This window comes from Panicum hallii, chromosome 4 (assembly GCF_002211085.1).
Source record: "Panicum hallii strain FIL2 chromosome 4, PHallii_v3.1, whole genome shotgun sequence".
Taxonomy (NCBI): Eukaryota; Viridiplantae; Streptophyta; class Magnoliopsida; order Poales; family Poaceae; genus Panicum; species Panicum hallii.
This window is the reverse complement of record NC_038045.1, coordinates 46940874-47012160: the sequence shown is the minus strand read 5'-3', so window position 1 is coordinate 47012160 and position 71287 is coordinate 46940874. Positions and strand designations below refer to the sequence as shown.

At 52.8% G+C, this 71287-nt stretch overlaps 1 protein-coding gene and 2 long non-coding RNA genes across 3 annotated transcripts; 2 read left to right on the top strand and 1 right to left on the bottom strand.

Annotated features, from left to right (window-relative positions):
• The first annotated feature begins 15839 nt into the window (after window positions 1-15839).
• Window positions 15840-30332, top strand: LOC112890956. The gene is made up of 3 exons (XR_003228366.1): window positions 15840-16173; window positions 16265-17043; window positions 30268-30332. It is a non-coding gene; the product is annotated as an uncharacterized LOC112890956 (long non-coding RNA).
• Window positions 30333-30415: 83 nt separating this feature from the next.
• On the top strand, window positions 30416-32230 carry LOC112891079. The gene is made up of 7 exons (XR_003228408.1): window positions 30416-30555; window positions 30647-30716; window positions 30804-31023; window positions 31098-31295; window positions 31385-31558; window positions 31633-32022; window positions 32107-32230. It is a non-coding gene; the product is annotated as an uncharacterized LOC112891079 (long non-coding RNA).
• A 4074-nt stretch (window positions 32231-36304) lies between these two features.
• On the bottom strand, window positions 36305-37960 carry LOC112889553 (U-box domain-containing protein 21-like). Its single transcript, XM_025956259.1, has one exon. It carries the CDS (start codon window positions 37850-37852, stop codon window positions 36503-36505), a length of 1350 nt encoding a protein of 449 aa, XP_025812044.1. The 5' UTR covers window positions 37853-37960; the 3' UTR covers window positions 36305-36502.
• Between the last annotated feature and the right edge of the window lie 33327 nt (window positions 37961-71287).

Sequence of the window (71287 nt, the reverse complement as noted above, 5' to 3'; positions counted from 1 at the left end):
AATTTTCTGTCCATGCAGCAAATGTGCAAATAGGAAAAGACAAACGAAGAAGGTCATGGGGGAACATCTTTGTTTGAATGGATTTACGGCAGGCTATACCCAGTGGGTCTTCCACGGTGAAGCCAATCGTATGAGAGAGGAGGTGGTGAGGCAACGTGTCGAGGATTATGATGCCGATGCCGGGGGTAGCGGAAATGTTACATGACTATCACGAGGCACAATTTGTTGAAGGACATACGGAGGAGGAGCCAGAGGCAACTGCAAAGGTCTTCTACGACATGTTTGCCGCGGCACAGAAACCCCTTCACGGACAGACAAAGGTTTCTCAATTGGATGTCATTGGACGCATAATGGCGTTATTGTCGCAGTATAGCCTGAGCCGAGACGCCTTCGATGGTATGTTGACAGTTATTGGCAGCCTACTTCCGGAGGGTCACATTCTTCCAAAGAGCATGTACGAGGCACAGAAACTTCTTCGTGCACTAAAGATGCCGTATGACCAGATACATGCTTGTCCGAAGGGGTGTGTCCTGTTTAGGAAAGAATACGCAGAATCAAAGTATTGCCCAAGGTGTAAATCCTCTAGATTCATGGAGGTAGACTCTGGTGATGGGCAGAAGAGGTAGCTTGACATCCCCGTGACAATCCTACGTCACCTTCCGTTCATACCGAGGATCCAGCGGTTATACATGACAGAGGAATACGCAAAACAGATGACATGGCACAAAAATGGAAAACGATACAATCCTGATAAGATGGTACATGCGTCCGATGGTGAAGCATGGACCCACTTTGATAGCATTCATCATGAGAAAGCCAGAGAGTCTCGTAATGTACGTGTTGTGCTGGCAACAGATGGGTTCAATCCTTATGGAATGATGGCTGCAACATATACATGTTGGCCAGTATTCGTTATCCCCTCAATCTCCCTCCAGGCGTATGCTTTCAATGACAGAACATATTGTTGTTGTTGATTATTCCTAGACACCCGGGGAATAACATGGGTGTGTTCATGGAGCCTCTAATTGATGAATTGGTCCGTGCTTGGGAGGAAGGAGTATGGACATACGACCGGGCTACAAAGACAAACTTCAAAATGCATGTCTGGTACCAATACTCCCTTCATGACCTATTGGCGTATGGGATATTCAGCGCCTGGTGTGTTCACGGGAAGTATCCATGCCCAGTATGCAAGGAAGGTCTTAGGTTCATTTAGTTGCAGAAGGGTGGCAAGTATTCGGCGTTCGGTAAACATCGGCAATTCCTCCCTCTTGATCATGCATTCAGACGAGACATCAAAAACTTTATGAAAGGTGTCGTAGTGACAGACCTTGCACCTCCTATGAAGACTAGTGCCGCAGTTCATCAGCAGATAGATGGCCTCGTGGTGAATCCAGAAGGTGGCTTTGTGGGATATAGCCAGCAACACATGTGGACTCATAAGTCAGGCTTGACTCGGCTCCCCTATTATGATGATCTTCTCCTTCCACACAATATTGATGTGATGCACACTGAAAAGAATGTCACAGAGGCACTTTGGGCAACAATCATGGACATTCCCGGTAAGACAAAGGACAATGTTAAGGCTAGAGTGGATTTAGCAACGTTATGCGATAGACAAAACCTAGAGATGAAGCCTCCTGATCGCGGAAAGACATGGAGAAGGCCTAAGGCCGATTTCGTATTGAGCAAGCCCCAAAGGAGGGAAGTACTAGAATGGATCAAGAGGTTGATGTTCCCTGATGGGTATGCAGCTAATCTGAGTAGGGGGGTTAACTTATCTACTATGCGAGTCTTAAGGATGAAGAGTCATGACTAGCATATATGGATTGAGCGGCTTCTTCCAGCGATGGTTCGAGGCTATGTCCCTGAGCATGTATGGCTAGTGCTTGCAGAGTTGAGCTATTTCTTCTGCCAGCTTTGTGCCAAGGAGTTATCTCGGACCGTGGTGGCAGACTTGGAGAAAATTGCACCGGTGTTGCTCTGTAAGTTGGAGAAGATCTTTCCACCCGGCTTCTTCAATCCGATGGAGCATATGATATTGCACCTCCCGTATGAGGCACGAATGGGGGGGGGGCATTCAGGGTCGTTGGTGCTATCCAATCGAGAGGTCTCTAAAGGTTTTTCGGAAGAAATGTGGAAATAAATGTAAAATCGAGGCCTCCATTGCAGAGGCATACATTCTAGAGGAGGTGTCGAACTTCACAACAACATACTATGGTGACAACCTCCCTAGTGTGCACAATCCACCCCCTCGTTACAATGCTAGTGAAAATGACTCGAACCTCAGCCTTTTCCTAGGGCAACTCGGAAGTGCAAGTGGTTCGTGTGACAGTTCATATATTTGTAATGCTAGACATATATTTGTTAGTGTGAAGTATGTGTTTGTTTGTATCAAGCTCATGTTGTTTATGTGAAGCTCTTGAAAATTTAAAGTGCAAGTAAAAAGGGTATTTTTGTAATTACAGAAAAACCTAGGGTTATTTTTTTTGCAAAATATGTTTGGATGGGAAGTAATTTCGAAATAAGTGAAAGGTGGTTTTGTAAACATGTTTTTCTTATTTTATGTCTTGTAAAAATAAATATTATTTATCCAAAAGTTTCATTTAAAATGTGTATGTTGAAGTGGGTAAAAATTTTGGGTAAAGTGGTAAAAATAAGGGTATTTATGTGATTTTATAAAAGTACAAGTCCTTTTATGCAAATGTTGATTTACAAAAGTAACTTTCACGTTTACTCAGGGCTAAAGTGTAAAAGTGCAAGTCATCATGACATGTCTATCCAACCATTATGACGAGTCTATCCCGTCATTATGACGTGTCATAAATTCTTGCATTTAGGTCCTGAATATTTTAAAATTACACTCTTAGGACAACAGTAATTCAAATCCAACTTTTGTTCAAAGATTCACGTGTAAAAATGTAAATTTTAAGTTTTTGAACTTGAGCCCTAAAGCAATGTTGTAGAGTTTGAAAAACTCTCCAACTTTCGTTTTGGGCATTTCTTCATTAGGGTTTTATATCAACCGGAAATTTTGTTTTACATACAGGCCCTTGCAGTTTTCTGTATTTACGTATAGGTCCTTGGAGAAAACTGTTCATCCTTCTCCTCTGTTCCCTTATCTCTGGCGCCCTTATCTTCTTTTCCACCGGTGGCAGCAGCACCAAAACCCATCTTTTCTTCCTCTGTTCTTCTTCCCGTTGACCCCTTGCCTCCAATCACAGGCGCTCGGGCGGCGCCACAGGAGCAGGCCGGGGCGCGCGGCTCAGGCGCAGGCGGCGGTCCCGAGCGGGGCCCGAGCGGCGTGGCTCCCAGGTGCGGGCGTGCGGCGTGCGGAAGCCGGAGCGGCAGCGCGCGGGAGCAGCGGGCCCGAGCGGCGGCAGGTGGACACGCAGCGGGCCCAGGCGCTCGGAGCAGCGCGGCTGGCAGGCCCGGGCGGGGGCGAGACAGCAGAGCGCGGTGGCCCAGACGGAGGAGGGACGGCGCGGCTGGCGGCTGCGGTAGCCGGCGCGCGGGAGCAGGCGGCCGAGCGGAGGCGGGCGGCGCAAGCTGCGGGCCCAGGCAGGGCGTTGGGCGAGCGGAGCCGGACCAGCAGCGCCAGGCGGTGCGGGCAAGCGCGTGAGGCAGCAGCGAGGCCGGACTGGCGGGGCGGCGCCCAGGCGTGGCGGCTCGGCCCAGGAACGAGGCGAGCGTGCGCAGGATGGCGGCTCTGGCTGTAGCTCGGCGCAGGAACGCGCTGGGGCAGGAGTATGTGGGCGTTGGCGCTGGAGCACAGGAACGTGGGCGCACAAGCGACGCAGGCTGTAGGGGGGCGCGAGCAGCGTGGGAACGCGTGTGCGGACGCTGGAACGGCACAGCAAGACCGGGGCCCATGAGTCCGGCAATGGCGCGGAGGAGGAGAAGCTGTGCAGCGCGATGGCGTGAGCGGCACATAAGCGGTGGTGCAGGAGCGGAGCCAGGCCGGCTCGGCGCTGACGGGTTGAATGCGCGCGGTGTGCAGCGGCAGGCTCGGTTGGAGTGCGGACACAGGGAGCCGGCGAGGGTGCGGCAGGTGCGCTCGCGCGGAGGCGAGTAGCCGGAGCAAGCGGTAGCGCGCGGAGTGGCGTAAGCGCGTGGGTGGAGCAACGCGTGCGCGGCAGAGCCGAGCACGGCACAAGTGCTAGAACGAGCCGGCAACACGGGAGCTGCGGCGTGCAGGTTTGGTGAGCCGAGGCACAACTGTCGGCGGTGTGTGAAGCTCAGGGCCAGCGATGACCAGAGCCACCTTTCCCCGAGCAAGCGGCAATAGAGCAGAGCAGCGCGCAGCTAAGGCACGGCAAGGCCGAAGCGAACGCGTGACCAACAACGGAAGAAGAAGGAAGAGCTATGCAGGGCAACGACGAGCAAAGCGGTGGCGTGCAGAGCATGACGGTGTTCCCGCAGGGCGAGCTCAGGCCGCGACCGAGTACTGTGCAGGAGGGTCGCGCATGATGGACATTAGAGGCCGTCGAGGAAAACGCAGCGAAAAGCACGGCCCTAATACAGATAGACCACAGTCCTCGCGGAGGCAAAGATGTGAGTATGGCGTGGCGAGTCGGAAGAAGAAGCGGCGAAACGAAGGCGGCGGTTATAGCGCGGCGAATTCGAAAGGAACCATTGCGCGGGTGTGCCGACCGTGTCTCAGCGGCACACGCGCATGGGCAGTGAAGGCTTAACCTGTGAGTAGGAGAACCCTGAAGTTCACGGAGGAGTTGGCCTAGCGAATCAATTCGGCTCCATCGTCTTGTTCCGGGGGTCCATGACGTCCAGCAGCCCCTACCTTCGTTGATCGCGCAACCAACTGCCATCACCGCAAATCACCGCGGGGATTACCTCTTCGGCCATTCTCTACCCACTGCAATCCCCGGCAAGCTTCTTCGTCATCCATGGAGTCTCGTCGTCGTCGAGTTTTACTCTTCGCCGATCCTATCGCCACGGGACTTCACTTTCCGTCCGTTCTTTTCCATAACCAAGGTTTGCCCCGACCTACAGAATCTTCTTAATGCCGGCGATTCCTTTACCGGAATATCGCCGTTAACTTCCTGTTATCTGTTTTCCCGGACCAGGGACTTGATTGCTTCGTTTTAGAAAGTTCTAGGGTGTTCTTTGTAAAATTTCCAAAGCTTTCCGTATTTCAAATCGATGAACTTCTACATTTCATAGATTTTCGTAGGAAGTTCATAAAAATGTAAAATCAGTTTTGTTTGAAACCCTAAGTCAAACACTACAAGCTTTATGTCATGATCTTGAGTTGAGATCTTTGATGCGTGGTTTAGGTCAAATATTAGGGAATGAATGTTTTATTGTGCTTTATATTGTATGCATGTGATATAGCTGGGAAATAATTATAGGATATATGTTTTAAATGGAGATGTGTGACAGTTAGTTAATCCTGTCACCCGAGTGCTCATATCTCTGCCTTCAAGACTTTGTCCTTGTCTTGATTGTCGTTTCCTTAGGGTTCTCTTCGTATAAAGATCCCTACTAATCCGTGTGTATCTGCTACTTAGCCAATACCTCTCTGCAACTATGCTTCAGTATTGGCTATCAGATCAGCCACTAAGCATCTGTTCCCTTTGAGTTTAGAATATTTCTGCGTAACAGCTGTCAGCCGATACATTTCTTGTGATATGCTTCTACTATCGGCTGGTTAGCTGATACGATTGTTACCTTTCTAGTATCGACTACTGCCGATACAAGTCTGTTGTTCTGTCCTACATCGACTACACAGAGTCGATGTATCGAAGAAACACACACAATCTTAGGGTTTTTGCCATCGGCTGACCCGAGCCGATTTTGGTTACTTTTTCATATCGGTCAAACACGGCCGATCGATCCTTAGTTTCCACTTCGTTATCCACATACCTCTATCAGCCGATTTATCGACTGAGAGATCGGCTATATATCTATCAGCCATATACCCTTAACCACACTCCAATCGGCTATACGTCACTCAATTGTTGTGTTGACGTAATCGAGTCGATATAACCACACTTAGTTACTTAGAATAACACTTAAGCACATCTCAGTTAAGACAACTCCTTTAGGAATCATCCTTCTGCCAAAGTAATCGATGCTTCCATCGATCGTCTAGCAACCCGATACACTCGTCAATCAGCTAAACCCTCGTTGTTTCCAACCAGCTCTGTTATAACCCTCAACATGTAGCTAATTCTGATTAATTATCTCCCTAAAGCTTCACCTAAGTTTAGTTTCAGATCTCTTTTGATTGTTATGTGAGTAGCTTGTTAAATGAATGTTGAATTGCAACTTTGTTGTGAAGTAAAATAGTTTTGTGTGCACATTTGAATGTAATGTTGCATTACATGTAGATACGACTACTTTCAGCAACGGTACCTGCGAGATCTCCCAGAAGTCTACGGAGGATGTTCCTGAAGACCAAATGAACGTCACCAAGGGATTAACCGAAGCCCCGAACCAAAGTTCGGAAGATATTGACATTTCTGACTTCAATCCCACCAGTAAAGGCAAGCCCCGGACATAACCTACTATTTTATTACACTGCAATCTATATCTATTTACGTATTCTATGCATTAAGTTCTTAGGAATTGCTTGAAACCCTAGATGCATGAATCCTAGGAACCAATGTATTGCACCTGAGGTCATATCGACTAGATGCTAAGCTAATAGGACCGGTAGAAGTCGGGTGATTTCCTGTCACTCGCGCGATATAGGAGTTGTAATGTTTACATTCTTATTATCACTATAAGGATGCCGGACGGGAGTTTTGTGAGGTATCATGGTTGAGGTGATACCCCGTCTGTGTTGTTGAATTGGATAAGGCCGCAGGGTGTGTTAGCGGTGGTTAAGCATTTGAAAGTACTAACCACATGCCGCGAAATATGGTAAGCGGTAAGCCTAGTAGCCAATCGGCCCGAGGAGTGGACATACCTCCCACCACTCGATTTGCTTCTTTTGGTTACTTATGTTCGACTGAGGAAATACGTGTTGCAAGGGCAACCAGGAATACGGGTTTTGTAGTCGCGCTACAGACGTATGTCCTGCACGAGTGATGTGCGTATGTTCCTGCAGTCGCTTGTGGTGGATCTGATCCACGAGTTGGAATGAAAGGCAAACGGTTGCTTCGGAACTATCGTTGGATGTTCCAAGCGTGTGAGTTAGGTTTACCTTGCAAGGTTAAATTCGATTCAGAATCGTCCGCCTCTCACGAAGATTGAGACTGCTTAATCCCTTTATCACATAGAGTAACAAGAGCAATATTATGGTTATCAAAGATGATGTTTGACCAAAGATTATACCATGCTTGCTTAGTCATAGGTGCTTACCTAGAATGGATAATTAACTAGAATCTGAAAGCTAAAACTTGAAGTTAAGGATCTACTCTTTGTTGCTTTTCAGCTGAAACTAAACCCAGAACCATTATAAGCTTTCATAAGTCTAGTTATGGGCTAAGTATACCCAATCCCGGGTAAGCCTTGCTGAGTATTAGTATACTCAGCCTTGCTAGCTTTATGTTTTTCAGGTAAAGCCTTTGAAGACCCTATTCTTCCCTTGTCATGGCCCTGTGCTTTTCCAGAAGATTGGTCCGAGGAATGGGATCCGTCCCCGACCAATACTGATGATCTCGAGTGATGTCGTGTCTGGGCTTAGCATGACATCCACCTTGACGACGTGTTGTAATTCTTCGCGTATGTTTTCCGCTGCTTTTAACCCTAGTTTTACAGTTTGTAATCTTTTCTCTAAATGTGAAACTTCATACTTCTTTTTGGAAACTCTTGTAATGTAATTCTCTATGATGTAAAATATGATGGTGATTGTATCTCTGGACTCACCTTCGTGTGAGGTAACCTTATTTGATCCTGTGTATCGGTGGTTTATCGGGACGTTACCCGACAGGCCAAGGGATTATACCGTTTGAAGCACGTTGGAGCCCTCTGGAGTGGACTCGCGTACTTGAGCCGGTATAATTCAGGTTGGTTCTGCCACAGCTGGTATCAGAGCTATAAGGTTACTCTGGAGATACATTTTACCTTAAAAATGCTTTCAGTATAAAAGTTTGACCACCAAAATGTTTGGTAAAGCCGCGTTGGATCCGTTAAGGATTGTACTTAGTACGTAAAGCCCTAGGGTAATGTTTATAAGGGAACTAGAGGTGGCTATAATATATATATAACCCTAACTACCAGCATTACTTTTCTGTTAAAACTTAAATTCATGCACAACCCAACTTTATATTCAGTAACGACACCTTCGACGATGAGGTAAGAAGGTAAGGATCCTCAGTCAACTGAGGGAGCTTGGCCTTCCTGTCGGTGATGCGAACCGAACGCTGTTTCTCAAGCAGTGGCCTACTTGAGATGCTGCCAATGTACCAATTTCGATTGACTACATTGGGAGTAGATGGTTCGGCGCAGGGTATGGCGATCGCAGATCATACCCCCGCATTTTGCGGTACCCCCGTGAATACGTTATCTCAATAACGTATGTTAACGTTGTCTGTACGGCGGTAATTGTACAGATGCTGTTTCTATAGTGAACAGTAATGTTTGGGGACGCTTTCATGACATGCTGGCATGAAAGGTTCAATATATACATCTTGTGGTTTTCTGCAGGTATGCTAACCACGATTTGATAAGTTTTGAACGGTTAGGATTAACGACTAGATATTACAGGGAGAGACGTATTTATATGATGCCACCGTACTTAACCACGTAAGACCAAGATTACTTGGCAGTTATTTTTGGTTGTGAGGACGTGTAGAACGTGCATGCATCATGACATCTTGGATTGACCTGATTGCCTTGGTTATTACGATGATGTACTGAAATATGTGCTTGTATCTGAATGCTTGCCTAGACTTTGTGTTAAATGAGCCAATGTAATCTGCTAGGCTATCTTAGAGTTGGGAAAGTCTTTTATGAATCAAGTGGATTGGATCATGTTTGGACCTTATCACCGATCTTAGCTTGACAGCCAAATCAAATCCTTGATTTTGTTTTAAATTTGTTTCGGCAGAACCATTAAACTTCTCCTTTGATGGTTAAACTTTGATGATTACCATCAAACCCTTCAATCCATCATCTAGTGATCTATCTATCCTCTCTTGGTGTTGTACCTTATATCGTTGGCTATTCTGGTTACAACATCTGAGAGCTGCATCTTCAATTTTTGCTCAGATGATTTTGAGTAAAATAAAAAGGTTTATGGCAAAAGTCATGCATCATAGCATATATCATCTTTAGTCAGTGCATAGTATTGCATTGTCATCGACAATCCGTAGACTAACTAACGGGGACATAAAGATCGAGTGGTGGAAATATACCCACTCCAGAACAACTTCGGGTTGTCTTGGGTTTCCTAAGATCTATCTGGGTGCTATTGGCACTACAGGGTTGCTATTCCTCTTTTGTGGTGGTGTTTAGTCACATAACCATGATGCCGTGTCGGAACCTAAGGCCTCATGTGTGCTGCCGCCATATGATTGAGCCATTAGGGGCGCACTGGTGACTAGGTATATGTGACATAACCCCACTGCAATCTCTCCTTTTGCAACCTTACTAGTGTCCTAACTTCTAATCTTTGTCTAAGGATATAGGACTACCCAGGTGTTAGTTACGAGAGAACGGTTGTAGGGCGCGAGTCACGTGCATCATCAGCTCATGAGGGTATGCATCATACTTCGTGCATTTCATGTGTGCATGCATTGCAAGTATCATCATCCTTGCATCATGGTGTATGCATCATTTGGTCAACATCATGGTAATTGCATTGTGTTATATGCATCATCTCGGTCGTGCATGAAATCGTCCATCTTCATATTGCATCATCATTGCAATCATACATTACAACGGTGCATCATGTTCATGGTCATATACCGAGCATTGCACTCTAAATTGGAGCATTTTGTCATTATCCCTTGATTGCATCGGTATAAATAGGCATATTTTGCAATCAGTATCATCTAAATCATTCAGATAATAAACTCTGAGCAAAAATGTTTCAAACATCACTTATCGGTCTCTTGTGCTACCTTTACTTGCTATCCCCAAAGATTTGTGATGAATGTCGCCGACATTTATCGTCCTTATGTGTAATCTCTGATCATATCAAACTCATCTATATACAATCTATCCATGCTCCCGTCATACTCATCTTGTCATACTCCAACGGCTTTTACCATCAACATCAACCTTCTTTGGTGTGATTGTTTCCTGTCACTTTTGTTGTGTGATTTGCTTCTCTTCCCTTTAGAGCCTTTCGTCCGAATCTCGGGACGAGATTCTTTTTAGGGGGGAAGGCTGTGACAGTTCATATATTTGTAATGCTAGACATATATTTGTTAGTGTGAAGTATGTGTTTGTTTGTATCAAGCTCATGTTGTTTATGTGAAGCTCTTGAAAATTTAAAGTGCAAGTAAAAAGGGTATTTTTGTAATTACAGAAAAACCTAGGGTTATTTTTTTTGCAAAATATGTTTGGATGGGAAGTAATTTCGAAATAAGTGAAAGGTGGTTTTGTAAACATGTTTTTCTTATTTTATGTCTTGTAAAAATAAATATTATTTATCCAAAAGTTTCATTTAAAATGTGTATGTTGAAGTGGGTAAAAATTTTGGGTAAAGTGGTAAAAATAAGGGTATTTATGTGATTTTATAAAAGTACAAGTCCTTTTATGCAAATGTTGATTTACAAAAGTAACTTTCACGTTTACTCAGGGCTAAAGTGTAAAAGTGCAAGTCATCATGACATGTCTATCCAACCATTATGACGAGTCTATCCCGTCATTATGACGTGTCATAAATTCTTGCATTTAGGTCCTGAATATTTTAAAATTACACTCTTAGGACAACAGTAATTCAAATCCAACTTTTGTTCAAAGATTCACGTGTAAAAATGTAAATTTTAAGTTTTTGAACTTGAGCCCTAAAGCAATGTTGTAGAGTTTGAAAAACTCTCCAACTTTCGTTTTGGGCATTTCTTCATTAGGGTTTTATATCAACCGGAAATTTTGTTTTACATACAGGCCCTTGCAGTTTTCTGTATTTACGTATAGGTCCTTAGAGAAAACTGTTCATCCTTCTCCTCTGTTCCCTTATCTCTGGCGCCCTTATCTTCTTTTCCACCGGTGGCAGCAGCACCAAAACCCATCTTTTCTTCCTCTGTTCTTCTTCCCGTTGACCCCTTGCCTCCAATCACAGGCGCTCGGGCGGCGCCACAGGAGCAGGCCGGGGCGCGCGGCTCAGGCGCAGGCGGCGGTCCCGAGCGGGGCCCGAGCGGCGTGGCTCCCAGGTGCGGGCGTGCGGCGTGCGGAAGCCGGAGCGGCAGCGCGCGGGAGCAGCGGGCCCGAGCGGCGGCAGGTGGACACGCAGCGGGCCCAGGCGCTCGGAGCAGCGCGGCTGGCAGGCCCGGGCGGGGGCGAGACAGCAGAGCGCGGTGGCCCAGACGGAGGAGGGACGGCGCGGCTGGCGGCTGCGGTAGCCGGCGCGCGGGAGCAGGCGGCCGAGCGGAGGCGGGCGGCGCAAGCTGCGGGCCCAGGCAGGGCGTTGGGCGAGCGGAGCCGGACCAGCAGCGCCAGGCGGTGCGGGCAAGCGCGTGAGGCAGCAGCGAGGCCGGACTGGCGGGGCGGCGCCCAGGCGTGGCGGCTCGGCCCAGGAACGAGGCGAGCGTGCGCAGGATGGCGGCTCTGGCTGTAGCTCGGCGCAGGAACGCGCTGGGGCAGGAGTATGTGGGCGTTGGCGCTGGAGCACAGGAACGTGGGCGCACAAGCGACGCAGGCTGTAGGGGGGCGCGAGCAGCGTGGGAACGCGTGTGCGGACGCTGGAACGGCACAGCAAGACCGGGGCCCATGAGTCCGGCAATGGCGCGGAGGAGGAGAAGCTGTGCAGCGCGATGGCGTGAGCGGCACATAAGCGGTGGTGCAGGAGCGGAGCCAGGCCGGCTCGGCGCTGACGGGTTGAATGCGCGCGGTGTGCAGCGGCAGGCTCGGTTGGAGTGCGGACACAGGGAGCCGGCGAGGGTGCGGCAGGTGCGCTCGCGCGGAGGCGAGTAGCCGGAGCAAGCGGTAGCGCGCGGAGTGGCGTAAGCGCGTGGGTGGAGCAACGCGTGCGCGGCAGAGCCGAGCACGGCACAAGTGCTAGAACGAGCCGGCAACACGGGAGCTGCGGCGTGCAGGTTTGGTGAGCCGAGGCACAACTGTCGGCGGTGTGTGAAGCTCAGGGCCAGCGATGACCAGAGCCACCTTTCCCCGAGCAAGCGGCAATAGAGCAGAGCAGCGCGCAGCTAAGGCACGGCAAGGCCGAAGCGAACGCGTGACCAACAACGGAAGAAGAAGGAAGAGCTATGCAGGGCAACGACGAGCAAAGCGGTGGCGTGCAGAGCATGACGGTGTTCCCGCAGGGCGAGCTCAGGCCGCGACCGAGTACTGTGCAGGAGGGTCGCGCATGATGGACATTAGAGGCCGTCGAGGAAAACGCAGCGAAAAGCACGGCCCTAATACAGATAGACCACAGTCCTCGCGGAGGCAAAGATGTGAGTATGGCGTGGCGAGTCGGAAGAAGAAGCGGCGAAACGAAGGCGGCGGTTATAGCGCGGCGAATTCGAAAGGAACCATTGCGCGGGTGTGCCGACCGTGTCTCAGCGGCACACGCGCATGGGCAGTGAAGGCTTAACCTGTGAGTAGGAGAACCCTGAAGTTCACGGAGGAGTTGGCCTAGCGAATCAATTCGGCTCCATCGTCTTGTTCCGGGGGTCCATGACGTCCAGCAGCCCCTACCTTCGTTGATCGCGCAACCAACTGCCATCACCGCAAATCACCGCGGGGATTACCTCTTCGGCCATTCTCTACCCACTGCAATCCCCGGCAAGCTTCTTCGTCATCCATGGAGTCTCGTCGTCGTCGAGTTTTACTCTTCGCCGATCCTATCGCCACGGGACTTCACTTTCCGTCCGTTCTTTTCCATAACCAAGGTTTGCCCCGACCTACAGAATCTTCTTAATGCCGGCGATTCCTTTACCGGAATATCGCCGTTAACTTCCTGTTATCTGTTTTCCCGGACCAGGGACTTGATTGCTTCGTTTTAGAAAGTTCTAGGGTGTTCTTTGTAAAATTTCCAAAGCTTTCCGTATTTCAAATCGATGAACTTCTACATTTCATAGATTTTCGTAGGAAGTTCATAAAAATGTAAAATCAGTTTTGTTTGAAACCCTAAGTCAAACACTACAAGCTTTATGTCATGATCTTGAGTTGAGATCTTTGATGCGTGGTTTAGGTCAAATATTAGGGAATGAATGTTTTATTGTGCTTTATATTGTATGCATGTGATATAGCTGGGAAATAATTATAGGATATATGTTTTAAATGGAGATGTGTGACAGTTAGTTAATCCTGTCACCCGAGTGCTCATATCTCTGCCTTCAAGACTTTGTCCTTGTCTTGATTGTCGTTTCCTTAGGGTTCTCTTCGTATAAAGATCCCTACTAATCCGTGTGTATCTGCTACTTAGCCAATACCTCTCTGCAACTATGCTTCAGTATTGGCTATCAGATCAGCCACTAAGCATCTGTTCCCTTTGAGTTTAGAATATTTCTGCGTAACAGCTGTCAGCCGATACATTTCTTGTGATATGCTTCTACTATCGGCTGGTTAGCTGATACGATTGTTACCTTTCTAGTATCGACTACTGCCGATACAAGTCTGTTGTTCTGTCCTACATCGACTACACAGAGTCGATGTATCGAAGAAACACACACAATCTTAGGGTTTTTGCCATCGGCTGACCCGAGCCGATTTTGGTTACTTTTTCATATCGGTCAAACACGGCCGATCGATCCTTAGTTTCCACTTCGTTATCCACATACCTCTATCAGCCGATTTATCGACTGAGAGATCGGCTATATATCTATCAGCCATATACCCTTAACCACACTCCAATCGGCTATACGTCACTCAATTGTTGTGTTGACGTAATCGAGTCGATATAACCACACTTAGTTACTTAGAATAACACTTAAGCACATCTCAGTTAAGACAACTCCTTTAGGAATCATCCTTCTGCCAAAGTAATCGATGCTTCCATCGATCGTCTAGCAACCCGATACACTCGTCAATCAGCTAAACCCTCGTTGTTTCCAACCAGCTCTGTTATAACCCTCAACATGTAGCTAATTCTGATTAATTATCTCCCTAAAGCTTCACCTAAGTTTAGTTTCAGATCTCTTTTGATTGTTATGTGAGTAGCTTGTTAAATGAATGTTGAATTGCAACTTTGTTGTGAAGTAAAATAGTTTTGTGTGCACATTTGAATGTAATGTTGCATTACATGTAGATACGACTACTTTCAGCAACGGTACCTGCGAGATCTCCCAGAAGTCTACGGAGGATGTTCCTGAAGACCAAATGAACGTCACCAAGGGATTAACCGAAGCCCCGAACCAAAGTTCGGAAGATATTGACATTTCTGACTTCAATCCCACCAGTAAAGGCAAGCCCCGGACATAACCTACTATTTTATTACACTGCAATCTATATCTATTTACGTATTCTATGCATTAAGTTCTTAGGAATTGCTTGAAACCCTAGATGCATGAATCCTAGGAACCAATGTATTGCACCTGAGGTCATATCGACTAGATGCTAAGCTAATAGGACCGGTAGAAGTCGGGTGATTTCCTGTCACTCGCGCGATATAGGAGTTGTAATGTTTACATTCTTATTATCACTATAAGGATGCCGGACGGGAGTTTTGTGAGGTATCATGGTTGAGGTGATACCCCGTCTGTGTTGTTGAATTGGATAAGGCCGCAGGGTGTGTTAGCGGTGGTTAAGCATTTGAAAGTACTAACCACATGCCGCGAAATATGGTAAGCGGTAAGCCTAGTAGCCAATCGGCCCGAGGAGTGGACATACCTCCCACCACTCGATTTGCTTCTTTTGGTTACTTATGTTCGACTGAGGAAATACGTGTTGCAAGGGCAACCAGGAATACGGGTTTTGTAGTCGCGCTACAGACGTATGTCCTGCACGAGTGATGTGCGTATGTTCCTGCAGTCGCTTGTGGTGGATCTGATCCACGAGTTGGAATGAAAGGCAAACGGTTGCTTCGGAACTATCGTTGGATGTTCCAAGCGTGTGAGTTAGGTTTACCTTGCAAGGTTAAATTCGATTCAGAATCGTCCGCCTCTCACGAAGATTGAGACTGCTTAATCCCTTTATCACATAGAGTAACAAGAGCAATATTATGGTTATCAAAGATGATGTTTGACCAAAGATTATACCATGCTTGCTTAGTCATAGGTGCTTACCTAGAATGGATAATTAACTAGAATCTGAAAGCTAAAACTTGAAGTTAAGGATCTACTCTTTGTTGCTTTTCAGCTGAAACTAAACCCAGAACCATTATAAGCTTTCATAAGTCTAGTTATGGGCTAAGTATACCCAATCCCGGGTAAGCCTTGCTGAGTATTAGTATACTCAGCCTTGCTAGCTTTATGTTTTTCAGGTAAAGCCTTTGAAGACCCTATTCTTCCCTTGTCATGGCCCTGTGCTTTTCCAGAAGATTGGTCCGAGGAATGGGATCCGTCCCCGACCAATACTGATGATCTCGAGTGATGTCGTGTCTGGGCTTAGCATGACATCCACCTTGACGACGTGTTGTAATTCTTCGCGTATGTTTTCCGCTGCTTTTAACCCTAGTTTTACAGTTTGTAATCTTTTCTCTAAATGTGAAACTTCATACTTCTTTTTGGAAACTCTTGTAATGTAATTCTCTATGATGTAAAATATGATGGTGATTGTATCTCTGGACTCACCTTCGTGTGAGGTAACCTTATTTGATCCTGTGTATCGGTGGTTTATCGGGACGTTACCCGACAGGCCAAGGGATTATACCGTTTGAAGCACGTTGGAGCCCTCTGGAGTGGACTCGCGTACTTGAGCCGGTATAATTCAGGTTGGTTCTGCCACAGTTCGACCACCAAGACATTGACACATCAAGAGTGGCGCCAAATAATACTATATGTGTTGACCAACCTTGACGAGGTGGTGCCGTACATGAAGCAATTTATTCATGAATTCTAGCATCGATCAAGGGAACCTACCCAACAGGAATGTGATACCCTTTTTAGCCAGGGTGCTAGAAATGGAGCGCCCGATTTCATTCATTAGTTCAAACAGCAGGTAACCGTCCAATCTAGCTTGTACTTACTTTGTCATTCGAAGTTGCTCCATATACGAGGCATAAAATGATCTATCGTTCTTGAATATGCAGGGCCATACGATGAATGCTAAGTTGAGACAGGTTGCCGATGGCTTTGCCCTTAGGGTCAGGTCATATTCTGTTTATGATGTGAATGGATATCGTTTTTGTACAGCAAGCTACGAGGCAAGTCGACCCAATCGAATGACCACAAATACTGGAGTTTTTACTCCTGGCCTTGATGGGTTCGAGTATTATGGAAGAGTTGAAGAAATATACGAAGTCAGTTTTTATGGTTGCAAACCTCTTAATCCTGTCATATTCAAATGTCATTGGTTTGATCCTGAAGTAACGAGACGGACATATTCTAATCTTGGGCTAGTGGAAATTCGACAGGATTCCGTCTTCCCTGGAGACGATGTCTATATTGTGGCCCAACAGGCCATACAAATTTATTATCTCCCATATGCGTGCCAAACCAAAGAGCATCTTAAGGGTTGGTATGTTGTGCCCAAGGTATCACCGCACGGTAAAGTACCTGTTCCAAACGATGAAGACTACAACTTAGACCCAAACACATATGACGGAGAGTTCTTTCAAGAAGAGGGGCTAGAAGGGCGATTTGAGATAGACTTAACCGAAGTGGACAGAATGGATGTTGAAACGGTTGTTGATGAGGAGGAGGATGAGGTCCAAAATGTGAAAGACTTACAAATGCTAGAACGATTATATTTAGTCAATGCCAATGACGACGTTGATCCTTCGGATACTGTTGATTATGATTTGATTGATAGTGATGATGAGACTTATGATCCAGCTAATCCCGATTATGAAGATTATTTTTAATCAATGTAATACTATATTATTATGCATTTATGTTTAATTTATTTTGCATCTCTTTCTGTAACGCCCTAAGAATTTCAAGCCTAAGCTACGCGTTAAAGGTTCCGATTAAAAACGGATTCACCGTAACACCCTGACCCCCTTTGCACACGTGCGCGTTACGTCCCCCGCCCTGTGCCACACAACGCACGGCTTCCCCCACGCGCACCGCCTCGACCCTCGCCATCGTGTCACGACGATCACGCGCGACCGCTTCCCACAATTTGCGCTGGCACAAGACCTTTCTCGCGCGGCGCGCGAATCCCGCACGCGTGGCCGACCGGCCGCGACCGCTGCCGCAATTAGCGCCGGCGCTCCTTGTACAGCACGCGAAATCCGCGTGCGCATGGCCGACCGGCCGCGGTCGCCGCCGCGACCGGCGCCGACGCCCCCTCCTCTCTCTCTCTCTCTCTTTTTTTTTCCCTCTCTCCTTTCCTTTCCTCTCTCACATTTTTTCTTTCTCTTCTCCTTTTTCCTTTCTTCCTTTTTCCTTCTTTCTTTTCCCCTCCTCTCTTCTCTTTTTTCCTGTTTTCTCCTGCCGTGCGCCCGCGCTACCCCGGCCGTGCCGCGTGCACGCGCCCGCCCGCGTGCCCGCGTTGACGAACGCCGTGCCGCGCCGTCCGCGCGACGCGCCGCGCCCCTGACCCGCGCCACACCGCCCCGCACGTGCACGCAGCCGCGCCGCCCGACGTTCACCGCGCCGCCCGTCGCTGCGCTGCCCCGGCCCCGTACCCGCGCGTGCACCACGTGCCGCGCCGCCCGCCGTGCCGCCCGTCGCTGGCGCACGCGCGCGGCCGCACGGCCGCCGTGGCGCACACGCCGCCGCCCCGCCCCGCCGCTGTGCCGCCTCGCCCACCGTACCTCCCCTGTGCCCGCACACCGCCGCCCGGCCCCCCCACGTGCACGGCTGTGCACGGCCGTGCCCCGCCGCAAGCCACGGGCGCCATTAATGGCCGCCCGTGGAGCCGCTCCGCCGGCCACCCTCCCCCTACCGCCGGCCGCCTATAAATAGGCCCGGCCGCAGCCCCCGCTCCCCACAAGCTGTGCCGCCCCTGCCTACCTCCTCTCTCGCGCCCAGACCGCTGCCACCCGAGCCGCACGGCCGCCGCCGCCTGCCCCACGCCGGCCCGCCGCTACGCGCCGCCCCCGCCCAAGGAGAGGGTAGGAACGGGACCCCCTCGCTCCCCTCTCCCTTTTCCCCCATGTGCCCGAGCCGCCCGAGCCCCTAGGCCGCCGGATTTGGGGCCGGCCCGAGCTCCCCCTCCCTCCTCTGTTCCACGGGTGAGGGGAGGAAGAAGAAGGGGCAATTTTGCCCTTAGCCCCGCCTTTCTTTCCATTTAGTTAAGAGCCCCTCCACCCTTGTATGCATTGCAGAAAAGCCCCTGTTATTTTATTTCTTTCAAACTAAGTTCCCCCACTATGTAATTTTATTTCCGAATAGGCCCCTCACACTTTTCACTGCCCCCTAACATTTCTAGGATTTACAAATAAGCCCTTCCCTTTTTAGGGAAACTTACGAATAAGCCCCGGTAACCCTGTTTAACCCATAGACCTTCCTTTACCTCGTCATTTTATGTGCGAAACGACCTCCGATCGACCCAAAATTTTACCACGCCCTTTCTAGCATAGTTCTAAGCACGCCATACAAAAATCACCCAAAAATATTATCCCTAACTCCGTAACTAAATTATTTCTGAGTCAAGCGCAACGATTAAAGCTTTTAGTTCCTTCGCTTGATCGTGTGCCTGTTTGTTTGCGTCGTAGGACACGGAGTGAACGACGAGGTTCCCGACTGCGACCGAGCAACTGAGGATCAGTTCTGCGACCCCGAACCCGAAGGGCAGTGCTTCGATCAGGACTTCCCGCAAGGGTTTGACGATGGCAAGTTCAATTCCGCCCTTTGATGCATGTTTCTGTCCTAGTTTTTATAAACACAACCCAGTGGCCTGTTTTATAAAATTGCATGGTTTTGCGTGCTGAAAACATGGTAGGATAGCCACCCTTGTTTGAGATAACCCTACCTTGACCACCTGATTTTATAAAAAAATGTGTGTGTGTGGGAAGGGATACAATGTGGTTTTGAAAGACGAGTTAGACGGGATGGATGGCATTTCTGTGTGAATTGCCGTTGGTGTGCTCGTACCTGTGTGGTTGAGCGAGGAAGGGAGATATCCATCCTGTCACCCCTAAGGACCGAGTTGATGTGACATCTCACCTAGCTTCTTGTCGTGCGAACCACTTGACCGTTGTATGGGCAACGGCTTAGCATAAATCCCACTAGTTAGCCTGATAGCCATCAGGAGAGCTGAGAGCAACGGGTGATCAAGGAGACGGGATAAGCTCTGTGTGACTTATGCCCCGGTTAAACCTCGGTGATAGGTCGAATGACCCCTTGATGGATCCCGTGGTGGCTAGTCAGGTCTAGCTAAGGTGGGTAATGGCTTTGTTGGGATCTGCACCGGCACTAAGGTGTTCGTGCTGTGGTACCCCACCTGTGGGTAAAGTTGCACACCTCTGCAGAGTTAAAATCTATTCGAATAGCCGTGCCCACGGTATTGGGCAAGTTACGGTGTGGTCACATAACTAGTGTTTCTCTCTGGGAATGGATGGGCTGGTGTGAGTTGTTTGGAAAGTGTCCGACAGTTGTGCCGTGTGCTACGGCGGACGGGGAGTCCGGTAGCAGTTTAAAACTTGGATCCTGTGTGGATCAACATCGTGTGCTCCTTGGTATTGGAAAACTTGTTTTGAAAATGTTTTTAAAATGAACCCTTGCATATAACTGAGTTTTCCGCAAATAAACCCTAACCGTACCCTTGGATTGTCCTTTGCATTAATCTCTGTTATACCCCCTCCGTGGGTGTGATTGGACTTGCTGAGTACGTTCGTACTCACCCCATTCCTATTTTTACAGTGGAAGACCCAGACTACGTCCCCGAAGACAACGAGTAGGGTTTCGTCCTGCACCCAGTCTTGCCTGTGGTTGAGGCCACCGTTGGATTCCGCATGGCGCAAGACTCTGATGATTCTCTTTTCGTAGCTAGTGTAGTAGTGTGGGTTCTGGTTGTAATCCTCGCGATAGTGGCGCTTCACTGCCCATTACCGCGTAGAGTTGTACGGTGATGTACCATCTGATGTAATAAAAGTGTTATCAGCCTCCTGGGACTGATAAATCGACACTTTTAAGTCTTCCCTGATGGGGGACGCTTCAGGTGGTATCAGAGCCGTAGGCTGGCCGTAGGACGTGACCCTAGGAGCGAGACCCCTTTTCAGGCCCTAGAATTTGTCCCGATTTGGAAACTTTCTGCACAAACACTCACCACTGGTCTTTTGCCTTGTTCCAGATGGCTGGCAATGGATGGGTTAGCGGAATCTGCCACGCAGAGCCCGGCCTCCCCAAGTTGCTATTGCTCAGCCTGGAACGCGTCGGGGTTATGGAACCACCGGAGTATGCCTACCGTGAGTACATCGCAGGAGGCACCCTTCGGTGCGACATAATGGTTTTTGTGGAGAGAAGCACCCGCTACCCTGATGTGGACCCTTGGTTCATCTCCACCACTGGTTTCCGCTTCCCCGACACCTATCGAAAGGCCTCCCGTAAAGCCCTGCGCCGGCTGCGTGTGCTCTTTAGGCACCACCTCCAGCGGACTCCTATGGGATTTTTCCCACCCGCTGAGGGAAGAGGACGCACTTGGATTGCTCGAATGAGGGGACTTGGACGAGAAGAAGAAGACCTGGAAGACACGGTTTCTCACCTGTCCATCTACCTCACTGGCTTGGATGCACTCTACCGCGAACAAGCGGCACAACTGAAGCAGCTAATCCATGGGATTGAAAAGTTAACCCAGGAGCTGGAGGAACAACGGACAAGAGCCGCGAGCGCCGAGTATTCCTTAGCCACCCTCCAAGCCCAGATGCAAGAATACGAGAACCGCAACGGAATAGGTGGATGGATCGAAGAAGAAGAAGAAGAAGAACCCATGTAGACCCATTGGGATAAGGGTACTCAGACCGAAAATGAGATGGATCGGTTCCTTCCAATAAAGAAGCGCTCTATCAGGACCGAGGAAGAATCCCCATGATAGGATTAGCACCCCTAGCTAAAACCTTACCCTAACGACCACGAAAACTGTACCCCCCTTGTTGTAATAATAAACATCATCTACTCCCTTTTTGCACCTGTACCAGGTTGTTTACCCTGTCTCTGTTTCAGATGGCTGAGGAAGGATGGACCCAGGGCGATTGCCAAGCTGCACCTGGATTCCCCAGCCTCTTGATCGACACCCTGGAAGGCCTTGGCGTTACGGAATGCCCAAGGTACTACAGCCGAGAGTACGAGCACCATGGTACCCTCCGCTGCAGGGTGATCCTGGTCATCGCCAGGAGCAACCGCTACCCCAACATTCAGCCCTGGCGGGCGACCGCCACAGGGTTCAGACACCAAGACACCTATCCCTTGGCCATCAGGAAAGCACTCCGTTATTTGTGCCGGATTTTTGAAGAACACCTCGCCCCCACGCCAGCGAAGTTCTTCCCGCCGGCCATCAGAACCCCAGTCTGGGAAGCGCGCATGAGAAACCTGGAGCGACGTCGCCACGAAGAAGGCCCCCTATACCAAGTGGCTACTTACCTAGCCGCCCTGGACCAACTCTTTGACGAGCAAGCCAACCTTCTGAGGGAGCAGACTCACCGAGCCGAGCAAGCAGAGCTCGCGGTGAGGATACAGCAGATCCGAGCCGCCCATGCCGAAGCGAGAGCCGCAGCCGCGGTCAGTAGCGAAGCAGTCGCCCAAGAGAGCCTCAGGCAGGCCCGGGACCGGCGTATGCAAGATTGGACCCAAAGTGGAACACCAGTCCCGGCGATAGGGGAAGACCACGTTTTACTCGGGACACCCATCATAGGGTGGGGATCACTCTTTGGGAGCACACGAGCCCCACCCGAGAATCCTGAAAGTTCTGCTGCCGCCGACGAAGGGGATGCTGCAATGCAGCCCCTGACCGATGGGAACCCAAAAGACGGCGAGCAAGAACCCCTCACCCTGTCCGCCCCGGAAGAGGACACACCACGCAAGTAGAGTGACCGACGCCATCCCAGTGATGCCCCTCCCCAGCCTTTCTGATTACGCCGTAACCTTAAGACAAAACCCTGGCCGAGTAGCACGAGACCTAGTCGTACCCCCAAGCTGTACCCTCCTTGCAGTAATAAAATGGTTTGTGCTTGTTGTTTGTGTTGTTGTGTGCTGGTTTGTTGTGTGCTGATTATTTATATGAGTACCGGCAGGAGGTAGATTCTGCCTTATATATATATACGAATTAAACAACTTAAACATCACATAAACGTAACCCCGATTTACCCGATCAACAGGTGACTCCCCGGAACGTCGCGAGGGCCTCCCGTGGCCGGAACCCCGTAGCTGCTAGTGTCGGAGCACACCCCGTTGAACAAGATCTTCCCCAAGGAGAACAAGAAGTAAGCCAGAACCGAGGGGGAAGTCAAGAAGGAGAACAACTACCACCACCCCCACCCCTCGGAGACCTGGCGCAGATCATCCATAACCAGACCCTCATACTGGAGACTCTGGCGAATGCCCTCGTTAACCGGCAGCCGCGAGGGCAGAATATGAACGACAAGCTGACGGCCTTCCTAAGGACCAAGCCACCTACCTTCGCCGGATCCTGCAACCCGTTGGATGCTGACGACTGGTTGCGAGTAATTCAGAGGAAGCTCGAACCATTCGAATGCCAGGACCGGGATAAAGTCCTTCTGGCAGCCCACCAGCTCACCGGAACTGCATTATCCTGGTGGGAAAACTATTGTGCCGCAGCCGAAGATGCCTCTACCATTACCTGGGGAGAATTTGTAAGGGAGTTCCGCCGCTACCACATCCCTTCGGCCACTATGAAGCGCAAGGCGGATGAATTCCGCGCGCTACAACAAGGAAGCATGACGGTGGAAGAGTACACCCACCGGTTCATAGAATTGGCCCGGTACGCGCCGGAAGAAGTGAACGACGACGATAAGAAGCAAGACATGTTCAAGAAAGGATTGAGCCCAGAGCTCCGGACCTTGCTTACTCCCCAGATCTATCCGGACTTCAACACCCTGATGAACAAAGCTATCCTCACGGAAAGGGCCAAAGCCGAAGAGCGGAAGGACAACAAGCGGAAATTCCTGGAGAGCAAGGCCCGCCAACAAGACCGCTACCAGAAGCCGAGGAACTCCAACTACACAGCACCAAGATATCAGGCTCCGATGCAGTATAGGACTCAGTCGCAAGTGACAGGACCACAGGCCCCGCCCAGGAGCCAGAATATCACGAGGGCCCCGCAGAGCAATACAAGCCAGGTCACCCCCGACAACAACAATGTTAGGGCCTGCTTCAACTGCCGTGAGATAGGGCATTATATTGCCAATTGCCCTTATGCCAAGAACAAGCCGGCCACATCAGCCTTCTCCAACACGGTGAATGGACCCAGACCGGCCCTGACCGGTGCCAACCGAGTGCCTGTCCGCAACAACGACAACAGCCAGCAGACAAAGCAGCCCCAGCAATCCTTTGGACAAGCCCGCGTCAATCACATCGATGCGCAGGAGGCTCAAGAAGCTCAGGGCGTAGTGCTCGGTGAGTACTTAGTCAACTCAGCTCTGGCGACAGTATTATTTGATTCTGGAGCATCACACTCGTTTATATCCTCGAGCTATGTGGAGAAACACAAAATACCTACAGTACTACTAAAAACGCCCCTATTAACCCGGACGCCTGGAGGCGACATCAATTGTCAATTAGGTTGTCCCCGGGTAAGGATCAATTTAAGTGGGGTAGAATTTCTAGCAGACTTGGTAGTACTTAAGTCTGGGGGAATAGACGTGATTCTTGGAATGGACTGGTTAAGCCGACACAATGGTCTCATAGGCTGCACCGACAAAGTGGTACACCTAACAAACCACGAAGGAGTACAAGTGATCTGCCGTACCCGGGATAGTAAGTTTGACCCAATGGTATTTAGCATGGAAGCCAAGCCCTTAGAAGGAGTCCCGGTAGTAAACGAATACCCAGATGTGTTCCCCGAAGAGCTTCCCGGTATGCCGCCAGATAGGGATATAGAGTTCGTCATAGACCTTATCCCCGGAACATCCCCTATAGCCAAGAGACCCTATAGGATGGCGGCCTCTGAGTTAACAGAATTAAAGAAACAACTGGAAGAACTGCAACGAATTGGATTCATTAGACCAAGCTCGTCGCCGTGGGGAGCCCCAGTGCTGTTTGTCAAGAAGAAAGATGGAAGTATGAGGTTGTGTGTAGATTACCGAGCTCTGAATGAGGTTACCATTAAGAACAAGTACCCCCTCCCCAGGATTGATGACCTTTTCGATCAGCTAAAAGGAGCCAAGTACTTTTCCAAGATCGATTTAAGGTCGGGATACTTTCAGCTCAAAATTAGAGAAAGTGACATCCCTAAGACAGCTTTTGTCACCCGCTACGGGCAGTTTGAGTTCACCGTAATGTCCTTCGGACTAACTAATGCCCCCGCCTATTTTATGAACCTCATGAATAAGGTATTCATGGACGAGCTAGATAAGTTTGTCGTAGTTTTTATTGACGACATACTTATCTACTCCAAGAGTGTTCAGGAACACGAGCAACATATGCGGGTAGTGTTGGGAAAGCTAAGGAAGCATAAACTATATGCTAAATTTAGCAAGTGTGAATTCTGGCTGGAGAAAGTAGCTTTCCTTGGTCACATTCTGACCGCGGAAGGCGTAGCAGTGGACCTAGAGAAGGTCGAAGCCGTGTCCAATTGGCAGCAACCGACCAATGTTAGTGAAATCAGAAGTTTCCTTGGATTAGCCGGATACTATCGAAGGTTTATTGAGGGATTCTCTAAGATAGCCCGGCCCATGACGGAACTTCTTAAGAAGGAGAGGAAGTTCGCCTGGACGGAAAATTGTGAAAGAAGTTTTCAAGAACTGAAGCAAAGGTTGACAACCGCCCAAGTGCTGACCCTACCGGACATCCATCGGGACTTTGTCATTTATTGTGACGCATCCCGACAAGGGTTAGGGTGCGTGCTGATGCAGGACGGGAAAGTTGTTGCATATGCTTCCCGCCAACTCCGGACCCATGAGCAGAACTATCCGACCCATGATTTGGAACTTGCAGCCGTGGTGCATGCCCTTAAGATTTGGAGACATTACTTGATTGGAAATAAGTGTGAGATTTACACCGACCATAAGAGTTTAAAATATATCTTCACCCAACCGGATTTGAACCTAAGGCAGAGGAGATGGTTGGAGTTGGTTAAGGACTACAATTTAGAGATCCATTACCACCCTGGAAAGGCAAATGTTGTAGCCGACGCCTTAAGCCGGAAACCCTATGGACCCAAGGATGACCACCTATGCGAGGAAATGGCACGATTAAATGTGCACATCGTTCCTCGAGGTTCCAGCCAGGAGCTAAACGTCCAATCGACATTAGAAGATAAGATTAGAGAAGCCCAAAGCTCGGATCGAGAGTTAGTAAAAATTTGCAAACAAACTGGAGAAAACAAAGCACCGGGCTTCAGGGTAGACGATAAAGGAACGTTATGGTACGAGAATAGGATTTGCGTACCCCAGAATGGAGATTTCCGGAAATTGATCATGGACGAAGCCCACAACTCGGCCTACTCTATCCACCCGGGATCCACCAAAATGTATATGGACATAAAGCAAAAATATTGGTGGAACGGAATGAAGGCGGATATTGCAAGATTCGTGGCTCATTGTGACACTTGTCAAAGGATAAAGGCCGAGCATCAAAAGCCGGCAGGATTATTGCAACCCTTACCTATTCCGGTGTGGAAGTGGGATGAGATAGGGATGGACTTTGTAGTAGGACTGCCCCGAACACAGAAGGGACACGATTCCATATGGGTAATTGTAGATCGACTCACTAAATCGGCACATTTCATACCCGTAAGGACCACTTATGGCGGAGAAAAGCTGGCAAAACTTTACGTGGAAAACATAGTAAAGTTACACGGAGTGCCTAGCAGAATTGTCTCAGATAGAGGGACCCAATTTACCTCTAGGTTCTGGAAAAGCTTGCATCAAGCCATGGGCACCAAGTTAGATTTCAGTTCCGCATATCATCCACAGACTGACGGTCAAACCGAGAGGGTAAATCAAATTATGGAAGATATGCTGAGAGCATGTGTCCTGACTTATGGAAATGATTGGGAACAGAGTCTGCCCTATGCGGAATTCTCGTACAACAATAGTTACCAAGCCAGCCTGGGCATGTCGCCATTCGAAGCTCTCTATGGGAGAAAGTGCAGAACTCCCTTAATGTGGTCGGAAGTTGGAGAACGTGCGCTAGTAGGGCCCGCACTCATAGAAGAAGCAGAGGAGAAAGTAGCGGAAATCCGCGAGAAATTGAAAGCGGCTCAGTCCCGACAAAAGAGCTACGCAGACAAGAAGAGACGGGAAATAAGTTTCAATCCGGGAGATTTTGTCTATCTCAAAGTCTCACCCATTCGAGGGACACGAAGATTTCAGGTACAAGGAAAATTAGCCCCTCGATACATTGGGCCGTATCGAGTTCTAAAGAAAGTCGGAGCCGTGGCGTACCGACTGGAGTTACCAGAAGAAATGTCGGATATACACCCAGTATTTCATGTCTCGCAATTAAGAAGGTGTCTGAGAGTACCCGAGGGAGAACACGTGCCGGTGGAAACAATAGACCTGCAACCGGATCTGCGGTACCAGGAAGTGCCGGTCAAAATTCTGGACACTGTCACTAGGAGGACAAGAAACTCTGAGGTGCGGATATGCAGGGTTCAATGGAGCAGACACGGAGTAGAGGAAGCAACCTGGGAGCGCGAGGAGGCCCTAAAGAAAGAATTTCCCCATCTGTTTAGAAGCCAGCCGAATCTCGAGGACGAGATTCATTTAAGTGGGGTAGGTTTGTAACGCCCTAAGAATTTCAAGCCTAAGCTACGCGTTAAAGGTTCCGATTAAAAACGGATTCACCGTAACACCCTGACCCCCTTTGCACACGTGCGCGTTACGTCCCCCGCCCTGTGCCACACAACGCACGGCTTCCCCCACGCGCACCGCCTCGACCCTCGCCATCGTGTCACGACGATCACGCGCGACCGCTTCCCACAATTTGCGCTGGCACAAGACCTTTCTCGCGCGGCGCGCGAATCCCGCACGCGTGGCCGACCGGCCGCGACCGCTGCCGCAATTAGCGCCGGCGCTCCTTGTACAGCACGCGAAATCCGCGTGCGCATGGCCGACCGGCCGCGGTCGCCGCCGCGACCGGCGCCGACGCCCCCTCCTCTCTCTCTCTCTCTCTTTTTTTTTCCCTCTCTCCTTTCCTTTCCTCTCTCACATTTTTTTCTTTCTCTTCTCCTTTTTCCTTTCTTCCTTTTTCCTTCTTTCTTTTCCCCTCCTCTCTTCTCTTTTTTCCTGTTTTCTCCTGCCGTGCGCCCGCGCTACCCCGGCCGTGCCGCGTGCACGCGCCCGCCCGCGTGCCCGCGTTGACGAACGCCGTGCCGCGCCGTCCGCGCGACGCGCCGCGCCCCTGACCCGCGCCACACCGCCCCGCACGTGCACGCCGCCGCGCCGCCCGACGTTCACCGCGCCGCCCGTCGCTGCGCTGCCCCGGCCCCGTACCCGCGCGTGCACCACGTGCCGCGCCGCCCGCCGTGCCGCCCGTCGCTGGCGCACGCGCGCGGCCGCACGGCCGCCGTGGCGCACACGCCGCCGCCCCGCCCCGCCGCTGTGCCGCCTCGCCCACCGTACCTCCCCTGTGCCCGCACACCGCCGCCCGGCCCCCCACGTGCACGGCTGTGCACGGCCGTGCCCCGCCGCAAGCCACGGGCGCCATTAATGGCCGCCCGTGGAGCCGCTCCGCCGGCCTCCCCTCCCCCTACCGCCGGCCGCCTATAAATAGGCCCGGCCGCAGCCCCCGCTCCCCACAAGCTGTGCCGCCCCTGCCTACCTCCTCTCCCGCGCCCAGACCGCTGCCACCCGAGCCGCACGGCCGCCGCCGCCTGCCCCACGCCGGCCCGCCGCTACGCGCCGCCCCCGCCCAAGGAGAGGGTAGGAACGGGACCCCCTCGCTCCCCTCTCCCTTTTCCCCCATGTGCCCGAGCCGCCCGAGCCCCTAGGCCGCCGGATTTGGGGCCGGCCCGAGCTCCCCCTCCCTCCTCTGTTCCACGGGTGAGGGGAGGAAGAAGAAGGGGCAATTTTGCCCTTAGCCCCCCCCTTTCTTTCCATTTAGTTAAGAGCCCCTCCACCCTTGTATGCATTGCAGAAAAGCCCCTGTTATTTTATTTCTTTCAAACTAAGTTCCCCCACTATGTAATTTTATTTCCGAATAGGCCCCTCACACTTTTCACTGCCCCCTAACATTTCTAGGATTTACAAATAAGCCCTTCCCTTTTTAGGGAAACTTACGAATAAGCCCCGGTAACCCTGTTTAACCCATAGACCTTCCTTTACCTCGTCATTTTATGTGCGAAACGACCTCCGATCGACCCAAAATTTTACCACGCCCTTTCTAGCATAGTTCTAAGCACGCCATACAAAAATCACCCAAAAATATTATCCCTAACTCCGTAACTAAATTATTTCCGAGTCAAGCGCAACGATTAAAGCTTTTAGTTCCTTCGCTTGATCGTGTGCCTGTTTGTTTGCGTCGTAGGACACGGAGTGAACGACGAGGTTCCCGACTGCGACCGAGCAACTGAGGATCAGTTCTGCGACCCCGAACCCGAAGGGCAGTGCTTCGATCAGGACTTCCCGCAAGGGTTTGACGATGGCAAGTTCAATTCCGCCCTTTGATGCATGTTTCTGTCCTAGTTTTTATAAACACAACCCAGTGGCCTGTTTTATAAAATTGCATGGTTTTGCGTGCTGAAAACATGGTAGGATAGCCACCCTTGTTTGAGATAACCCTACCTTGACCACCTGATTTTATAAAAAAAATGTGTGTGTGTGGGAAGGGATACAATGTGGTTTTGAAAGACGAGTTAGACGGGATGGATGGCATTTCTGTGTGAATTGCCGTTGGTGTGCTCGTACCTGTGTGGTTGAGCGAGGAAGGGAGATATCCATCCTGTCACCCCTAAGGACCGAGTTGATGTGACATCTCACCTAGCTTCTTGTCGTGCGAACCACTTGACCGTTGTATGGGCAACGGCTTAGCATAAATCCCACTAGTTAGCCTGATAGCCATCAGGAGAGCTGAGAGCAACGGGTGATCAAGGAGACGGGATAAGCTCTGTGTGACTTATGCCCCGGTTAAACCTCGGTGATAGGTCGAATGACCCCTTGATGGATCCCGTGGTGGCTAGTCAGGTCTAGCTAAGGTGGGTAATGGCTTTGTTGGGATCTGCACCGGCACTAAGGTGTTCGTGCTGTGGTACCCCACCTGTGGGTAAAGTTGCACACCTCTGCAGAGTTAAAATCTATTCGAATAGCCGTGCCCACGGTATTGGGCAAGTTACGGTGTGGTCACATAACTAGTGTTTCTCTCTGGGAATGGATGGGCTGGTGTGAGTTGTTTGGAAAGTGTCCGACAGTTGTGCCGTGTGCTACGGCGGACGGGGAGTCCGGTAGCAGTTTAAAACTTGGATCCTGTGTGGATCAACATCGTGTGCTCCTTGGTATTGGAAAACTTGTTTTGAAAATGTTTTTAAAATGAACCCTTGCATATAACTGAGTTTTCCGCAAATAAACCCTAACCGTACCCTTGGATTGTCCTTTGCATTAATCTCTGTTATACCCCCTCCGTGGGTGTGATTGGACTTGCTGAGTACGTTCGTACTCACCCCATTCCTATTTTTACAGTGGAAGACCCAGACTACGTCCCCGAAGACAACGAGTAGGGTTTCGTCCTGCACCCAGTCTTGCCTGTGGTTGAGGCCACCGTTGGATTCCGCATGGCGCAAGACTCTGATGATTCTCTTTTCGTAGCTAGTGTAGTAGTGTGGGTTCTGGTTGTAATCCTCGCGATAGTGGCGCTTCACTGCCCATTACCGCGTAGAGTTGTACGGTGATGTACCATCTGATGTAATAAAAGTGTTATCAGCCTCCTGGGACTGATAAATCGACACTTTTAAGTCTTCCCTGATGGGGGACGCTTCACTTTCTAAGTACGTCTTGTTTATCTGTACTTATTACTTTACTCTTCTTAATTGCAGGTGATTGAACAAAGATGGTAGGCAGTGGGTTGAGGAGCGTTAGGTCGCTTTACCAGAGGGCTAGGTCAACTACATCTGGGTCGTCTGAGAGGAGAAGGGGGAGGAGGAGGGGGACGACGCAGGTGCCCCCCGCAGGAGGAGGAGGCGCAGGTGGGGCAGCCAGACGCTACGGAGGAGGAGGTGCATGTGGCGCAGGAGGGAGAGGAGGAGGAGGTGCAGGAGAGGACGAGGCGCAGCAGACCGCCTCTGGTTCTGGTGCCTCTGGTTCGTCGAGCGTCTACTTGCGAGGTAAGAACCTTTATATGTTTTCATTGCTTCTTTATGTTATACGTTCAAATTTAAAGTTGAAACTAATAATTTTTCTTAATCACATGTGCAGGTCCCGCCAGTCTCCCTAAGCGACCGATACCTCGTGAGAGGCGCCCGTTGATTCGACCCGAAGGGGAAAAGTAACTTTTCATATTTTCATTTCTTCTTCTTGTTATATGTTCAAATTCAAAGTTGAAACTATTAAGAGGTCTTAATCATTTGTGCAGGTCCTGGACGATTGTGGAGAGTGCAGGTGCTGCTCACAAATGCTCCGTCAATGGCATCCTGGGTCTTCTATGCAGGGAACACTTCCCTGGCCTGGTTGAGTACGGTGGAGTGACGGAGCCGGCCTATACGTTCGACCACTACGCCGCCGCCCCTGATGCCGAAGATCGGGATGGCAGGGTATTCAACAACAAGGCGGAGCGGGTGAAACAAGAGCTGTGGGTAAGTGCTAAATACATTGTATTCATTTCACATTCTTAAAAAAAATGAATGGTATACATCGTGTTTGCATGCAGGATTTCTTCAGATGTGAGGATGGATTTCAGGACAAAGCTGATGTGGTGGCTACCAAAGTCTGTAAGAAATGAGTCGTGGATATGCACTATGAGGCGCGTATCCAGGCCATTATTAGTTTTCACGGCTCCGTTCTTGGAGAGAAGGTCACCAAAACGGAAGCAAGAACCATGTCTTTGACTGAGGAGCAGTACTTGCAGGTAAATAAAGAAAATTAATATGCATTCTTCTTTTCATTAAGCAGGCTTAATTTCATCTTCTAATATATCAAATACTTGATGCCCTGTAGATGACTCCTTATTGGTGCCTCGGGCATCAAGAGTGCTAGCGACAGATGGTGCAGAAGTGGTGCTCCGACGAGTGGGAGGAGTCGCACAACGCTTGTCGGGAGCGGCGTTTGATGATGCCAGGTGTAACACACCATCAAGGCAGTCGCGGCCTCAGCGGATACGCAGAAGCATGGGTACGCAAATGAATTTATTTAATGTAACACTCAATTGTGCATGATTTCTAATCATCTTGCTTGTTTTCTTGCAGTCGTCGTCACATGGTGGCCAGCCTTGCTCCCTCTTGAAGGCATATGCTATGTCCCATAAGGGCAAGGCGACGTTTGACGTCAACTACAATCCGGAGGACGGGCCCGAGGCATACAGTAACCTGATGGTCCATACCCGCCTCAGTGCGTACACAACGATGGCAAGGGAGGTCCATGGTCCAGAGTTTGATTCGGCCATCGAGGACCTTGACGGAGAAGTCATCATGAGGGTTGGAGGAGGTAAGAATCATGGGCGGTATTGGATTGCCAACAGCGCAATCGACTCGTCCTCTACTCCTACTCTATCTCAGATTAGAGCAAGGAGAACGAGTGCGAGCCCAGGCATACGACCTCGGCAAGACACTTCACAGTACCGGATACAGGCACTCTAGGTCATTTCTTCTATATTCATCGTTCATTGATTATTGTATACCATTTCTTTGTATTATCATAACATTGGAGTGAAAATTTTGCAGGTCCAATTAGAAGAAGAGAGGAGGTTACGTGTGGAGAACCAGCACAGGATGAGGGATATGTTTGCCTACATGCAGACTCTTGGTGCCGCAGCGGGTGTAGCTCCACCACCTTCGTTGTTCGCTTCACCTCGACCTCATGCTGAGTTTTCTACTCCTGTGAGTATGGATAAGTTTTAGCCATGTCTGACCTTTACTTATCTTGTCTCACACATGCGATCGCTTCTCCTCTTTGCAGAATCAATCGGCGGCCTCAAATGACCCTCATGTTTCTCCAACTACGCCGGTATTGAGGTCGCCGGGTTGGAGGTCTTGATCATGATTCTTATCACTTATCCTGTTTATGTAGACTTCTCATATTTTTTAACATCTATAGACTATATTGTGAGACATGCATATTTGTGGTCTGTAATGATAATATGTTTGTGAACCGATTTGGGATATGTACGTGAATCGATTGTGTTTGTAATATAGATGTGATGTTTGTGATATAGATGTGATGTTGGTGGTCTTTGTGATCATATATGTGTTTTTGATATATATGTGTGGATGAAATAGAAAACCAGATTAAAATGGGTAATTCTGGGCACTTTGCCGAGTGTTTGCACTCGGCAAAATCTGAAGAATCTTTGCCGAGTGTCTGCACTCGGCAAAATCTAAGAATCTTTGCCGAGTGTTTACACTCGGCAAAGAAATTATCTTTACCGAGTGCCAGATCCTTGGCACTCGGCAAAGATGATTTCTTTGCCGAGTGCCAAGGACCCGGCACTCGGCAAAGCGTCCGTTATGTGCCTGCTCCGTCACGGCGCTTAAATTTTGCCGAGTGCGGGACTTTGCGCTCGGCAAAGGTTTTGCCGAGTGCCCGACGAAATGCACTCGGCAAAGTCTCCTTTGCCGATATTTTCTCTTCCGTGTGTCCTTTGCCGAGTGCAACACTCGGCAAAGGCTTTGCCGAGTATTTTTGATACTCGGCAAAGTAGCCGTTTCCCGTAGTGTGAGAAGTGTTTTGAATATATCGATAGAATAGTCAAAAAGTTCAACGGAGGAGGTAAATGGTTCATGACAGAGCATAGATGACTGTTCACAAGATTAGATAGTATTTTATGTCTCATCTCAAATTGTTTATCATCACCATTTCAGTCCCCAATGTTTATCCAGTCAATCTTTTTGAGCACATCTGGGTGGTTGATCGATTAGAGCGACTCGGGATCTCCCGTTACTTTCAACGTGAGATTAAACAATGCATGGACTATGTGAACAGATTTTGCTTCTGCGATCCTTTTTTCAGTACTATTTGTTTCCATTTGAGCATATATCATGGAAACACTGAGCTTTCTAGGCTTATCTCCTCATCCTTTTGTAGGCACTGGACCGAAGAAGGGATTTGCTGGGCTAGGAACTCTAATTTAAAAGATGTGGATGACACGGCTATAACTTTTCAACTACTACGGCTACATGGATACAATATCTCCCCAAGTACGAAAATCATTCCCTTAAATTAAAATATCTCAATGATCTATATATTTAGTTTAGTGCAAACCCAAATAGGCTAATCATCAAATAAATAACAAATTTCCTGTGCACCAACCAATGCTCAGCTACCTAGTGAAATAATGCACTATATATGTTGCAATATTTCACTCTATTCCCAACACTCTACAAACTTCATCAAATTGTTACGTCTCAGACATAAGTGTTAATTATGTGTTCTCCGTAGGTGTGTTTAAGAATTTTGAGAAGGATGGAGAGTTCTTTTGTTTCGTGGGGCAATCAACCCAAACTGTCACTAGGATGTATAACCTCAACAGAGCCTCTCAGATAGGGTTTCAAGGAGAGGGTATCCAGTATTTTCGTCGGCTCTAAAAGATGACGAAACTAACGTTTATTTTTGTCGGTGTCAAAGCCGACGAAACAAAGGCCAGCTCAACCGACGAAAATATGTGTTTATTTTCGTCGGTTTGCGTGGCCGATGAAAATAATCGTATTTTCGTTGGTTGCCAACGAAAATCCATTCATTTTCGGTGATTTTATTCTGTCGCCGACCGACAAATATATGTATTTTCGACGGCTTTTAGTCTATTTTCGTCGGTTTATGGCTGACGAAATTAAGCTGTTTTCTTGCAGTGATTGTAAGAGTTTAAAGATCTGGATAGCACCACGAGACAAGTTCGAGGATATATAAAAAATACATTTTGAGAGTTTGGAAACCTAGATGATATTTCGTGATAAGTTCAAGAACCTCTTACTCTTAGCTGACATGTGCATTCGACCAAGATAGCTAGAAGTACACGCTGGCTGCATGCCAGCGTACACCCAGCGTGTTTGTGTCCACAAAGAATGAAGTACAGAGGCATCTACTAATTAATGGAAAGCATGTTCCTGAGCTCCATGAAGCCTCAAGTGCCCTGAACTCGTAGCATATGATGTGTGCAGGACAGGTACACATATATTTCTGTGTATGGGACCGTACATGATGCCCATGTTTGTTGAGTGCGCGCCTCTCTCTCGCACATAAATGTTGAACATGGAACGAAGGGTATGCGCCTATGCGGTATGCCAAGCAACGGACAAGTGAATGGCGATGCGTACCAGTGATTCCGTTGAGACGTGAGATGGACGTGCACGAGTGTGATGTGCATGCCGTGTCTGCTACCGGCCGTGCTCCATCAGCCGGCGCAGATGGAGATGGCTGAAGTGCTGAACCAGTCAGCAGTCAGCACTAGCTACTACACTCGCAAAAGCTCCAAACAGATCTGGCTTGGCTCTTGCTTGCCGGTCTAGACGTCCAGATTAAAACCAACTATTACTAGTACGTAACCATATGAACCATCAACTAGCTTAGTCAAAGTCTTCAGCGCCAACCAATTATCTCCCACCGTTTTACACCGCCAACAAAATAAATCTTTCCACCGGAGTGAGAAAACGAGGACGTAGAGACCAACGGTTCGTCTCGAACCCATCAAGATTTTCACACGAAGCACGACGATTTCTCCTAAATTCTTCCTCCGTTGGGAACATGCCTGATCGATCTGTAAAAAATAAAAATGCCAGAGTTTCATGCGACGGCGACTCCAAAATCTCGTCCCATTCCAGATGAGAACCTTTTGCAACAGTCGGTGATGGAGCCACCCAGCAAGCGCACTACTGACGGCAACCGGTGGTAAAAGATAAGTGGCATCGCTCGTGGTCCGATGGCGAGAGGGTCAGCGTTGCCGGTCCATTGGGTTTGGTTGCGAGAAAGGTATGCGCTCTGCTAGCTACCGGTCTACCGATGGTATCATACTGTCGGTGTCGTGACGGACCGGGTCTCTGGCCTCACCTCCGCACCCATCCACCCAGCTAGTCTTCGGAGTTGAACGTCCTGGCGTCCAACAAAAATTTGGACGGAATTGAATTCGTTCGCCGATGGGTTAACTTCGGATGGGCAGAGGTTGCACGTTTCTTGCCGTCGACGACGGGCGGCGGCGACGGCGGCGGCTCGAGCGGCGGATCCGTCCCGTCCCATGCTGGTGTAAAAACGACGGCGACGACTCGTCGGCTACTACCTCCGTTTTCCTTACCTTTGCTTCTTCCTTCAACCTTTGCTGGTGTAAAAACAACTGAGGCGGCCTTCAGTCTCCTGCCAGCCACGGCTGCATGCGTGATCGATTCAGATTTGTCCATGATCCATGTGTTCCCTCCCCGTGCTTCTCAGCCGTCTGTTTTTCAAAACGTAGCAGCAATCGTTGAATGAATTCGCGACCAAAACCAAGCAAAAAAAGATTGCGCTAGCTTTACAGGTACAAAAGTTTGAAAGCCGGAAAGGAGGGTCGTTTTGTTCTGTGGGAGCGTGTGCTTGCCGGGCCAATGGAATAAGAGCACATGGATGGCATTCGCAGCCGGGGATCAAGAACGGGGTGATTGGGCCGTTTCTTTCATTTCTTTATGAAGCAAGCGAGCAGGTTTATCAAACCCAAGACGCGGAGACACAACTGTACTAGTAGTCCGTGTTTGGTGTGTTCCTGAAGCATGGTTCACGCCATCAGATGAGTTGAAGTATGAGCTGTCTGAACTTTCTTCTGCTGAATGGTGATTGCCTTTCAGTCAACTTCTTCTGCTCTCGCTTATCGCCTTATATTGCCAAACTTTCTTGAATTCAAATCAGACTAAAATGTTGGAGCACTGAAATAACATCGAAAGCAGCAAGAATTGCACAGAGATATGTCAAGAAAAAAATGTTCAGTTAAATTTTTCCTGAGTGTTCATCTCTTTGTATATGAATGTGCAATTACAGTGTCAAAAAAATTCCTAGAACTAGTCATCCTGTATGAGTATCTGTTATCCACACATCTGATCTAAGTGTCGAATCAATCTTCACAAAAATGAAAGGAAATGCTGGAATTTCCTCTCCCTAGGCTGATCAAAATGGCCTCTTGAGCCCCTTGAAGTCGACGGTCTCGATGCACTCGACGCTGCTCCTGGAGCCGTTGAGGAGCTTGAGCAGCTCGCTGGCGCGCTCCTTGGTGACGCCGACGCATCCGACCTGAAGCAGCAGCAGCAGCTTCTGGAACGCGCCGACGCGGAGCGCCTCGGAGCGGCACGCGGCGGCGCCGGTGTCGCCCGCGCGGCAGAGGCGCCAGAGCGCGGAGACGGCGAACTCCGTGGCCATGTCGGACACGCGGAACATCTTCTTGACGAGGACCGGCACGGCCAGCGCGTGCCCGCGCGCGGCCACGAGCCCCGCGTCGGCGCCCAGGACGCCGTCGAGCGCGGCCAGCGCCTTCTCGCTCGTGCCCTTGTCGGCGTCCACGAGGAGCTCCACGAGGGCCGGCACCGCGCCGAACTCCGCGAGGCGGGCCGCCGCGCGGTCCGAGGCGGAGGCGAGGTAGTAGGCCGTGACGAGCGCGGCCTTGGTGGCCGGCGCGGAGACGGGGCTCCGGACGAGGCGGACGACCGCGTCGCACATGCCCGGCGTCCGCGAGACGGCCTCGAGGGTGCGCTCGTCGGCCGACGACGCGAGCTCGCGGAGGACGACGGCGGCGCTGGCACGAGCGGCGAGCTCCCCGCCGTGGGCCATCACGGAGACGAGCGACTTGAGCGAGGCGGGCGAGGCAATGCAGCGGCGCGCCTCGTCGTCGAGCGGGAAGAACACGGTCGCCGCGGCGAGGATCTCGCCCAGCGCGCCCGAGGCCGCGCCGGCGCCCTCGACGCGCTCCCCCGCGAGCCGCCCGAACGCCGCCGCCAGCGCGCGCGCGGCGCCCGCCGCGGCCAGGCAGCGGCGGTTGCGGTCGCTCTCCTTCCCGAGCGCCCTCGCCCTGCTGGCTGCCGCCCCGCACCCGGCCACGTCCCCGCGCCCCGCGGCGCGCGACACGGCCGCCACTGCCTCGGCGGCGTCGGCGTCCCCGAGCGGTACCTTGGGGGTGGGCACCCGCTCGACCCCGCTGGCGCGGTTGGCGACGCACCAGTCCTGGATCATCCGGCGCGTGGCGTGGTTGGGGACCAGGTCGGCGAGCCGCAGGGGCCGGCCGGTGACGGGGCACCGCGCGTTCCCGCGCGCCAGCCAGCCCTCCACGCTCTCCCGGTCGTAGGTGATCCCCGTGGGCGCCGTGACGGGGTCCCGCATCAGGTCCAGCGAGATCGGGCACACGAAGTGCGCCGGCACCGCCACCTCCTCGGCTGCCCGGTGCTGCTTGCTGCCCCGCCTCAGCAGCGGGATCTCCGGCACCAGCCTAGACGCGGCCCTCGTGGCGCGAGACATCGGCAGAACCATTGATCGTCGAAGCTTTGCTAAAACGAATCCGAAAACGTTGAACCGGCTGAAGAGCGTCCTCTAGCTGACCGTTGAGAAAGAACGAGAGAGGGGAAGAGAGAGAGAGTGTGTGTGGGTGGGTGATGGCGAAAATGGCGAAGGGAGGTGCTATATAGGTTGCGGGGAGGGGGAACGACGGAGCAGGTTAACGTTACGTGGTCACGCGGCCGGAGACTTGCGTTGCGCGGCGTGTGGCGGATGCCCGACGAAGAACGGAATTGTTTTTTCGCAGCGGGGAGGCTGGGTCGCGAGGTTTGAACGTTGACCGTTGAACGTTCCGGGTTGAACGAGGTGGGGAGCGGCGTGGACGAGGACGGCGATGACGGCGACCCCGCGTTCGCTTTTGCTGGCGTCGCGTACGGGCCGCGCGGGTTTGGGGGAAACGCTGCGTGCTACGTGTTCCTCCTTTCTCACGTTTTGGCTTCCCGGCGCGGCGGTTTTTGGTGTTTCTTTCGGCAGCGCTACAGGGACTGCGTCGGAGGTGCCGGAAAGGGGTTGGATTTGCATGGATGGGCGTCGCATGCAGTGCTCGAATAGTTTAGTGACTTGCACCAATGGTTCAGCAACTTTTTGCTTAACTTCGCACGGGCAAGGGCTGCCGTGTGGAACTGCTGCAATAGTTGCTCCTTAGATTGGCAGTGGACATAGTTCACTGCTCAACGGCAGGTTTTAAGAAATCAGTCCAAGAGAACAGATGGGTCACGTGCAGATAATTGGCATACGTATGAATGTAAGTGGTTCTTTGATGCAAGCAAGGAGCAACTTAAGGGTTTGGTTATCCTCCTTTGTCGCTGTGCTGCTATGTATTATGTATTTACAATTGTACCTCTCTTTGGCCGTAAGTTTTAATTTGTCGTGCAGATATAAAAAAATGCGCAAGTTTCTTTTGCAATCAGACTTCTTCTAATCACGTCCACTTCACATATAAAGACCGGCGATATATAGAATTATCTTCATCTTCCTACGAAAGTTTAGTAGAACCATTTGTATTCTTGGCGTTGCAAAAATCGGAAGAGAACAGAATATCTTTTCCCCCTTTTCATTTTCTCATGTTTAACTTTTTTACAAAGCATTTCTATAGAAAAAAATTTTCATAGAAAATTTTTTGAAAACAGTTTCTTCAAAAACTTTATCAAAAAAATTCCTACATAACTTTTTGCAAAAAGTTTTTATGAACAACTTGTCCTGCGAATTTGTGAACAAATGTCCAGCTTTTAGCTAGCTTGTTTCTTTATGAAAATGTTTTCCTATGCAGGCTACTATGGTTAAATACATACTGTATCCCAGCCTCCCTTGGTTTGATCTAGTTACGTTGTACAAAAATTCCATAATCCGGTATCACTTCTAGATTTTTACAATATTTGCTTCAATACCATGCGTATACTAAAAAGTGACGCGTTCCCTCTATTTTTCTCTAGCTCCGCCTCTGCTTACCATGATCTGAATCTATAGCTCCAAACTTAGTATACTCAAATGGTGCTTTGCGACCACTTCAACAGACAGAACATTAGACAGCTACTTAGTAATTGCCTGAGTGTAAGACGACAGCAGCCGTTAAAGAAAATCGTAGCAAGCTAGGTGCCGACGTGTAATGTCTTCCAAGCCAACTAATTGGCCACTTTTGCCGTTCCTGTTCCTATGTCAAAAGGAGAAATGTCAGGTAAAAAAGAACAGAAAAGTTGTTGCAAGCTTAGGCGTAACAAAGATCCTACCGATTTGGCCAACTATTAGCATTGTGCGTGCCGACAAACGTCGACTTTGACTGCGGTGACGGGTCTGGTCGGTGCGACCGCATTGGCTCGACCGATCGGGCACGCAGGCCGGCCACGTTCCTTGGCCACAATCAATCCCAGAGCCAGCTGACACGAGCCGGAGTGCCGGACGAATATTCCTTGGTGAACAAGAGGTTGCTGGTCGACTACTACTCGACTCTTCGTCCGAGCTGGAGGCAAACCATGGACGGCTTTAGAAATTTGGAGCAGTGCTTACGTCTTGCTCCAGTTTTGTTCAGCTCTTCCTACTTTCTACCGTCCAAGAAAGAATTCGTTTCCTCTCTCTTCGACCCTTCAGGACCATCGCCTTGTGCGTATGGGCACGTGGCATGCTTTTAATTGGTTGGTTCGGGTGCAAAAAGGAAGGGGCATTTTGTTTTTAATGATGCGTGTGCATCTTCAGCCCTGAGCGGCGAGCTACAGTAGAAAGATCGCTACAGTTCCAGTTTGCTGTTGCGTCAGTGATCGACGCATTAGCATGTGCTTCTCGTCAACCAAGACAGAGGATCCGCGTCAGGCTTCACTATTGCACAAATGGATAGAAAGCCTCTTGTTCAGCTATGAGAGCGTTTCCAGTAGCAAAGGTGACCCCGAGATGCAGAGCCAATGCATCCACAAGTGCGACCGAGTAAACACATACACACGCTTCCTTTTAGAATCACCACGTCCATTCATCCGGTACGCCTCTCGGCCTCTGCGAGATCACAAAACACCCGGCCGCTACGCGACGACACGGCCAACAAAGCCGCCGCCGCCGGCCGGCCAGGCCACAGCCGGGCCACTCGACCGAATAATTGTAGGGCTTTTCCACGATACCCCTCCCTGCCCGACACCTAGGGATGGCAATTTAACCCGTAGGTTCGGGTTACCCGCGGGTTCGGGTTATCCGTGGGTACCCGACACGACGGGCACGGGTCTGGGTACGTATTTTGACCCGTGGGTCTTACCCGAACCCGACCCGTGAAAAAATCGGATCGGACGCGGGTCTTAATTCCCGCCCGCGGGTACCCGACGGGTTACCGAATTCAGCCCATATTTAGATTTGGTCCAGCCCAGTAAAAACCCTAACTCTCAAATCTCAACCCTATCCACCAGACCACCACAGCACCACTCCACCTCCACCACCCACCCCACTACCAGACCAGCCGCCACCCTCCCCGTGACCCCGTCCCAGGGCCCAGGCCGCCGCCCGCCGCGCTCGCCGCCGGGCGCAGGCGCCGCCCAGTCCGCCGCCCCGGCCGCCGCCCCAGCCGCCCGGCGCTTAGGCCGCCGCCCGCCGCTCCGGCCGCCGGGCGTAGGCGCCGCCCAGTTAATATTGCTGTTGGAATGCGGTTCTACTTAATATTGCTGTTGGAATGCCCTTGCATTAGAGTTTTGTTAGCTGGTCAGTGGTTATGCTGTTGTATTTAACTGTATATCGCTGTTTTTGAAAACCCGACGGGTACCCGAAACCCGCCCGAAACCCGACGGGTTCGGGCATGGGTATGAGCTGTGGCCGCGGGTACGCTCGCGGGCGGGGTATTTGCTCTACCCGACCCGTTGCCATCCCTACCGACACCCCCCGACGCTGACAAGGCTCCACCGCTGCCGCTCCCTCCTCCTTCCGCAGCCAGCCCCTGCCGGATCTGCATCGCAGGTGTGACCGTGAGCAGAAGCATCGCAGAAGGCCCACTTGCTGCTCGCCCCCGCGGCCGCCTCCTCCTCTGTCTCCGACAGCTCCTGCCACCGGATCCGCCGCCGAACAACCATCCCCAACAGTTTCTCACGCTCCCCCGTCCAATACATGGCCCACCGGTTGTCTTCCCGACCACCAGCGGCCGACGGCTCCCGCCGCCTCACCGCACTACCCCCTCAACCCGCCATCGCCGTCGGGCCTCCCTACCACTCCCTCCCTTCCTTTTCTAAGCCTGGAGGCCACAGGAAACCTGGCAGCCCCCTCTCTGAACTCCGGCGGCGAGCTCATGGAGAAAAAGAACGGAGCTTCCTGGTCCACCTGCAGCGACGGCGCGCGGGGCTTCTGCGATGGATCCGCTAGCGCCTGCGCGCGTGACCCTTAACATTTGCGGGTAGCAGCTCCCTTGGACATTTGGCACCCGCTAAACACATGCAGTAGAGGAACGGAAATTTTAACTTTTTTAGTTTCGATTTTGATGGTCAGTACATGCATCAGCAGCACCAGAATAATGTCAGGGGCGTTCCAGCTGAGCTAGCTCCAACTTGCAACACGAGCAGCGTCGTCAGCTCGCACTCCACACGGGAGGGACGCCATCGGCGGCCGGATCAGGCTCGTGGCACACAGACCCAATAGCCCAGTGCTAGCTAGTAGCAGGTTTTTTTGGTGGACCAGTAGCACATATGCCATAGCTGCATTTAGCGGACAGAAACTAAAAACGACACTTGTTTGTAGCACAAACCAGTAAATGGGGTACCAGCAGGGAGAGCATATATACCTTGATCACTCCTGAAGCTGCAGGCACAAGGAGTAGACTTCATTTTCGGTCTCCGCCGAATGGACAGCCACATTGGGGGGATGTGCTTCATGCCGCGCCGTAATCCACGCCACTCAGTGTCCTTTTGAGATGACTTCGACTTAGAACTGACTGTCCAAACCTGGGAGCATACACACATGAAGAAACAGCCAATGAACCACACGTTCTGGTTCCTGGATGTAACCGATGTGGGGGATGGAACAGAATCTGGTTCTCCTCATCTGGCTAAGATAAATCTTCAAGCTTAAGGGTGCTCTGAAAGCACATCATTGGCAAGTAAGTGTACTTAGGGTGAATAAACCAGATGCAGTCACTAGCTGAGTATATTATGAGTTTATGACCGAATTCCAGCGCATACTTCCACAGAAAAGATCCGGACAAGAATAGTACAAAATTGTGATTTCGGTGTTTCACTTTTAATGGTTTTGGAGTTCATGATTCATGTGTATGCCATGAGTAGCTGGACATGAGGCTATATGGTGCAGGTCAAGTTAACCATCCAAGCTGATGCACCAGATCTGAAGATTCAGAAAGTTGCATACTTATGTTCAACAGTACAAGTATGAAACCCCACTGTAAAAAACATCATAACCAACTGTACAACCGCCATCAGAACCAGCTAGGAATATACGGGCAAAGGTCATGAACTATCATTCGTTAGCCATCCAAGTCAGGGTGAGGTGAAATTTGTCTAGCAAGAGAAACTTAAACTAGTTTCTTCCATGGTTTCGAAGGAGCTGAAAAGACCTGGCAGAGCAACATAAATTGATATGATGAGCGCCTCAAGGATGAAGATAACAGCACCATTGCATATGGATTTTAGCATCGCAAAAGATATTTACATGATGTAATCACCTTAATTTCTTCTACCTGCCCTTCTCTGATAGGGCAACAAGTGCATCTCTGCTGCTATGGTGACAGTGACGCCAGCAACAATTCCTTGAATGGGCAGTTTCTTGTTTACTGGGCGGCTGAGTAACTTGGCATCGTGCTATCTGCAGAATTACTAAAGAAGTTTTAGAGTGCCTGCAAGATAAAAGCAACCACCATTCAAAAAAAAAGATAAATGCAACTGTCGGAGGAATTCTTCAGCCGGGTGGCGGAAAGCACCCGCCTAATCCTAGTTAAGGATGGGTTTGGAGGAGACTTAGGAGCGCTCGATCGGTGGACGGATGAACGCAGGAAGGACACGAAGATTTAGACTGGTTCGGGCCGCCGGAGCGTAATACCCTACGTCCACTTTGGTGTTGTATTGGCTGCGTCAGCCTGAATGGAAAGCAGCATAAGCTTGTGTGTGTGTGATTTGGAACCTTGCGTGTCTCAAAAGCCCGTCCTCTAACGAGTACACTCTCCCTTTTGTAGTTCAAGGGAGGTGCCTACACTGTGCGGAACTCCGACAGGTGGGTCCGGCCAATAGGGTCCTACTCTATGCGATATGGAGATCTCCCTCTCCAGCCCCTCGCTGTAGTCTTCACAGTTGGGAAGATAATGTGCGTATCCACAGCCTGGATACGGTCATGCGCTGCCTTGCAGGCACAGTGACTGCTGTCAGTGTTACCCAACAGTGGAGCCGTGCTGTGGCTGTTGGGTCAGAATCTGTCAGGTGAGGGGGCAGCGCTGACCCGCCGCGCCGTTGCCTCCGCGTGTACTGTGGCAGCGCACGCCTCGACTCTCCTGTTACAGGCCATCATCACGCCGCGCGTGGCGCCGTGACGGGACTGTACGCCGCTCGCGTACAGTAAACGGTGACACGACGCGCCGCCTTGGAAACAAGCGGGCTTACCATGGTGTCAGCCTACCTGCCCCGTGTGTCAGTGGCAGGCCACGCTTTTTGACTTGGGCGCGCCCGGCCCAACTACCGCATTGAATGCTGGTTGGTGGGCTGGAGACCCGCGAAGGCCTCCTACCACACGCACGTGGCAGGGCCAGCCCCGCTCCCCCCGCAGGGGCAGCACGTGGCGGCACCGGACCCCTCCCTGGAGGGAGGGGGTCCGGGCCCCCGAGGCCGGCAGGAGCGGTCAGGCCCGCGATGGTCCGGCCATCACACGTGGCGGCCCCGGACCACCCTGGGGAGTCCGGATCCGCGTGGTCTGCCCGAGAGCTCCCTTGCCTCCCGTGGCAAGCGGAGGTCCTGGACCTCAGAGAGCTCGGGGAGGGTCCGGAGACCATGGTCCCAGCTGTCAGGGCTGAGCCGTACGCCACGTCACCCACAGGGCGTGGGGAAGGTCACGCACGGTGATACGCTAAGGGTCTGAACACTCTAGCAGGAGGTACCCCTGTCTGTATGTACCGACAGAGGCCCCCGGGCCCACCTCGGGTGAAGAATGAACCCGCAGGTAGGGCCAGTTTCCCAGCATTGCGCCGGGTGGACAGCTCGTTCCGCCGGGGAAGGGCATAGATGACCTTTTCCCCAAAGCGGGATCCCCGAGGGGCTCGTCCCCCGCCCGCGCCGTGCGCGTCAGGCGGTTCAGATTCTTGTATTATTCGAGCCCGTCCCGTGGCTCGGGTGGTTCGGATTCCGCCTTTTCCCCTTCCATCCCGCGATCACGCCTCTGACCGGCGGGCCCGGGCCCACCGGTCATTGGGTGTGAGAGGAGGGGGCATGGTGCAGGCAACCGTTCGACTTCTCCTCGGTCGTCGCAGAGCGCTAGAGGGCAACAGCCTTTTGCATAAAAGGCAAGCGCCGAAGGGGACAGCTACCTTTTCGCTCTTGCCATCAACAGACGCCGAAGCGCCCCTTCGCCTTCGCAATCTTCCTTGCGAACAGCTTCGTTGCGCTCGGCTTCCTTCTCCTCCCTGCTCTCTTGCGATCCATCCTTTGCGACCTCAACATCCATCACAATGTCTTCACTTCCTTTCCCGCGCCACTTCCAGAGCCAGGCGCAGCTGAACTCTGTGCGCCGCCTTCTTGGATGGTCCACGTCGGCGCAAGCCGGGAAGATTAGGGCCGGCAAGATTGAAGCGTCCCCCTATCAGGGAAGACTTAAAAGTGTTACTTTATCAGTCCCAGGAGGCTGATAACACTTTTATTACATCAGATGGTATATCACCGTACAACTCTTCGCGGTAATGGGCAGTGAAGCGCCACTATCGCGAGGATTACAACAAAAAGCCATACTACTACACTAACTACGAACAGGGGATCATCAGAGTCTTGCGCCATGCGGAGCTCCAACGGTGACCTCAACCACAGGCAAGACTGGGTGCAGGACGAGGCCCTACTCGTCGTTCTCGGGGATGTAGTCGGGATCCTCCACTGTAAAGTAAGAACGGGGTGAGTACAAACGTACTCAGCAAGTCCAATCACACCCGCGGAAGGGTTATAACAGAATTACATGCACAGGGTAATCCAAGGATAAGGTTATGGTTCATTTGCGGAAAACTTGACTTCATGCAAAGGTTCGTTTCAAAACATTTTCAAATCAAGTTGTTAAACATCAAGGAGCACATGGTGGTGATCCACAAAAGATCCAGTGCAAAACTGCTACCGGACTCCCCGTCCGCCGTAGCACACGGCACAACTGCCGGACACCTTCCAAATAACACACACCAACCCATCCATTTCCAGAGAGAAACTCTAGTTATGTGACCACACCGTAACCTGCCCATTGCCGTGGGCACGGCTATTCGAATAGATTTTAACTCTGCAGAGGTGTGCAACTTTACCCACAGGTGGGGTACCACAGCACGAACACCTTAGTGCCGGTGCAGATCCCATCGAAGCCCTTACCCACCTTAGCTAGACCTGACTAGCCACCACGGGATCAATCAAGGGGTCATTCGACCTAACACCGAGGTTTAACCGGGGCATAAGTCACACAGAGCTTATCCCGTCTCCTTGATCACCCGTTGCTCCCAGCACTCCTGGTGGCTATCAGACCAACTAGTGGGTTAGGCCAAGCCGTTGCCCATACAACGGTCAAGTGGTTCGCACGACAAGAAGCTAGGTGAGATGTCACATCAACTCGGTCCTTAGGGGTGACAAGATGGATATCTCCCTTCCTCGCTCAACCACACAGGTACGAGCACACCAACGGCAATTCACACAGAATGCCATCCATCCCGTCTAACTCACTTTTCAAAACCACATTTCATCCCTTCCCACACGCACGTACTTTCTTTATAAATCAGGCGGTCAGAATATAGCTATTTCAAACAAGGGTGGCTATCCTACCAGGTTTCCAGCACGCAAAATCATGCAATTTTATAAAACAGGCCACTGGGTTGTGTTTATAAAAACTAGGATAGAAACATGCATCAAAGGGTGGAATTGAACTTGCCATCGTCAAACCCTGGCGGGAAGTCCTGATCGAAGCACTGTCCTTCGGGTTCGGGGTCGCAGTACTGGTCCTCAGTTACTTGGTCGCGGTCGGGAACTTCGTCGTTCACCCCGTGTCCTACGACGCAAACAAACAGGCACACAATCAAGCACAAGAACTAAAAGCTTTTATCGTTGAGCTTGAATCGGAAATAATTTCGTTACGGAGGTCGGGGCAATATCTCTGAGTGGTTTCTTAATGACATGGCTAAAACTATACTAGAAAGGGCGTGGTAAAGTTTCGGGTCAATCGGAGGTCGTTTCACGCATAAAATGACGCGCTAAAGCGGGTTTTAGGGCTTAAACAGGGGTCCAGGGGCTCATTCGCGATTATCTAAAATGGGTAGGGGTCTAATTGCAAATACTAGAAATATTCAGGCATACTAACGGGTGTCGAGTGTAATTAGGTTTACGTGGTGGGGGGGGTTTGGTTCGAAATATTAAAAAGAGCGGGTTCCTTTTGTAAAAAGGGGTGGATATGTGTGTTAGAGTGAAGGGGGGGCTTCTTTGGAAAAATAGAAAAACAGTAGGGGGTTTTGGGCGAAATGGCCTCCTTTCTTCCTCCCCTCGCTAACAGGAACAGACGAGGAGTGGGGGGGGGGCGCCGGCGGCCAAATCCGGCCACCTGGGACCCGGGGCGGCTCGGGTGAGAGGGGAAAAGGGAGAGGGGGAAGAGGGGAGTTGATTCCCCCACTCACCGCGGGCTGGGGTGGAGCAGAGGGGCGTGCCCACGGTGAGCGGCGGGCGGCTGCGGTGCCACGGCCGGCGGTGGCGCTGCGGCTTAGGGGAGGAGGCGTGCGGTGGCAGTGGGAGTTGTGGGAGGACGGAGGGCGGGGCGGGGCCTTCTTATAGGCGGTTTGGAGCAGCAAGGAGGCGGGGCCGGTGGGGAGCGAGGCGCGGGCGGCCGGCGGGCGGTGCGGGCGCCATTAATGGCGCTCGGCCGCTTGCGGCCGTCGCGACGCGGCACGGCGGTGGACGCGGGATGCTAGCGGCGGGCGGCGCGGCCACGCGCAAGGGAGGCGCTCGTGTGTGCGCGGGCGGCGCGGCGAGGTGCGGGCCAGGACAGGGGCTTGGGCGACGGGCGGCGCGGCGGGGTGCGCGGCCACGCGGGGCACGCGCGGGCGCGCGCGTGGGCTCGGGCGCGTGCGTCGCGAGGCTGGCAGGGCGCGTGCGCGGCAAGGCCGGGCAGAGCGCGTGCGCGGCGCCCAGGGCCGGCGCACGGCCGTGCAGCACTCGGGAGCAGGGGGAAACAGGGAGAAGAGGAGGAACAGGAAGGAAAGGAGAAAGGAAAGGGAGGGAAGGAAGAAAAAGAAAAGGGAGGAAAAAGAAAAGGAAAAAAAAGGGGAAAAGAAATAGAGAGAAGGAGAGAAAAGAAAAAGAGGGGGGGGAGGAGTGCCGGCGCCGGTCGCGGCGGCGACCGCGGCCGGTCGGCCACGCGCGCGCAGGATTCGCGCGCCGCGCGAGAAAGGACTTGCGCCAGCGCTAATTGCGGAAAGCGGTCGCGCGGTCATCGTGACGCGGTGGCGTGAGTCGAGGCGGTGCGCGTGAGAAAGCCAGGCGCTGTGCGGCACAGGGCGGGGAATGCGACAGCGTGCGTGTGGCGGTGAAACGGAGGGAGTCAGGGTTTTACGACGGATAAAGTTTTCGGTCAGGGCACCTTAACGTGTTATTTAATTTCAAAATTTTCGGGACGTCACAAACCTACCCCACTTAAATGAATCTCGTCCTCGAGATTCGGCTGATTCTTGAATAGATGGGGAAACTCCTTCTTTAGCGCTTCCTCGCGTTCCCAGGTTGCTTCTTCTATTCCGTGTCTGCTCCATTGAACCCTGCATATCCGCACCTCAGAGTTTCTCGTCCTCCTAGTGACAGTGTCCAGAATTTTGACCGGCACTTCCTGGTATCGTAGATCCGGTTGCAGATCTATTGTTTCCACCGGCACGTGTTCTCCCTCGGGTACTCTCAGACACCTTCTTAATTGCGAGACATGAAATACTGGGTGTATATCCGACATTTCTTCCGGTAATTCCAGTCGGTACGCCACGGCTCCGACTTTCTTTAGAACTCGATACGGCCCAATGTATCGAGGGGCTAATTTTCCTTGTACCTGAAATCTTCGCGTCCCTCGAATGGGTGAGACTTTGAGATAGACAAAATCTCCCGGATTGAAACTTATTTCCCGCCTCTTCTTGTCTACATAGCTCTTTTGTCGGGACTGAGCTGCTTTCAATTTCTCGCGGATTTCCGCTACTTTTTCTTCTGCTTCTCTTATAAGTGCGGGCCCTACTAGCGCACGTTCTCCAACTTCCGACCACATTAAGGGAGTTTTGCACTTTCTCCCATAGAGAGCTTCGAATGGCGACATGCCCAGGCTGGCTTGGTAACTATTGTTGTACGAGAATTCTGCATAGGGCAGACTCTGTTCCCAATCATTTCCATAGGTCAGGACACATGCCCTCAGCATATCTTCCATGATCTGATTCACTCTCTCGGTCTGACCGTCCGTCTGTGGGTGGTATGCGGAGCTAAAATCTAACTTAGTGCCCATGGCTTTATGTAGGCCTTTCCAAAACCTAGATGTAAATTGGGTCCCTCTATCCGAGACGATTCTGCTGGGCACTCCATGTAACTTCACTATATTTTCCACGTAAAGTTTTGCCAGCTTTTCTCCGCCATAAGTGGTCCTTACGGGTATGAAATGTGCCGATTTAGTGAGTCGATCCACAATTACCCATATGGAATCGTGTCCTTTCTGTGTTCTGGGCAGTCCCACTACAAAGTCCATTCCTATTTCATCCCATTTCCAGACTGGGATGGGCAATGGTTGCAATAGTCCTGCCGGCTTTTGGTGTTCGGCCTTGATCCTTTGGCAGGTATCACAATGTGCCACAAATCGCGCAATATCCGTTTTCATCCCATTCCACCAATACTTTTGCTTTATGTCCTTATACATCTTAGTGGATCCTGGGTGGATGGAGTAGGCCGAGTTATGGGCTTCGTCCATGATTATCTGCCGGAAGTCTCCATTCTGGGGCACACAAATCCTATCCTCGTACCATAATGTTCCTTTATCGTCTACCCTGAAGCCCGGCGCTTTGTCTTCTCCAGTTTGTTTGCGGATCTTCATTAACTCCTGATCCGAGCTTTGGGCTTCTCTAATCTTATCCTCTAATGTCGATTGGATGTTTAGCACCTGACTGGAACCTCGAGGAACGATGTGCACATTTAACCGTGCCATTTCCTCGCATAGGTGGTCATCCTTGGGTCCATAGGTTTTTCGGCTTAAGGCATCGGCTACCACGTTCGCCTTTCCGGGGTGATACTGAATTTCCAAATTATAGTCCTTGACCAACTCCAACCATCTTCTCTGCCTTAAATTTAAATCCGGCTGGGTAAAGATATACTTCAGACTCTTGTGGTCGGTGTAAACCTCACACTTATTTCCGATCAGGTAATGTCTCCAAATCTTAAGGGCATGCACTACGGCTGCTAGTTCCAAATCATGGGTCGGATAGTTCTGCTCATGAGTCTTGAGTTGGTGGGAGGCATAAGCAACAACCTTCCCATTCTGCATCAGTACGCACCCTAATCCTTGTCGGGATGCGTCACAATAAATGACAAAGTCCCGATGGATGTCCGGTAGGGTCAGCACTGGGGCGGTTGTCAATCTTCGTTTCAACTCTTGAAAACTTCTTTCACAACTTTCCGTCCAGGCGAACTTCTTCTCCTTCTTAAGGAGTTCCGTCATGGGTCGGGCTATCTTGGAGAATCCCTCGATAAATCTCCGATAGTACCCGGCTAACCCAAGGAAGCTCCTAATTTCACTAACGTTAGTTGGTCGCTGCCAGTTGGAGACTGCTTCGACCTTCTCTGGGTCCACAGCTACGCCTTCCGCGGTCAGGATGTGACCAAGGAAAGCTACTCTTTCCAGCCAGAATTCGCACTTGCTGAACTTAGCATAGAGCCCATGTGTCCTCAGCTTCTCCAATACTACCCGCAGATGTTGCTCATGTTCCTGAACACTCTTGGAGTAGATAAGTATGTCGTCGATAAAGACTACGACAAACTTATCTAGCTCGTCCATAAATACCTTGTTCATGAGGTTCATAAAATAGGCAGGGGCATTGGTTAGTCCGAAGGACATTACGGTGAACTCGAATTGCCCGTAGCGGGTGACGAAAGCTGTCTTAGGAATATCATCTTCTCTGATCTTGAGCTGGAAATATCCTGACCTTAGATCGATCTTGGAAAAATACTTGGCTCCTTTTAGCTGATCGAAAAGGTCATCAATCCTGGGGAGGGGGTACTTGTTCTTAATGGTAACCTCGTTCAGTGCTCGGTAGTCCACACACAACCTCATACTCCCATCTTTCTTCTTGACAAACAGCACTGGGGCTCCCCACGGCGACGAGCTTGGTCGGATAAAGCCAATCCTCTGCAGTTCTTCTAGTTGCTTCTTTAGTTCTGCCAATTCAGAGGCCGCCATCCTATAGGGTCTCTTGGCTATGGGGGATGTTCCGGGGATAAGGTCTATGACGAATTCTATATCCCTATCTGGCGGCATACCGGGAAGCTCTTCGGGGAATACATCTGGGTATTCGCTTACTACCGGGACTCCTTCTAAGGGCTTGGCTTCCACGCTAAACACCATTGGAACAAACTTACTATCCCGGGTACGGCAGACCACTTGTACTCCTTCGTGGTTTGTTAAGCGTACCACTTTGTCGGTACAGCCTATGAGACCATTGTGTCGGCTTAACCAATCCATCCCAAGGATCACATCTATTCCCCCAGGCTTAAGTACTACTAAATCTGCTAGAAAGTCTACCCCACTTAAATTGATCCTTACCCGGGGACAACCTAATTGACAATTGATGTCGCCTCCAGGCGTCCGGGTTAATAGGGGTGTTTTTAGTAGTACTGTAGGTATTTTGTGCTTCTCCACATAGCTCGAGGATATAAACGAGTGTGATGCTCCAGAATCAAATAATACTGTCGCCAGAGCTGAGTTGACTAAGTACTCACCGAGCACTACGCCCTGGGCTTCTTGAGCCTCCTGCGCGTCGATGTGGTTGACGCGGGCTCGTCCAAATGATTGCTGCTTCACCTGCTGGCTGCCGTCGTTGTTGCGGACGGGCACTCGGTTGGCACCGGTCAGGGCTGGTCTGGGCCCATTCACTGTGTTGGAGAAGGCCGATGTTGCCGGCTTATTCTTGGCGTAAGGGCAGTTGGCGATGAAGTGCCCTGTCTCCCGGCAGTTGAAAAAGGCCCTAACATTGTTGTTGTCGGAGGCGGCCAGACTGGTGTTGCTCTGCGGGGCCCTCATGGTGTTTTGACTCTTGGGCTGTGCTTCAGAGGCTCGCGACCCGGTCACTTGGGACTGAGTCCTATACTGCATTGGGGCCTGGGATCTTGGTGCAGTGTAGTTGGAGTTCCTCGACTTTTGGAAGCGGTCCTGCTGGCGAGCCTTACTTTCCAAGAATTTGCGTTTATTGTCCCTTCTTTCTTCGGCCTTGGCCCTTTCTGTGAGGATGGCCTTGTTCATCAGGGTGTTGAAGTCCGGATAGATCTGAGGAGTAAGCAAGGTCCGGAGCTCTGGGCTTAACCCCTTCTTGAACATGTCTTGCTTCTTATCGTCGTCATTCACTTCTTCCGGCGCGTACCGGGCCAATTCTATGAACCGGTGGGTGTATTCTTCTACTGACATGGTTCCTTGTTGTAGTGCGCGGAATTCATCCGCCTTGCGCTTCATAGTGGCTGAAGGGATGTGGTAGCGGCGGAATTCCCTTACAAATTCTCCCCAGGTGATGGTAGAGGCATCTTCGGCTGCAGCACAATAGTTTTCCCACCAGGATAATGCTGTTCCGGTGAGCTGGTGGGCTGCCAGAAGGACTTTATCCCGGTCCTGGCATTCGAATGGTTCGAGCTTCCTCTGAATTACTCGCAACCAGTCGTCAGCATCCAATGGGTTGCAGGATCCGGCGAAGGTTGGTGGCTTGGTCCTTAGAAAGGCCGTCAGCTTGTCGTTCATATTCTGCCCTCGTGGCTGCCGGTTAATGAGGGCATTCGCCAGAGTCTCCAGTATGAGGGTTTGGTTATGGATGATCTGCGCCAGGTCTCCGAGAGGTGGGGGTGGCGGTAGTTGTTCTCCTTCTTGACTTCCCCCTCGGTTCTGGCTTACTTCTTGCTCTCCTTGGGGAAGATCTTGTTCAACGGGGTGTGCTCCGACACTAGCGGCTATGGGGTTCCGGCCACGGGAGGCCCTCGCAACGTTCCGGGGGGTCACCTGTTGATTAGGTAAGTTAGGGTTACGATTACGTGATGTTTAAGTTGTTTAATTCGTATATAGGGCAGAACCTACCTTCTGCCTGTATTCATATAAATAATCAGCACACAGCAAACCAGCACACAAAATACGAACCATTTTATTACTGCGAGGGGGTACAACTTAGGGTAAGGCTGGGCCTCGTGCTACTCATCCAGGGTCTGGTCTTAAGGGTACGGCGTGGACAGAAAGGCTGGGGAGGGTATCACCGGGATGGCGTCGGTCACTCTACTTGCGTGGTGTGTCCTCTTCCGGGGCGGACAGGGTAAGAGGTTCTCGCTCGCCGTCTCCTGGGTTCCCATCGGTCAGGGGCTGTATTGCAGCATCCCCTTCGTTGGCGGCAGCAGAACTTTCAGGATTCTCGGGTGGAGCTTGTGCGCTCCCGAAGAGTGACCCCCACCCTATGACGGGTGTCCCGAGTAGAACGTGGTCTTCCCCTATCGCCGGGACTGGTGTTCCACTTTGGGTCCAATCTTGCATACGCCGGTCTCGGGCCTGCCTGAGGCTTTCTTGAGCGACAGCTTCGCTACTGACCGCGGCTGCGGCTCTTGCCTCGGCATGGGCGGCTCGGATCTGCTGTATCCTTACCGCGAGCTCTGCTTGCTCGGCTCGGTGAGTCTGCTCCCTCAGAAGGTTGGCTTGCTCGTCAAAGAGTTGGTCCAGGGCGGCTAGATAAGTCGCTACTTGGTACAGGGGGCCTTCTTCGTGGCGACGTCGCTCCAGGTTTCTCATGCGTGCTTCCCAGACTGGGGTTCTGATGGCCGGCGGGAAGAACTTCGCTGGTGTAGGGGCGAGGTGTTCTTCAAAAATCCGGCACAAGTAACGGAGTGCTTTTCTGATGGCCAAGGGGTAGGTGTCTTGGTGTCTAAACCCTGTGGCGGTCGCTCGCCAAGGCTGGATGTCGGGGTAGCGGTTGCTCCTGGCGATGACCAGGATCACCCTGCAGCGGAGGGTACCATGGTGCTCGTACTCTCGGCTGTAGTACCTTGGGCGTTCCGTAACGCCAAGGTCTTCCAGGGTGTTGATTAAGAGGCTGGGGAATCCAGGTGCAGCTTGGCAATCGCCCTGGGTCCATCCTTCCTCAGTCATCTGAAACAGGAACAGGGTAAGCAACCTGGTACAGGTGCAAAAGGGAGTAGATGATATTTATTATTACAACAAGGGTGGTACAGTTTTCATGGATACGTGATCATTAGGGTAGGGTTTTGGCTAGGGGCGTTAATCCTATCATGGGGATTCTTCCTCGGTCCGAATAGAGCGCTTCTTTATTGGAAGGAACCGATCCATCTCGTTTTCGGTCTGAGTACCCTTATCCCAATGGGTTTCCATGGGTTCTTCTTCTTCTTCCTCGATCCATCCACCTATTCCGTTGCGGTCCTCGTATTCTTGCATTTGGGCTTGGAGGGCGGCTAAGGAATACTCGGCGCTTGCGGCTCTTGTCCGTTGTTCCTCCAGCTCCTGGGTTAACTTTTCAATCCCATGGATTAGCTGCTTCAGTTGTGCCGCCTGTTCGCGGTAGAGTGCATCCAAACCAGTGAGGTAGATGGACAGGTGGGAGACCGTGTCTTCTAGGTCTTCTTCTTCTCGTCCAAGTCCCCTCATTCGGGCAATCCAAGTGCGTCCTCGTCCCTCAGCGGGTGGGAAAAACCCCATAGTAGTCCGCTGTAGGTGGTGCTTGTAGAGCACACGCAGCCGTCGCAGGGCTTTACGAGCGGCCTTTCGATAGGTGTCGGGGAAGCGGAAGCCAGCAGTGGAGATGAACCAAGGGTCCACATCAGGGTAGCGGGTGCTCCTCTCCACAAAAACCATCATGTCGCACCGAAGGGTGCCTCCTGCGATGTACTCACGGTAGGCATACTCCGGTGGTTCCATAATCCCTACGCGTTCCAGGCTGAGCAATAGCAACTTGGGGAGGCCGGGCTCTGCGTGGCAGATTCCGCTAACCCATCCATTGCCAGCCATCTGGAATAAGGCAAAGACCAGTGGTGAGTGTTTGTGCAGAAAATTTCCAAATCGGGGCAAATTCTAGGGCCTGAAAAGGGGTCTCGCTCCTAGGGTCACGTCCTACGGCCAGCCTACGGCTCTGATACCACCTGAAGCGTCCCCCTATCAGGGAAGACTTAAAAGTGTTACTTTATCAGTCCCAGGAGGCTGATAACACTTTTATTACATCAGATGGTATATCACCGTACAACTCTTCGCGGTAATGGGCAGTGAAGCGCCACTATCGCGAGGATTACAACAAAAAGCCATACTACTACACTAACTACGAACAGGGGATCATCAGAGTCTTGCGCCATGCGGAGCTCCAACGGTGACCTCAACCACAGGCAAGACTGGGTGCAGGACGAGGCCCTACTCGTCGTTCTCGGGGATGTAGTCGGGATCCTCCACTGTAAAGTAAGAACGGGGTGAGTACAAACGTACTCAGCAAGTCCAATCACACCCGCGGAAGGGTTATAACAGAATTACATGCACAGGGTAATCCAAGGATAAGGTTATAGTTCATTTGCGGAAAACTTGACTTCATGCAAAGGTTCGTTTCAAAACATTTTCAAATCAAGTTGTTAAACATCAAGGAGCACATGGTGGTGATCCACACAGGATCCAGTGCAAAACTGCTACCGGACTCCCCGTCCGCCGTAGCACACGGCACAACTGCCGGACACCTTCCAAATAACACACACCAACCCATCCATTTCCAGAGAGAAACTCTAGTTATGTGACCACACCGTAACCTGCCCATTGCCGTGGGCACGGCTATTCGAATAGATTTTAACTCTGCAGAGGTGTGCAACTTTACCCACAGGTGGGGTACCACAGCACGAACACCTTAGTGCCGGTGCAGATCCCATCGAAGCCCTTACCCACCTTAGCTAGACCTGACTAGCCACCACGGGATCAATCAAGGGGTCATTCGACCTAACACCGAGGTTTAACCGGGGCATAAGTCACACAGAGCTTATCCCGTCTCCTTGATCACCCGTTGCTCCCAGCACTCCTGGTGGCTATCAGACCAACTAGTGGGGTTAGGCCAAGCCGTTGCCCATACAACGGTCAAGTGGTTCGCACGACAAGAAGCTAGGTGAGATGTCACATCAACTCGGTCCTTAGGGGTGACAAGATGGATATCTCCCTTCCTCGCTCAACCACACAGGTACGAGCACACCAACGGCAATTCACACAGAATGCCATCCATCCCGTCTAACTCACTTTTCAAAACCACATTTCATCCCTTCCCACACGCACGTACTTTCTTTATAAATCAGGCGGTCAGAATATAGCTATTTCAAACAAGGGTGGCTATCCTACCAGGTTTCCAGCACGCAAAATCATGCAATTTTATAAAACAGGCCACTGGGTTGTGTTTATAAAAACTAGGATAGAAACATGCATCAAAGGGTGGAATTGAACTTGCCATCGTCAAACCCTCGCGGGAAGTCCTGATCGAAGCACTGTCCTTCGGGTTCGGGGTCGCAGTACTGGTCCTCAGTTACTTGGTCGTGGTCGGGAACTTCGTCGTTCACCCCGTGTCCTACGACGCAAACAAACAGGCACACAATCAAGCACAAGAACTAAAAGCTTTTATCGTTGAGCTTGAATCGGAAATAATTTCGTTACGGAGGTCGGGGCAATATCTCTGAGTGGTTTCTTAATGACATGGCTAAAACTATACTAGAAAGGGCGTGGTAAAGTTTCGGGTCAATCGGAGGTCGTTTCACGCATAAAATGACGCGCTAAAGCGGGTTTTAGGGCTTAAACAGGGGTCCAGGGGCTCATTCGCGATTATCTAAAATGGGTAGGGGTCTAATTGCAAATACTAGAAATATTCAGGCATACTAACGGGTGTCGAGTGTAATTAGGTTTACGTGGTGGGGGGGTTTGGTTCGAAATATTAAAAAGAGCGGGTTCCTTTTGTAAAAAGGGGTGGATATGTGTGTTAGAGTGAAGGGGGGGGCTTCTTTGGAAAAATAGAAAAACAGTAGGGGTTTTGGGCGAAATGGCCTCCTTTCTTCCTCCCCTCGCTAACAGGAACAGAGGAGGAGTGGGGGGGGGGGCGCCGGCGGCCAAATCCGGCCACCTGGGACCCGGGGCGGCTCGGGTGAGAGGGGGAAAAGGGAGAGGGGGAAGAGGGGAGTTGATTCCCCCACTCACCGCGGGCTGGGGTGGAGCAGAGGGGCGTGCCCACGGTGAGCGGCGGGCGGCGGCGGTGCCACGGCCGGCGGTGGCGCTGCGGCTTAGGGGAGGAGGCGTGCGGTGGCAGTGGGAGTTGTGGGAGGACGGAGGGCGGGGCGGGGCCTTCTTATAGGCGGTTTGGAGCAGCAAGGAGGCGGGGCCGGTGGGGAGCGAGGCGCGGGCGGCCGGCGGGCGGTGCGGGCGCCATTAATGGCGCTCGGCCGCTTGCGGCCGTCGCAACGCGGCACGGCGGTGGACGCGGGATGCTAGCGGCGGGCGGCGCGGCCACGCGCAAGGGAGGCGCTCGTGTGTGCGCGGGCGGCGCGGCGAGGTGCGGGCCAGGACAGGGGCTTGGGCGACGGGCGGCGCGGCGGGGTGCGCGGCCACGCGGGGCACGCGCGGGCGCGCGCGTGGGCTCGGGCGCGTGCGTCGCGAGGCTGGCAGGGCGCGTGCGCGGCAAGGCCGGGCAGAGCGCGTGCGCGGCGCCCAGGGCCGGCGCACGGCCGTGCAGCACTCGGGAGCAGGGGGAAACAGGGAGAAGAGGAGGAACAGGAAGGAAAGGAGAAAGGAAAGGGAGGGAAGGAAGAAAAAGAAAAGGGAGGAAAAAGAAAAGGAAAAAAAAGGGGAAAAGAAATAGAGAGAAGGAGAGAAAAGAAAAAGAGGGGGGGGAGGAGTGCCGGCGCCGGTCGCGGCGGCGACCGCGGCCGGTCGGCCACGCGCGCGCAGGATTCGCGCGCCGCGCGAGAAAGGACTTGCGCCAGCGCTAATTGCGGAAAGCGGTCGCGCGGTCATCGTGACGCGGTGGCGTGAGTCGAGGCGGTGCGCGTGAGAAAGCCAGGCGCTGTGCGGCACAGGGCGGGGAATGCGACAGCGTGCGTGTGGCGGTGAAACGGAGGGAGTCAGGGTTTTACGACGGATAAAGTTTTCGGTCAGGGCACCTTAACGTGTTATTTAATTTCAAAATTTTCGGGACATCACAAAGATCCCCCTCGGCGACCTTGCCGCGGGGTCGTTTGTTCTCTTCAACTCGTACATTATGTGCGGGTTGGTCCCTCCATTCTCATCCTTCTTCCTCCTACTCCTAGAGGAGTTCGGCCTCCAACTTCAACATCTCACCCCCCACTCCGTTCTCCTCGTGGCGGTCTTCGCCCACTTTATGGAGATGTTCGTGGGGGTGCGTCCCTGCACCACCATCTTTCGGCATTTTTATGCCTTGGTCGGGACTGGAAGGGCTAAGCGCGAGATCGGCGCCTATTACTTCCAGCTCCGGTAGGGAGTGGCGAGCTCCTACATCAGCGCCTTCTCCAGCTCCAAGTGGGAGGACTGGCGCGAAGGCTGGGTCATCACGGAGGCCGACCCCCACGACCGCCTGGAGCTGCCAACGGAGCCCCCCCCAAAGTGACCGGAGCACCTGGAAGGCCAAACCGACTATCCCAGCGGAGCTCGACCCGGTCCTGAACCGGATCAAGAAGCTGGCGAGAAGCGGCCTAACATCCATGATGGTGCTGGGCGACTTCCTAAAGCGGCGAATTGCTCCCCTGCAGCAGCGGTCCCGGATGGCCTACATGTACACGGGACTAAATGACTGCTGCAGGATCGCGCGCGGGCCCGGCGGCGACTTCACCAGGGCGGAACTGGAGGCGGCGCTCCGGGCGATGATCGGCGATGCGGTCAGCCCAGAGTCCCTGGTCCTCCCGAGCGGTGTCAAGGCCCTATGCGAGGACTAGACGCTGCGGACATCTATTCTGGCGTCAATGCCGACCCTGGACGAGGGCGGCCTGGCGGTCCGGCAGTTGGGAGGCGACCCTAACCGCGGGCTCCAGATCCCCGGTGCCTCTCCGGACCGCCAGCAACGCACCAGTGAAGGTCCCGGGGAGACCGGACCCGGAGGTCCGGCTCCCACCGGGAAAGGGAACGAGAAGGTGCCAGTGCCAGAGCACCGGCACAAGGACAATGCGGGTGCTGCCCCGGCCCAAAGGGACGACAAGGCCCAGGGGGCGGCGCCCGCTCAGAGCTGCCAAGCCGAAGGGAGCAAGTCCCGGAGGCTCCAGCGTGGCGACGGCTCCTTGGTCGGGGAGCCGGCGCCCAAGCGCCCGAAGACGGCAGGGGCGGAGGAGCGGAGCTCCACCTCCTCTGCCGCAACGCCAGCAGCCGGAGAGGAGACCGGAGGAGGCGCGGCGGCCTTCTCCAAGGCAGCAGACTCCTCCACCACCACCTCCGCCAACACGGCGGCCAGCTACGCCACCGCCACCGCCGACAGAGCAGAGGCCGCAGACCCCACCCCCGCCACCAGAAGCACCAGCAGCCGGAGACCATCACCAAAGGTCCGGGGGGTCCTCGACAGGGAGGAAGGTCCCCCCAGCTGCCCGGGGCAGGTGGGAGTGGTATGACTTGGCGTAAGTAGTCTTCTTAAAGCTTTTCGTTGTCCCTCTTAACTTTTGGGCCTTGACCATATCGGTGACACGGCAGGCCCCAATCTTCTGAGCCACCAAACGGGGGGTCCGGCCCCGCGCCGGAGTCCTCGGCGTCAGCTACAGCAGGGCCCCCGCCTGGGACCGCTCCGGAAGCCTCCGAACCAAGGGGTCCGGAGCCGGAGGCCACCACACCGCCACAACCCGAAGCCGCCCCCGAGGGGGGGACAGCCCGGCCCGCAGCGGCGACGGAGGCGCCTGCAGCCGCGCCGGGCACCGAGGCCGGGCCCTCTCCAGCTGAGCTAGCAGCAGAGGGGACCGCTGCCGCCGCGGAGGCTGTATCGCCGGGGGCAGCGGAGGAGGCGGAGACAGCGGCTTAGGAGGCCGCCGAGGTTACCAGCGCCGCCGCCCCACCAGCGGAGGAGGAGGAACCGGAGGTGGTGCTAGGAAGGCCCCTCCTCCCGAGCACAGCGGAGATCCCCCTCCCCCGGCTCCTGGCCAAATGCCAGCAGGCTCAGGAGGAGCTGGAGGCTGGCATTTGCCGAGAGTGGGAGAATCTGGATGCGGAGCACTTCCGGCTCTCCGACTGAGAGCGCCGCCTGGGGGACCGCATCAAGTCCGCCTCCGCCCGCCACGCCAAAGAGCGCGCCAAGCTCGTGCTAGAGCGCGAGCTCCTACGAGAGCAGCTGCAGGAGGCACGCGATCCGGAGGCAGCAGCACTCCAGCAGGAGAAGGCGGCCACACGGCGGGAGGCGGTAGCCCTTGCGTGGCAGATCGCGACGGAGGAGAAGATGGTGGCGGCGACCGAGAAGGAGCAGGCCGCCCTGGAGCTGGTCAACCAGGCCAAGAAGGCGGCGGCGGTGGTCGAGGCGCATGAGGCCTACCTCGCGGAGCTGGCGGCATCTCGCGAAGCAGAGGTGGTGGCCCGGCTGCAAGAACTCCAGAGGCGGGAAGAAGCCGTGGAGGAGAAGCTGGCAGCCGGGACACGGAGGCTCCAGGAGCGGGAAGCGGCCCTCCGGGAGAGGGAGGCCAAGGTGGAGGAGCTCCTGGCGGAGCGGAGCGCCAGCGTCGACCGGATCACACGTTGGGTCGGCGCGGTGAACCCTGTGCTAGAAGCTCTCGGAGCCAACCCTATCCGGGTGTCGGGGGCCTCTTCCCCACTTGGCGCTGCCCTCCAGGTCCTGGACTCCACCGCCGAGCGGCTGCGGGACGTGGAGTCCGGCATCCAGAACCTCCTGGAGACGGAGGGGCGTGTAGTTGCCCGGGGGATGGCGGAATACATCCTCACCAGCTTCCGGAGCCACGACCCGGCCATCCCCCTGACTACTGTCCTGGTCGGACCCCTCCAGGCAACGGCAGCCGCCGCGCGGGAAGTAGTCCAGGAGGCGGCCGACATGGTCGCAGCACACGCCCGACGTCGCCCGGAACCTGCACAGAGCGGGGGTGCCTCCGGGACACCAGATCAATAGTTCTAGAAACTTTTTGTTGTTTCTTATGTAATATAACTTTTGTTATTGTAAAATAACTTCGTAATGTTGTGCATATTATCAGTGATGCATTTAAGTATTTCGTGCGTCTACTTTTTTGAAAAACTTAGCTGTTTTCCTGGTTGTCGGTCCATAAAGTGTTCTCGAGTACACCGAGGTCCCGTGGCCCCCTGGGAGGTAGTCGCGATAGGTCGGGACTAGCTGCCATAGAACCGAGGTCCTGCACATGACTTAGGATCGGCGCTTAGTAGGCGTCCCCACGAGGTCTCGGTCCAGCGAGCGAAGGCCTACTGAGTTGCGTAACGAGTCAGAGCACTGGGGCCACAGTTCGGGAATCTAAAGGGTCCCGGCCCCCGGGTCCATTGTTCGAGGTGCAACGGTACTCGTCCTAGGGGGGCAGGACGTGTAGGCTTAGGGTACGGAACCAGGCTAAGCGGCTACACGGCCCTGGACCCCGGCAAAGAACGAGCACGTCTCCCTGAAGCCAGTTCTCAGGTGTCTGGTTCCTTTTCTTCCGTGAGACGGGGGTCCCGGGCGAGACGTAGTGTAGCAACTTGGGTAGGACCTTCGATACGACACAGACGTGAAAAACCACGTGGGGGGTTAGCGTAATCAAGAAGCAAGGAAAAACAGAACTTCATAGACTTCAGGGACACATTGAGAAATAAATTTTTCCTTAATGAATTGGTACAGAAGAGTTGTGCGGTGTACGCCAGGGGCCGGGTTTACGAGGGCGGACCTCCACCGCCCTGGTCCGCACGTTGGAGCCACCAATTACAAAGGAAAAATTTCCTCTCAACAAGGTCCTAGGGATAGAACTTACGGAGGTGCTCAATGTTCCATGGATTGGGTAGTTGCATGCCTTCCTCCGTAGCCAAATGAACAGATCCGGGTCGGCACACCTTTATCACCTTGAAGGGCCCCTCCCAGCTGGGGGAGAGCTTGTGCAGGCCTTCTCGGTTTAGGATTCGACTTAAGACTAGGTCCCCGACCCGGAGCTCCCTACTGCGCACGAACCGCTGGTGGTAGCGCCGGAGCGCTTGATTATATCGTGCGTTTCGGACTACAACTCGCCATCTTCGCTCGTCGACAAGGTCTACATCTTGGCGACGCTGCTGTTCCTGCAAACCTTCATCAAAAGACTGGACTCGTAGTGAGCCCATGGTGATCTCCTGGGGAAGGCACGCTTCGGCCCCGTAGACCAAGAAGAAAGGGGTTTCCCCTGTTGCCCGGCTGGGTGTGGTCCGGTTTCCCCACAGCACACTCGGAAGCTCGTTAATCCACCTTGCGCCATGTTTCTCAAGATCGCAGTAGGTCCGGATCTTGAGTCCTCTGAGGATCTCAGCATTAGCCCGCTCAACTTGGCCATTGCTCCTGGGGTGCGCCACTGAGGCGAAACAGAGCTGGATGCCAATGTCCTCGCAGTACTCCTGGAAGTATTGACTCGTAAACTGAGTCCCATTATCGGTGATGACCCGGTTCGGAACCCCGAACCGGCACACAATTGACCTGAGGAAAGCGGTTGCTGACGCCTTGGTGATGTTGACCACTGGGGTTGCCTCCGGCCATTTGGTGAATTTGTCAATGGCGACATAGAGGTACCGTTACCCGCCGACAGCCCTAGGGAAAGGTCCCAAGATATCCAGCCCCCAGACGGCAAAGGGCCAAGAGGGAGGAATCATCTGCAGCGCCTGAGCTGGAGTGTGTATCTGTTTTGCATGGAACTGGCATGCTTTGCAGGACCTTACCAACTCAGCCACATCCTAGAGCGCTGTCGGCCAGTAAAAACCATGCCGGAAGGCCTTACCGACCAGCGTGCGGGATGAAGAATGACTTCCGCACTCGCCTACATGGATCTCCGCGAGCAAGTCGCGGCCCTCTTCCTGGGTGATGCACCGCATGAGGATGCCGTTGGCGCCACGGCGGTAGAGATCCCGTTCTACCATCGTGTATCGCTTAGCCATCCGGACTATGCGCTCAGCAGATGCTTGGTCTTCAGGAAGGAAATTATCTTTCAGGTAGTCCCGGACCTTAGAGATCCATGCATCGGGACCTTCCTGAGAAATTGGGCGTAGCTCGCTGAGGTCTTGGGGACCCTCGAGGGAGCATACGACCCTTGGCGGACTCCACGGATGGAGCACCGCCGGGACCGCTAGCATCGCGGTGCTAGTCCGACCCCCTTCGCCCAGGTCGGCAGGCTGGGTGGAAAGCTTCAGCAGGCGTCTCTGGAAGACGCCCTCAGGCACGGATGCCTGAGTTGATGCGCTCGCGGAGAGTGCATCAGCTGCTGAGTTGCCCTCGCGTGGAACGTGTCGTAGTTCCAGCACATCGAAGTCCTTCTCTAGCCTCTTCACGTGAATGAGGTAGGCTGCGAGCTGGGGATTGTTACAGCAACACACCCTCCGGACTTGCCTGATGACGAGTTGGGAGTCCCCTTTGACCAGGAGCTCCCGGACCCCCAAGGACAGAGCCGCCGTGAGTCCGAAGATCAAGGCCTCGTACTCCGCCATGTTGTTGGTGGCCTCAAAATCGAGGTGCACCATGTACTTTAACTGCTCGCCACGTGGGTCGATTAGGGCCACGCCAGCCCCTGCCCTCTTGCTGCGGGCGGACCCATTGAAGAAAAGTGTCCAGTGAGGTCTGGTGAACACTGGGGCCCCAACTTCTGGACGTGGGCTGCCTGAGCCGTCACCCGGACCCCCAGGGACGCTAGGCGATGGCGTCCACTCCGCGATGAAGTCAGCAAGGACCTGGCTCCTGACAGCATGGCGTGGCTGGAAGTCGAGCTGGAATCCAGCGAGCTCTGCTGCCCACTTGGCGATGTTGCCTGTGGCGTTAGAATTGTGGAGGATGGCCCTCAGTGGGTAGTAGGTTACCACCACAATCTTGTGAGCCTGGAAGTAGTGGCGGAGTTTCCTGAACGCAACGAGTATAGCATAAAGAAGCTTATGCGTTTCAGGATACCTGGCCTTCGCCTCATGAAGGACCTCACTGACGTAGTAGACCGGCTTCTGGACGGTCCTGACTCTGCCAGAAGAACTGGATCTTTCTGCTTGAGCTGGGGACCCGGCGGACCCCAAACTGCCTAGCGCTTCTCCGGGTCAGGACCAGGCCGGACCCTCCGAAGTAGGGCCGGTTGCTGGAGTGGTGGAGGCCGGACCTCTTTCTCCTGCAGGGGGATCCGCGGGGGCCCACTGCGGGAGATGCGCGGTCCGCTCAGCGACCAGCACCATACTGATCACTTCGGCCGTCGCTGCAAGATAAAGAAACAGAGTCTCACCTAGGTCCGGTGCGACCAGGACCGACAAGGAGGTGAGATACTGCTTCATCTCTTGAAAGGCACGCTCTGCCTCTTCAGTCCATGCAAATGGACCGGACCCCCTCATCAAATTGAAGAAGGGAAGTGCCCTCTCTGCCAGCCTCGAGATGAAACGGCTGAGGGCTGCAAGGGACCCCGTCAACCTCTGGACATCCTTGAGACGCGCAGGGGGTCTCATTGCCTCGATCGCCCGGACCTTATCCGGGTTAGCCTCGACACGCCGACACGCCGAAGACGCATTTTTCGGGGTTAAGCTTGGTGGAGGTTGCTCGCAGCTTGTCGAAAACTTGAGCTAAATTTTCTAGGAGAGAATTTGATTCTCTAGTCTTGACAACGATGTCATCAACATACACCTCAACTATTTCTCTAACCAAATCACCTAAAGTGATGTTCATTGCACGAGCAAAGGTGGGTAGAGCATTAAGCAATCCATAAGGCATTACTATATAAAAATAAAGACCATCCACCGTTACAAAAGCTGTATGCTTCCTATCATCCTCTGCCATTTTGATCTGGTGAAAACCAGAATAGGCATCTATGAAGGACAGCAAATCGCACCCGTAGGTGGAGTCTACAATTTGGTCTATACGTGGGAGTGGATAAGGATCTTTTGGACATGCCTTATTAAGATTGGTGTAGTCGATGCACATCCGAAGCTTCCCGTTTGCTTTCGGGACCACGACTGGGTTGGCCAACCATACTGGGTGGTAGACTTGCTCAATGAAACCAGTCTGCAGCAGCTTGCGGACCTCTTCACGGATGAAGTTTTGCCGCTCGATGGACTGCTTGCGTGGCTTCTGCCGGACCGGCCTGGCGTCGGGGTGGATCTTCAGATGGTGCTCAATCACCTCCATAGGGATCCCGGGCATCTGCGACGGTTCCCAGGCGAACAAGTCAACATTTGCCCGGAGGAAGGCGATGAGCGCGCTTTCCTATTTCTCTCCCAGATTCCCACCGATGCGGGTGGTCTGGGAGGTCTCCGCTCCGACCTGGACGGTCTTCACGGGTACATTGTCCGTGTCAGACGGACGGACCTTGAGTGCCTTGGCTAGGGCCTTGGCGCGCGAGGTGGAGGGGTCGGACCCCTGGGCGCCAGCTGCAGGGGCGAGCCCTGTTGCCAGCGCATGGAGCTTCTCGACCGCAACGACGGCAGCGGCCCGGTCGCTCTGGACGGTGAGGACGCCTGCCGGAGAAGGCATCTTCAGGATCAAATACCCGTAATGGGCAATGGTCATGAACCGGTACAGGGCCGGTATGCCAATGATGGCGTTGAATGGAAGGTTAACCTCCGCAACCTCGAACTGTACGTTCTCGGTGCGGAAGTTGTCCTCTGTCCCAAATGTAACCGGTAGAGTGATGGTCCCTACCGGGTACACTGGGTCCGGGCCCACTCCAGAGAATGGGCGCGAGGGAGTCAGCTTGGACTCCGGGATCTGCAGGTGCTTGAACGCTGCATAGCTGATGACGCTGAGGTCTGCGCCTCCATCAATCAGCACGTGGTGGAGGCGGACGTTGGAGATGGTGGGTGCTGTGACAAGCGGCAGCACACCAGCGCCCGCCATGTTCTCGGGGCAGTCCGACGGCCCGAAGGAGATGGTGGTATTCTTCCATCGCTGGTGCGGCGCCGCCTTCGGCGTCGCCGGCTTCACCGAGAGGACCTCTCGGCGGAGGGTCTTGACGTCCCGCCGAGAGACGAGCTCCGAGCTGCCGCCGTACATCACGTACAGCTTCTTGCAGCGCTCGTCTCCACCAGACTCGGAGTCAGACTGGTGGAAGAGACCCTTGAGGTCTTTGTTGGGGGTTTGATACCCCAACTCCCTCTCTGCGGCGGCTGCATCGGTGTCGGAGACCTTCTCCTTGCCGGACCGCCGCGGGGGGGAGGCGCCTTCCCTTGAGGCTTGGTCGCGCCTCTTACTGAGGCGCTCCGCAAGATTCTGGATCTCGCGGCACTCGGTGGCGCTGTGGCGAGCCCCAGGATGAACGGGCACGACCTGGGGTCGGTGCGCTGTTGCCGCGGGCGCTTGCCACGGGGGTTTTGGCCCCCGGTCGTTGCCGCAGCAACGGCCGGTCCCCCGATCCGTGACTTGTCAAAGCCACGGGTCTTCTTGTTCTTTTTCTTGCCGCTGCCAGGGGCCGCGACACTGGGCCCACCCGTCTGAGCGGGACCTGCCTGGGTTGCGGAGTGCCATGCGCGGCCCTCCGCTGCCCTGGCGCATTTGTCCGCCAAGGCGAACAAGGTGGTGACGGTTTCCACCTGGTGGGTCGCCAGCTTCTCCAGCATCTTCTCATCACGGACCCCCTGTCGGAAAGCCGTGATAATGGATGCATCGGAGATACGCGGAATCGTTCCACGTACCTTGGTGAAGCGGGAGATGAAGGCCCGAAGGGTTTCTCCGGGTTGCTGTCTCACAGCGTGGAGATGGGCCTCCACGCCGTGCTGCTGGTACGCACTGGGGAAGTTTGCCGTGAACTGTGCGCACAGCTCACTCCAGGATCGGATGGATCCCGGGGTAAGGTTCATGAGCCAGGTCCGGGCTGGCTCGGTCAAGGCTACGTGGAAATAACTTGCCATGACGGCGTCGTTACCTCCAGCCGCCGTGATGGCGGTGATGTAGACCTGCAGGAATTCCGACGGGTTGGAGGACCTGTCGTACTTCTTCGGCAGGACGGCCACGCAACCGCGCGAAGGTGGTCTGCGAGCGCGGCGCAGCACACCCCGGACACCGGTGCCTGGACAGGTCCCTGCGGGGTCGGAACCACCGCAGCGAATTCGGCATCGAGGTTGTGACCCTCGATAATTAGCCGGCGACCACGCGCCCGCTCGTTGGAGACACGGGCGTCCTCTCCTGCACGTCTGCGGTTGAGCTCCGCCCGAGGTCCTCAGTCCGTGCACTCCTCACCGATGGTGAGTGCTCAGAACCGGAGGCGCCGCCCTGATGACGGCGATGCCTGGAGGCAGACCCCCCCCCCCCCCAGAACACGGGGAAGCCTGTGCCAGGTTGAGGAGGCGGTCGACGTCGTCACGCCATTGCCTCTGGGCGTCGGGCGAGGCCGCCTCACTAGGGGGATTGCGGAGCAACTCCCTGCCTGCCATGAGCGGCCCATTCGGTGCAGGCACTGATTGGGCCACTGAGGCCCGCGCCACAGCGCGTTGCGGAGCTGCTCGCGCCGCCCTGGATGTTGGACGACGGGAAACATGTGGCATCATGGACGCCACCTCCTCACCCAACAGGAGGTCGTTGTGACCATCTTCCTGCGCCATTGAGGTCGTGAAGGTCGACCGAGCGCAAACCAAACCTAAGCCCCCTACCTGGCGCGCCAAATGTCGGAGGAATTCTCCAGCCGGGTGGCGGAAAGCACCCGCCTAATCCTAGTTAAGGATGGGTTTGGAGGAGACTTAGGAGCGCTCGATCGGTGGACGGATGAACGCAGGAAGGACACGAAGATTTAGAGGGTTCGGGCCGCCGGAGCGTAATACCCTACGTCCACTTTGGTGTTGTATTGGCTGCGTCAGCCTGAATGGAAAGCAACATAAGCTTGTGTGTGTGACCTGGAACCTTGCGTGTCTCAAAAGCCCGTCCTCTAACGAGTACACTCTCCATTTTATAGTTCAAGGGAGGTGCCTACACTGTGCGGGACCCCGACAGGTGGGTCCGGCCAACAGGGTCCTACTCTATGCGATATGGAGATCTCCCTCTCCAGCCCCTCGCTGTAGTCTTCACAGTTGGGAAGATAATGTGCGTATCCACAGCCTGGATACAGTCGTGCGCTTCCTTGCAGGCACAGTGACTGCTGTCAGTGTTACCTAACAGTGGAGCCGTGCTGCGACTGTTGGGTCAGAATCTGTCAGGCGAGGGGGCAGCGCTGACCCGCCGCGCCGTTGCCTCCGCGTGTACTGTGGCAGTGCACGCCTCGACTCTCCTGTTACAGGCCATCATCACGCCGCGCGTGGCGCTGTGACGGGACTGTACGCCGCTCGCGCACAGTAAACGGTGACACGACGCGCCGCCTTGGAAACAGGCGTGCTTACCGTGGTGTCAGCCTACCTGCCTCGTGTGTCAGTGGCAGGCCATGCTTTTTGACTTGAGCGCGCCCGGCCCAACTACCGCATTGAATGCTGGTAGGTGGGCTGGAGACCCGCGAAGGGCCTCCTACCACACGCACGTGGCAGGGCACCGGACCCCTCCTCGGAGGGAGGGGGCTCCGGGCCCCGAGGCCGGCAAGAGCGGTCAGGCCCGCGATGGTCCGGCCATCACACGTGGCGGCCCCGGACCACCCTGGGGAGTCCGAGTCCGCGGGGGTTGCCCGAGAGCTCCCTTGCCTCCCGTGGCAAGCGGAGGTTCTGGACCTCAGAGAGCTCGGGGAGGGTCCGGAGACCATGGTCCCAGCTGTCAGGGCTGAGCCGTACGCCACGTCACCCAGAGGGCGTGGGGGAGGTCACGCACGGTGATACGCTAAGGGCCTGGACACCCTAACAGGAGGTACCCCTGTCTGTATGTACCGACAGCAACCTACAAAAGTCGGGCGGCTGAGTAACTTGGCATCATGTTATCGGCAGAACCACTAAAGAAGTTTTAGAGTGCCGGCAAGATAAATGCAACCTACAAAAGTCATGTAAAAAGATCAGGCAGCATACTCAGGGTGGAATCATTTTGCCCTTCAGTTGTTAAAATTGCAGTACTATCAGAGTTTCAGAGCTACCCCTAGTCCTGCACAGTCGATGCTTCTTTCCCTCATATTTAATCCTTGAGACCGATGGAGCTCCAGTTTCTCACTGGATTTGGGAGTAGCGATGCCTTTTGGTTCTCCCATTGGCAATAGACGTGTGGATTTTATTTGCACCAGAATACTGAGCTTGAAGCACCAGTAATATGCATTGGTGAGCAGTGGCAGAGCATGACAGGAAAACCGGGGGGGGGGGGGGTGCAGTTGGCAAAGCACTTTACAGATTCCATTAGCTGAGTTAATTTCCACATCTCTAGCAGATCCATAGAAGAGAGATGGGTGTGAGATATGCATGCAGCCATGCAAAATTAGCATGCATACAACACATATGTACTGAACTCTTCAGAAATCTATGATTGGCAAGGGGGGGCCGGAGCCAGTATGGATCTAACTGGGCTCCGCCCCTGTTGGTGAGTAGCTGCACATGTGAATTCAAGACAGCTTTCAACAGGTATTATCTTCTAGCTTAATATGTCTACAGTACAAGAAATCTGGAAATGGAGAGCTAGTTTCATGGACAGCTTGCTTCACCACTTCAGATGCAGACTTTACAGCCTTATCCCCCATTTATCCCTCTTGTACTGCCTTCAATGATACTTGAGTCCAAATTTGTAGATTCATCAACTTCCACGTCGAAGAACACAGTAGGAAAAAACCACTTGCCTGCACTATCCATCCATGCAACAGAATGCTGCTTTCTTGGTTTTAGGTTCACCAAGGTCATTTGATAAGAAATTGACAAGAAGAGGCTGATCATCCATCACAAACCACAACACTAGATCTGTCACCCTTGAATGCATTAACAAGAGAAAGAAGTACCTTCTCTGGAAAATTGCAGCATGAACCTTCCTTAAAGACACAACACGACTAGGTAATGTACCTTTTAAGTAATTAACGCAGTAATTTGCAAGGTTAGGTTGATTGCAGGTTGCAGCATCAGTGAGAATGTGGATCAACATTGGGTGATTTTTGCAGTAATTCCATGGGATAGTTTGGTTCCTAACAGGGAAACCGAGAGAGGGTGATCCACTGATGCTAATATCATAAACAATTTACGGTTCTCCCTTCACAATGATTTCATGATTTTGTCATACTAATCCTGTAGAAGTAACAGCAAATCGATCTTAGATAAAGCACAGTCACAGAACGCAGGAGTCAAAACAGAAATCTATAATCATGAGAAAATGATCCGAAATGCAGGTACTAGTGTTCAATTAATGAACACTTCTGAAAGACAGTATCTAAGCATCTCTTATCCTCAATTATCTTTTTAGATTCTATAATTGAAGAGATCGTGCAGCCGAGTATTAATCAAGTACCTGTTCCCTGCATCAATCTGATACATCAAGCATCCCGTAAGAGTAAATTCTTGATCTACAGCATCTAAATTGTCCTAGAATATAGCATACTTCAACAAATGTTCAGTAAACACCAGGAACTACATTCCAACTGCTACTTCAGAAACAACGAAAAATCAGTACCCAGCCAAAAAGGATATCACAACGCTATAGACATTACCAGTTGACCGGTCCCTTGCTGAATATTAACGCAACCACGCACTTTAGCACTTGCACGAATCAGTTATGCAGAAATGAAGCGAAAAGGAAACTAGCCCGTCACTGACTATGGCAAATGAAACTACAGAAAGATGAAAAGAAACACCAAAATGCCTCAGAAAACACCCAGCAAAAACCAACATTCGAGGCGTTGCGGAGGGGGGGTTCGGGCGTGGCAGGTCGACTGCTCGAGAGGGGTGAGACCTTACGGGGCGGACAGGGGGTCCTAAGCGTGCACCGCGTTGAGGAGGCGCGGTGGAGGCCCTGGCGGCGGCAGGAGCGGGGGCGCTGTCGTCACGAGCACCACGCCGTCCGCCAGCCCGTCCGTCCGTCCCCTTAGCGCGGCGCGCCTCCGCTGCTGCTTACACGACCGCCGCGCCGTTGGTGGGAAGCGGATGCGGAGTTGGGCCGCGCGCGGCGGCGGGTGCGGCGAGCCCATGCGTTTCGTGGCCCACAAAGTAGGTAGGTCTATTGTTCCAGGGTCCAGTTTGGTCTATTGGGCTGGCCTTTTGCGTGGGCTTTGGGATGGGGGATCCCTGAAATCTTCTTTTCTTTAGCTCTAATCGAGTTTAAACAGCAAGCAGGCATGAAGAGCGCGCGGGCAGCATATGACCGGCGGCGCCAGCGACCGCCAGCCAGGATCAGATTGAGAGGCAAAGATCATCTAGGGCACGCAGGGATCATTCCCGAGAGAGAACTCGGCCAATCCAATCGTGCTGCGAGCACGAGTGAGCAGGCTCAGCCTGCCGCCGCCGACGATCATGCGTGCGCCCCCGGCCGCTGCACGCCTGGACTCGTGCCTCCTGTCTCTGGGCAAC

Coding starts and splice junctions, on each gene's coding strand:
- LOC112889553 (XM_025956259.1), bottom strand. CDS start 37,852: ATGGTTCTGCCGATGTCTCGCGCCACGAGGGCCGCGTCTAGGCTGGTG.